This window comes from Solanum stenotomum, chromosome 8, assembly GCF_019186545.1.
Source record: "Solanum stenotomum isolate F172 chromosome 8, ASM1918654v1, whole genome shotgun sequence".
Classification (NCBI taxonomy): Eukaryota; Viridiplantae; Streptophyta; class Magnoliopsida; order Solanales; family Solanaceae; genus Solanum; species Solanum stenotomum.
Window position 1 is genome coordinate 49,340,789 of NC_064289.1, and position 72,089 is coordinate 49,412,877.

At 37.5% G+C, this 72,089-nt stretch overlaps 1 protein-coding gene across 1 annotated transcript; it reads left to right on the forward strand.

The window, feature by feature from the left end:
* Positions 1-32,717: 32,717 nt before the first annotated feature.
* LOC125875122 (uncharacterized) lies at positions 32,718-42,877 on the forward strand. The gene is made up of 10 exons (XM_049556207.1): positions 32,718-32,819; positions 33,578-33,667; positions 36,494-36,580; positions 39,673-39,762; positions 40,733-40,837; positions 41,174-41,278; positions 41,975-42,088; positions 42,213-42,335; positions 42,416-42,566; positions 42,702-42,877. Exons 1-10 carry the CDS (start codon positions 32,718-32,720, stop codon positions 42,875-42,877), a joined length of 1,143 nt encoding a protein of 380 aa, XP_049412164.1.
* Positions 42,878-72,089: the final 29,212 nt, after the last annotated feature.

A 72,089-nucleotide genomic window follows, 5' to 3' on the forward strand; every position in this document is an offset into this window, starting at 1 on the left:
TTCTCACATCTGTATAAGACTTCTGGCGACTCTGAGCAGTCTTAAGTCTCTCTCTAATGAGTTACACTTTTTCCATAGCATTAAGGACCGAATCTGGCCCTATCAAGGCTGCTTCACCTACTTCAAACCAACCAAAAGGAGATCTACATCTACGCTCAAACAATGCTTCATAAGAGGCCATCTGAATGCTGGAATGGTTGCTATTATTGTAGGCGAACTCTATAAAAGGAAGGTGATCAACCCAACAACCCTTGAAGTCGATCACACAAACTCTCAACATTTCCTCTAAAGTCTGAATGGTACGCTTTGCCTGACCATTTGTCTGCGGATGAAATGCTGTGCTAAGATTAACCTGAGTACCAAGACCTTTTTGAAATGACTTCCAGAAATGAGAGGTAAACTGAGGACCTCTATCTGAGATGATATACAAAGGAACGCCATGCAACCTCATAATATCATTAATGTAAAGCTTGGCGTAATCCTCCACCGAATCTGTAGTCCTGACCGCCAAAAAGCGATAAGACTTAGTAACCCTATCAACAATCACCCAAATGGAGTCATGTTGTCTGCGAGTACGAGGTAAACCTGTGATGAAGTCCATGTTGATCACTTCCCACTTCCAAGTAGGAATGTCAATCTCTTGAGTCATACCTCCTGGTTTCTGATGTTCTACCCTGACTTGCTGGCAATTGGGGCACTTAGCCACAAAATCTGCTATATCTCTTTTCATACCATTCCACCAATAGACTTCCCGCAGATCGCGGTACATCTTAGTGGCACCTGGATGAACAGAATAGCTGGAGTTATGGGCCTCTGTAAGAATATGTTGTCTCAACTCACCCACATTAGGAACACATAATCGACCTTGATAGCGAAGCACACCATCTCCCCTTTGGGAGAATACCTCCACTGTCTGCTTCTGGACTGCACCCTTAAGCTCTAGCAATATTGGATCACTGTCATGCTTTTCCTTAACTTCTACTACTAAAGAAGATTCTGCTCCATTCTGAACCGTTACACCACCATCTAATATGCTCATAAGACAAACTCCTAGGCGAGCAAGTCTGTGAACACCCTTTGCTAGCTCTTTTCTTTCTTCCTCAACATGTGCTACACTACCCATGGATAATCTGCTAAGAGCATCTGCTACTACATTCGCCTTACTCGGATGGTAATGCACACTCAAATCATAATCTTTGAGGAACTCAAGCCATCTTCTCTGGCGAAGATTCAACTCTTTTTGGGTGAACACATCTACGTGAGCACCATACAAGTAGTGTCTCCAAATCTTGAGTGCAAACACCACTGCTGCAAGCTCGAGGTCATAAGTTGGATAATTCTTCTCATGTACCTTAAGTTGTCTGGAAGCATAAGCTATAACCTTACCTCATTGCATCAACACACAACCTAGGCCGACCCTGGATGCATCACAACAGTTCACATAACCATCTGAACCTTCTGGTAGAGTCAAGACAGGAGCTGTAGTCAACCTAGTTTTCAGTTCTGCAAAGCTTTTTTCACAATCATCTGACCATTGGAACTTAACCTTTTTCTGAGTTAACTTAGTCAATGGAGAGGCTATGGATGAAAATCCTTCCACAAACCGTCTGTAATAGCCTGCTAGACCCAAGAAACTTCTGATATCTGTAGCAGAGGTAGGTCTGGGCCATTGTTTCACTCCTTCTATCTTCTGGGAATCTACTCGAATTCCTTCACTAGACATAATATGCCCAAGGAAGGCAACTGATTGTAACCAAAATTCGCACTTGTTAAATTTTGCAAATAACTGGCGATCTTTGAGAGTTTGCAGAACAACTCTCAAATGACTTGCATATTCTTCCTTATTCCTAGAATAAATGAGGATGTCATCAATAAAGACGATAACAAACAAGTCCAAGTACTGCTTGAACACTCTGTTCATCAAATCCATGAAAGCTGCAGGAGCATTGGTTAGTCCAAATGACATGACTACAAATTCATAATGACCATACCAAGTTCTGAAGGCTGTCTTCGGAATGTCACTATCTTTGACTCTAAGCCGATGATAACCTGATCTGAGGTCTATCTTTGAGAAATGACTAGCACCCTGAAGTTGGTCGAACAAGTCATCAATCCTGGGGATATGATACTTATTCTTGATTGTGACTTTGTTCAACTGCCTATAGCCAAACACATTCTGAGAGAACCATCATTCTTCTTCACGAACAACACTGGAGCACCCCATGGCAAAATACTGGGTCTGATGAAGCTCTTATCTAGAAGGTCTTTCAATTGCTCTTTCAATTCCTTAAGCTCAGCTGGAGCCATTATGTAAGGAGGGATAGAGATAGGCTGGGTATCTGGAAGGAGATCTATTCCAAAGTTGATTTCCTTACGGGAGGAACTCCGAGAAGATCTTCTTGGAACACTTCTGAAAACTCACTGACTACAGGAACTGACTCAAGAGTTGGGGATTCGGTACTAGAATCCTTAACCTGAGCTAGATGACAGAGATAACCCTTAGAGATCATCTTTCTGGCCTTAAGGTAAGAAATGAATCGACCCATAGGCGCTAGGCTACTACCCTTCCATTCTAAGATTGGTTCGTCTGGAAACTGGAAACGAACAATCCTAGTTCTACAATCAACTGAGGCATAACATGAATGTAACCAATCCATGGCTAGAATGATATCGAAGTCTACCATTTCTAACTCTACAAGATCTGCTGAGGTGACTTTCTGAGAGACTATGACAGGGCAATTTCTGTATACCCATCTTGCTATAACTGGGTCACCGACTGGAGTAGAGACTGAGAAGGGTTCTGAAAGAGTTTCTAGGCTAACACTGAATTGGACTGCTATGTAAGGAGTTGCAAAAAACAAAGTAGCCCCTGGATCTAACAATGCATAAACATCAAGATCAAAGACTCGTAACATACCAGTGACTACATCAGGAGAATCTTCCTGATCTTGACGAGCCTGAAGAGCATAGAGCCTGTTTTGGCGCTGTCCGCCACCAGTACCAGAAGAGTTACCCTGTTGAGTCGGGCGACCTGCTGGTGCTGCTGAAGTTGTAGACTGAGCTCTACCATTATTTCCTCCTTGACCCTGTCTAGAAGGACAGTCCTTCAATCTATGACCAGACTGACCACACCCAAAGCATCCTTCCTTACCTGCAAGGCACTCGCCCGGATGGTTCTTACTACATTTTGGGCAAGTTGGGTAGATTTTGGTGCCTGAAACACTACCTTGAGACTTAGAGCCTAACGCCTTACCTTTTTGATAATTACGAAACTTGGGGGATGGAACACTAGCTGATGAAGGGGCTGGAGGCGAAGACATCTGCTGAAAATGCGAGCGATTTCCACCACCCGATTTCTGGTGGGAATACTCGTAGTTACCTGTTCTTGCTTTCTTAGTCTCCTTAACCTGTTCCCTAAGCTTATCACCCTCAACCTGCTGAGCATAAGTCATGAGCCTAGAGATGTTCATGTCTCCCAACAGCATAGCATTCATGCACTCTGTTTTCACTAAGTCTGACACTCCATAGAGAAACTTATTCTTCTGAGCCCTGGAATCAACAGCCATGTGAGGAGCATACCTGGAGAGTTGGTTAAACTTGAGCCCATACTCTTGGACAATCATGTTACCCTGCCTCAAGTTCATAAATTCCTGGGCTCTTGCTTCTCTCAACTCTATGGGGAAAAATTTGTCCAGAAAGGTTTCGCTGAAACAATCCCAAGTAATAGGAGCGGCATCTGTACCACTGTTCTCCTTCCACTGAGTATACCAGATATGAGCCATATCCTTAAGTTGGTAAGATGCTAATTCAACCCGATCATTCCCAGTGACCTGCATTACCTCAAAGATCTTCTTGATCTCATCCAAGAAATTCTGCGGATCTTCACCAGTCTGTGATCCTAAGAACTCAGGCGGATTCATCCTAACAAAGTCACAGACCATTCACTACAAGAAAAACTGCCTATAAGGAAGGGAAATCTCGTCCCTAAATGTCCATATATGGTCGCAGATGGCCAATCACGACGACAAAATGTTGGTCGCCACCCGTCCTAATAGGCTTCTTCGCTAAAGGTTAATTGCGACGGGTTGCCATAGCTGGTCGCTAAATGTTATTAGAGACGACATTTTATACGGTCCTTAATGTACTTCTAGAGACCGTGAATCTCGTCCCAATTAGGCAATTTTCATATTCTGAAAGTAGCTATCTGCGACCATTATATCTTTTTGCGTTGAGTAACTATCTGGTCCTAAAAAACTCTAACTCAAAAACTGAAAACCTCGTCCTAGAGTAATCTTTAGAGACTAGAAATTTCCTTGTCCTAGATTAACCTTTAGAAATGAGCAACTATCTCTTCCTAGATTTAACCTTTAGAGACAAGCAACTAGTTCGTCCTCTAATTTACCACCAACTATACAAACTCTTTTCATCACTAAATATAATATTTCTACAGATAAAAAATTCTATACAAAAGGATTATAGATATAATTCGAATATTTGCTCAAAAAAACTTTATCAATTAACATCCCAAGCTAGAGTGTGTTATCATGTTTTACACGTCGCCACTAGCAAAATAATAGTGAACTTGTGCATCTTCTAAACTTTAATCTTGACTTGTAACTTCAATCTTCGAAAATCTGTAAGAACAAAATTTTGCAAAGATGATAAATATGCATTGGTATATAATAATATATATGAATTTACACTAGAATTAGTTAAAGTGCTCACCACAAAAGTAGTGTAAAATTTATCAATTCGATAGAAACATCAACAAGCTGCACTAACAAGAGAAAATTAGTAAAAAAGCTTTCAGATGCAATAACCACGCCATGGATTTTTCATATTGAACTACAAGAAGCACTTGATTGAAACCGCAATTACAACTAACCAAAAATGCACTTGAAACTACAAATTTCCGTTTTCCAAAAACATGTCTACAATGGTCACAGAGATTTGTTTTGCTCATGGATTTTTCTTCTTCTGCAAAGGTGAGATCAGGTCTGTGCAATTGCTATTTTAATCTTTCAGGGAGTTTTCACAAGCTTCTGGATTCATTTCTAACTTGACCAAAAGCTCAACATATTTTTGTGGGGTCAATGATGGTATTAAGATTACCTCAAAATAGAGGTGTTACAAGTGTGAAATTGAATTTAGCTATCTCTGTAGCATTAAAACAAGCTGCTGGCAAATTGACAGTTGTTAAAGAAGCATTGATAGTTGATCGGGGCTGAAGTTATTTGCTAAAGATGATGGTTAAGCTGCTGATAATTTTTGAGTAGCCAATATTGGATGGGGCAATGATGGTAAAGTTGGTAGGAAGACATCAAAGAACATACTATCAATATGAACTAACTTTAGGAAGTGAGGAAAATCTAAATTTTGAAGAGTTGAATTATTGTTTTGTGAGTCGTCTAGTAACTTCAGCAGGAGGTGATGATTGCCAGGTAATTCAAAAATAAATCGAGAAGAGCGAGGTAACAACTAGACAGTAGCCTATGATGTTCTAAAGATGAATAAAGATTGACATCAGTTCTGATGGTATTTATATGCTTTACTACTTAAGTTGTACCAAAACTTACAGAATCGTCGATAAATAAGCTCCATGTGTGACATACATTCTATGTTCAGATAGTTTGAAGTAGATGTAGTTGTTATCGTGTACTATATTCGGAATGTGCTATTATAGGCAGTGTGATATTGAATTTAACTCCGTAGTATGAAGTTCTGTCATGGTAAAGGTATTCTAAGCATACTAATAATAAACATTTTGCTTGGCTATGTGCCATGACTACTAGGATTTGATGAGTGATGGAGGATATGGGACATCACACAACTCTTTGGTTAAGAACCACCAATTCTCATCACCATAAACGGTGGAAAAATATCCTGCAGCCCTAAGACTTCAGCGACAGTGCTACACAAACAAGATGGCGGAAGAATTAATTTTTATCAGCTTTTGGGGTCACAAATGACTGGAGATAACTTCTTGAGGATAATTTTCTACAACATATAAAAAATATCGAGGGAGGGAAATGGTTATAGAGAGTAGATATTTAGGAGATATTATAGATGGGTACATTGGGATCTGATGATTAGAAGAACCTACAAGGTTGAGATGCATACAAGTTCCAACTAAAATGATCTACAAGAAGAAGAAAACATGCTAGCTAGCACTCATAAAGTTGGGATTGTATTCATTTACTTATCAATTATTTCAAACCAAGAAGATAATGAACAGAGGAAGTCTAGTGTCACGTAGCTGTGCAGAAAAGTGTGAAAATAAATAAAGAAGAAGATGTCCAACATTGACAAAAGTCTAGTTAACTTATGGTTCCTCTATTAAGAAATTGGTGTTTGTTAAATTGCAAGTACAAGAAACAATAACAAAATATCTGATAGTTAACTAATTGTTTCTCCGTTAAGCAAAAACAAAATGTGCAGCAGTGGAAAGAAGTATTGTTAAATAATTGTTCCTCTATTAAGCAACTGATTCTTGTAAAATTACAAGTGCAAGAAACAACAACAACAACATGCTTAGCAGCTATGCAATGAAGTGTATTTAAAGTAGAGCAAGAAGAGTATGTGAAGCAGTGACTATACATGGTTGAAGTTGAGCAACTTCTAAAATGATTATACACAAATCAATAAAATAAATTAAAAATTGCAGTATAATATTACTTACTTGGTCAGTAAAACAAAACAATGGTTCTTCAGTTTAAACAAACAATGTCATATGCGAGATATGTTATTTTTGAGCAGTGAAGAATTCTTGCATTTGTCTTTTTTTTCTATCTCGTTCCTATGATAGACAAGCGATCATTCATAAATTTATTTTCCTCTCATGTTGAACGTAGAGTGGATAATAATTCAGCCTTTGAATGTAGAGCGGATAGTTTTTTAGACTTGGATGGCAGTTAAGAACCACGACAAAAGGGCCAAGTGCCCACACTACATTTGTTACCTCAACAACTACCCACATGTGATCCAGTTTTTGTTGCTTAATATCACTCCACGATTATACTTCCAATGAACTCATATTACAATCACAAATTGAGTTATCTCTCTCGTTTGGCTTAATTAGATAACAAATCTCTAGTTGATTTATATACCTTCTATCTTATTCTCAATATTGCAATAAAATCTAAGTGTGATCTCAGTCTTTAGAAATTGGTGTCACTTTCAGGGAACAACAGAGTACATGTATTTTTCATTCTTTACATTAGCTCACATATTTGATCAAATAATTGTGACTTATTGCATATACAGGGTATTTATTAAATAGTATTTTGGCAAGACGTAAGATGCATATCTTCTTTCTACAGTATGCTACTTATAATAGTTTTCTTAAAATATTAAACTGTTATGCCTTCTATGACAATTGATTCAACTAGATGTTTGCATCTGAATAGATGACATTCGTTACTTTATTGAGGATAATTTGGTATTAAAGCCAATATATTCTATAGAATTCCAATTGTTTATGAACAGATATCAACATGTTTCTAATCTACAATTCAATGAACAATATTTGGGCTACAAACTAGCATATACTTAAAAAAAAGTTTATTAACTCAGAATCCCAACTTAGTAATCTTTGGCTAATTATATATATACAGAAAACAATCACATAGTGAAGAAGAATATAAAGAGAAACTTGAACAAAACAAATACAAAAGGGAATCAAGAAAAGAACAAAATTCAATGTTGTTGAGGAGGCATACCTAAGAACTGATTAGATATATATCAACTCGCTGAAGAGGGTCGAATTTGATGACCTACAATCTGTGCTTTCTCTATTTTGAGAATGTGCAGATGAAAATTGAAAGTATTGAACAAGAAAGGTTTTGACTCAGTTTTCCTCATTCATGACATCCACACCAGAATCGCCTGCATAATGGTATGTCAACAGGAAAAATGCACTTTGATTCTTCTGCAGGAATCTGGATGGAAGGAAGATAAGTTAGATTATTGTGAATTGCGATTTGAAGAGCAGCTACATCGATATGTGATGAAGTCAATTTAGGGCTTCAGTGTATTGAAATATATGAAGCGACTTAATTAAGTGTTTTCTATTGCCAAAATAGAGGGTTTTTTTTTTTTTAAACAAAGTTCTAAATATTTGGGTAAATTTTTTGCGCCTGATGAGTTTCTATGAAAATTAAAAATACACTTTTTCCCGCTTCTCACCAAATTTTGATTTTGGGACCAGTTAGAACTTTCTTTAGGGACTAGATTTTGTACCTTCACAATAACATATAGAATTAGGGACGAGAATATAATCTCGTCCTAATACATGTACTTTTTGAGACGAGATTATTAACTCGTCCACAAATGTTGGTCTTAAATAACAGTTTTTCTTGTAGTGATTGCTGCTGCTGATCCTCCATTTGCATTCACATGAGCTTGAACCCGCTGATTGTTCTGGTTAGCGACACTCTGAGCCAACATCTGAATGGCATTCCTGAATTCAGCATTTGAGACTTCCTGATCCGGAACTAGAGGAGCTGAGTTTGCATTCCTGGCATTTGCATTCTTGGCATAAGCTCTACGAGGAGGCATGATCACTGAAACGTAGAACGTCGAGTTAGAATGGAATTAGATCATACGTTACGCACGATAAGAGTAACAAGAAAGTGAAGTTTTTCTAAAATCACTTTGTAGCCTCCCTCTCATTAAATGTGGTGCACTTCACACCCATGAAAAAACTCTACTTAGTGCGGCTTTTTAGACATCCTAGGACACTTAAACCTAATGCTCTGATACCAAATTTGTCACGCCCTGAGCTACCCCCGAGACGCGGACACGGGACCTAGGATCAGAAGTGATCCCAAGCTAACCCTGCTGGCATGATCATGAGCATACTAAAGATAATAAACTGATGCGGAAGTTAATTCATAAATAAATCTGAAAAGATGGGGAATACCCATATACTATAACTAAATATATCAAATCTGAGAGTTTAATACAAAAGAGATATCAAACTCAAAATACTAAGCTGAATCTAACTATGTCTGAAATAAGCCTCTAAACTGACTAGAAATGTTGGGACATGCCCCAACTAGGTCTAGCAAAAAATGAAACTAAAGACTAAAAGTGATAAAGATAAACATGTCACTAGTCCTCGAAGAATGAGGACTCACCACTGATGCTACTAAACTGGAGATTGGGAATCGATCTAAGCGTGATCTGGATGCTCAGAACTTGAACCTACATCACGATAAAATGTAGCGCACGTATGCGTCAGTACTTGAGAGGTACTGAGCATGCAAGATAGAGTAAAACTGAAATAACATATAACTGAACAAAGCAATAAAGCAATGAAATCATCTGAACATGATACAGATACCGAAATACTGAATACTGAGCTAACTGATGCAATGACCAAATTTATAACATGCTGAGACTGAATACTGACTGTACTGAAATATGGTCAATGCAAAAGAGTCTGACTGAACTGTGGGAGCTACTAATAACCGACATAAAACCACATGAGCTAAATGTGGAATCCGATGTATACGCCCCATCGAGAGGACCCAATATACCCTGCCAGAGGTATAGAGGCATGCTGGTGTGATCACTAAACTGATGTTGCCCACCGAGGGGATTACACCTATGTGGCTCGTAGTTCTTGGACTATATGGGTACGCTGAACCCTAGTGCAACTCGGTATTATGCTACTCCCAATGAATTAAGTAGTTAACTGGTTATGACTGAATTTTTGTAAATACTGGATAGCTCGAACTGAACATGCAAACTGAGGATGCAACAATTAATCTGATAACGATGCATTCATAAACTGAGGTATGTATAATATTGAAATATCTGACCTAGCATGTGTAATTCAAGAACTAAAGAAATACATAGCTAGGGTTCTGAAGTTCATGCGATAAACTGAGCAATAACATGTTAATCTGATTTGGAACATTTAAATAATTAATTCATGATGATTTGTTCAAATTCTAGAAACCCTAGGTCTGTTCATAATCACGAAATCAAGAATCTGACTGAATTTTAGGAACCCAATTGGGCGAAAGGAACCCACTAGTGAAATCCCATATACCTAGTGACGAATTCCACAGAGAAATCTTTCGATTTTGGGGCTGGAACTGAAGGAACCTTGTAGCGTTCTTGAACTAGGGTTCTTGACGTTTTTCTCCTCTCTTGATTCTAATTTTCTATGTTTTGATTAATGATTTTGACTAAGGTAAGTTCTAGTTATGTTTCTAGGCTTAAACTGATTAAAACCTCATGATTTAGGGTTTAAACGATGTATCTAAGGGGTTAAATAAAATAGGAAAAGACCAAAAGACCCCTGAATTAACTGTTGTCGGAGTAACTGACGGAGTGGACTGACGGGCCGTCATTCAATTGACGGTCCGTCTATTGGATCCGTACGTCGAGTCTGCCCGATAGGGCTTCACTAAAACAAGCATAACTTTTTACTCGGAGGTTGGAATTTAGCAAACTCAGTGGCGTTGGAAAGATAATTCAATTATATATCTAACCATAGGTCATGGGACACATAATTCATTTTCTGCTAAGAGTTTTGAGCATCTGAAGTTGACCCATCAACAATTTTCAGCTAACTGGCTGCTAATCCTCATCTACGGTTAGACCTACGGACCGTGGATCGATTGACGGTCCGTGCTGGTCAACCATAGTTTGTGTCAGAGGCTGGGTAAGGGAAGACTCGATCCACGGACACAAACCACGGACCGTGAGTCGGGATTTAGCCAAATTTTTTGACTGAGTTCTGGGGAAGTTTTCTGTCACGAACCACGGACCTGCAGGACGGACCGTGAGTCCATCTACGGTCCGTGGATGGTGTTCGTGAGTCCCACCTGTAACACCAGAAATCTGAAATCTCTATTTTTGGATACGGGGTGTTATAATAAAGGTCAATTATGTACTGTGGGAATGGATTAGGATATGAATTAAGGTCACAAGAACCCCTAGCACAAAGTTCAGTTCAAAGCTTCCTTACCGATTAGGTTTTGACATAATATTGTATCTAGGTCAACTTCAAATGATTATATATCTCCACATATAATTAATTAGGTAGCAGATGAACTATAAAATTGAAGGTCTTTGAGACCTCTTTCTAATGCTACCAACTTCTCCTCATTTAGAGTTCAGAGTAAATAGTTATGACTATTTTACCAAAGACTACCATATTAAATATTCCTCATACGAATTGCTTTAGTGGACCGTGAAAATTTCGACAACCCAAACTGTTTGTAATACCTTGAACTTTGGTCAATTTTTAAGTTATGGATCAACTTCAACGACCATAACTTTCGGCACACGATGAATTAGGTGACCCATGAGGTATCAATTCGAAGGTCTCTGTGTCCTGTTTCCAACACCGCTGAGTTTGCTAAATTCCGAGTTCGGCTGAAGGAGTTATGCACGTTTGAGTGCAACCTCTCTAGTTAAGGCATTTTCATCCATTTTAAGAAGGGGTATTTTGGTCTTTTCCTTACCCCCACTAGCCTAGCACATTTTTTAAAAAATTTTCTTCTCCCAAATAGGGGTCTAAACTAATTGAGATCAGTTCTCATTCATTCCAAAAGTTCGTAGGGTTTTTAGTAAGAAGTTCAACATAAGAAAAGAAAAAAAGGATTCAAGCATTCTTCAAGAACATGAAAATTTCGCCAAGAACTTGGTTTTTTCGAGGTATGTAACCTCTCATAGTGCTGAATTATTCACCCTTACGCTAATCATGTATTTTTATTCATAATTCTTCCTTGAGGTTGATTGATTTGAAGTTTTTGAAAAATTCTTGAGGTGAGGGTCTTGCGAATGAGTGCTGTTATTGATGGATTAAAGTGAGTTTTCGATTAATTTGTTGGGTTTATGAATCCAAAACAGTATGGGAGGAAATCATTTGATTCTAGATGAGTTAGGTCTTGAATTTAGCAAAAACAATTCGTCAAAGTTCTGGGTTTGGGGTGGGCAATGCCACCCCCAAGGCGCCAAGAGGGCTGGCGCCCTGCGCCTGCAGTGTGCCGAACTAACCCCGAGTACTTGGAGGTCTAGTGCGTTGCGCTGATTTTTGATTAACGCTATCAAAGATACTTCATCCAATACTATGCATCTTCGATTGTTCAATAGTAATATAACCCAACTAAGTGAGTTGGGGTCGAGTCCCAAGGGAGTGGTTCGTATTCAAGAATCAATAGAAAAATATAAATATGTTCAAGTCAATCATAGCTAAAATATTTACGAAGAAAAACATAATTCAAGTTTGGGGTGACACAAGTGTCAAATATCAAAGAGTGGTTTTGTTTTCAATTATCAACTAAAACAGCAAATAACACAAAAATACGAATATGGTGACGGGATTCTTAGGATGTGATAGGATTATGAGCCAAGGTAAACAATTGGGTAATTGCAATTAATAGTAAACAATTGCGAATCAGTGAATAAGCTAGACTTTAGTGGGGATAAACTTTTTCTCGAACAATTTACCCCGAATTAAATTGGTTTCTCTCGAAGATCAAATTGGAAATATTCAAATCTTCAAAGCTAAGGAAAATGTCCCCAAAAATTTACTTCTAAGCTCTAGGCTTGAAAACTGAATAATAACACCGATCAAAACTGAATTCTTCTTTTAAACTAAGAATTTAAACAAGTATTTATAGTTGTCAAAAAGTTGTGGTGCGAAGGCCCAGTTGGTGTAGTTAGTCGGGATCGCCGATCCAATCGGCGATCCGCCCTTTGGTCATTTTCATTGTCGTTTTTCTTTTGCTTTCAGCATCTTCAAGTTCTATATCTTTGGGCGATGAAGCACTGCTTCACGGAACCGTTCAGCTACTCGCTAACTGCTCCTTTCTATTACCGACTTGATTTTCTCCTTCAGGGCTTGACACATTGGAACATTAGGCGAAGCCAAGGTCCTTTGGCGATTCGCCCAATGGTTTAGGATATCCTCATGCCTTTTTTTCTTCGTTCTTTCAGCTTCCTTGTTCCTTTTTTTTATTAGTGTCCATGCTTTGTTCCTCCATCCAAATACCTGAAATTTGAGGATTTACATCAGTTATTGGTACAAAATATGCATTTGAGGACACTAAATCTATTAAAATGAAGCCCTAAATGAGTCCAAATCGTGGATTCATCAACACCCTCAACTTAAACTTTTGCTTGTCCTCAAGTAAAACTCAAGTTCAACAGTTCAAAAAGGATGTCTCAAACAGTGCTACACAAGATTCAATCATGAATGCACACAAAAAGACTCAAATTACTCATACAAGGGTCTACTGTGCACTCAAAGACTCAAGTTGTGACTCACCAGTATAAAAGAATCTCAAGCTCACAATACTTGCTTCAAATGCAAGTTCAAGCTCAACAAAGGTACTCAAATGCCCTCACACAAAGAACGATTCCATATTCACACACAATGGTTCAACAATTTAAAGTTCTGAAATCAAATGCAACTCTCACACTCACAATGATGAACACAATGCATGATTTCACCCATAGGTTTGCCCATATTTTCCAATCAACACTTGCTTCAACTCACTCAAGATCAAAAAGGTCTTTTCAAGGCTTGTAATGGGGCTGAGTGCAAGTGTATGATCATTTAGGTTCAATGGCTATAGTCCTCATGAAATGTGGTGTGAACAACATTTCCTTTGCTTTTATTCATCATTTTTAATTGTTCTCACAAGTCATCCAATTATTCACTTTCCATGGATTGTTGGGAACCCCATTTCTTTTTGCATTTTCCCACTTTATTCCACAACTTTTTCTCTTTCATTTCTTTTTCATTCCTTTCTTCTTATTCTTTTTTTTTTGTATGGAGGGTTCCATTTTTCTCAAAACATGGGCACAACGGACTTCTTTGCATTTTCTTGATTCACCTTTTCTTTTTACCAAACCCCCCAACTTAGGCTTTTGGCCAAAGTTGGCTATTCAAACAGACCACAAATCATGAGGATTATGGGTAATGGATCAAGAAAGGTTATGGTTTCATCAAGTTTCTTCCAAGAAAAGGTCAAGGCTCAAAGGGTGTTAAAAAGAGGTTCACAGACTCACAAGGTAGGCCATAAAAAGAGGTATAATGTCAAATTGTTTCACACTTTTTAAATTTGCCTAAGATCATCTCAAGTGTTCACATCAGTTAGTCAACTGGACCAACGGGGCAAATTCTAGGTGTCATCACACAGAGTTCACGGTAAGCTCATCACACAAGGCATTGACACCAAAGTCAAACAAGACTCCACACTTTCGCTAGTGTGCAATGTTCCTCACAAGAGACTCAATTCGATACTTTTCTAGTCACAACGAGATGCAAAGTGTTCACATATTGACTATGTAACTACATTTGGCCTCATCGTAGCCACGCATTCATTTTTGTTCGACTATAAACACTATTCAAGTCATCGATATAGATCAAAACCGATATTCAAATTTGCAAAAGAACAGCCACATTTAATCACAAAGAAGAGGTGGCAAATTTTTCGGAAGGGTAAAAATCATTTACAATTAAAAACAAGGAGCCACAAGCTCAACCATCCACAAAAGCAGTGTAAAAATATAATTATGGCTCAAAACCCCAAATATATAAAGAAAACATCAATATTCACAAAAAGTCACACAAAAGGTGGGTCTCACCCTACCACAAATAAAGCCATTTGTCATCAAATGCAAACAAAACAAATTATCCACAAGTCAAAAAAAAAAGAAAGACAAAGAGGGAGGTAAAAAGAGGATCCTATCTAAACAGTCGCTCCATCTGTCTGGGCATCACTGCCCAGTTCATCAATTTGGACTTGGGCATCAGTGCCCTGAGTCACCTTAGAAGGAAAAGTAGTTGCACTAGGAGCAACCAATAGAGTATCTGCTAAGGAAGCCTGCACAACAACATCAACCATAGCCTCTTCAGTCTCAGTTAGGCCCTCATATGAAGCTTCCTAAGCCACCTCAAGCAACTCCTCATTAGTCTCTGCCTCAAATTCGGGATCAGCTGTCTGCTCAACTCTAACCTCATCTCCGGTGGTAGCCAGAGTCATATCTGGCTCATATGGGGTATCCACCGTCTCGAAGATCATTGACATGTCGGTGGACTTTAGCTGATCCACATCACTCCGTAACACAGCTATAGTGGCCTTTGAGGATGTCACCTCCTCGGTGGCCCCTTGGATACGCTCGCACACCTATATCCTTGCCACAAGGGCATCAATGGCAGCACTCAATGGTGTCACAACATCAGCCAGGGCATTCTGAAACATGCCCAAAATGGAGGCCTCGAGTTTGGAAGCCCGACGATCAGCAGAATGGGCAAGCTGCCCCATCCTGAGTAGTGAAGCCTGAGTGATCGGAGTCCAGGAGACGGCAACAACAACAGGTCTAGGAGGCAGTGCAGCAGCAGAAGAACCTAGAGTGTTAGAAGGAGTAGTAGTAGAGGTACCTTAAGGCCCAGGGGCTGGAGTAGGCAAAGATGCCTCTGCAGGTGGTGTGTCTACAACTGGGGAATAGTCCACCGGTGGTGCCTTCTTTAATTCTGCCTGATCCTTTAAGTATTCAGCCTCGATCCTCCAGATATCAGTCGAGGATGTGGGAATCACTTCCACATCCTTCTTTGTATCTCTAGGAACTCGAGCCCATCTGCATAGCTCGGTGATCAGCACCGGAAAGGGGAGGAAAGTCTGGGGTTGTTTGGCGCTCATGTCCATTTCCTGCACAACGATCATACCCATATTTATTCGCTCCCGTGCACTGATCGAGCCAAGACAAGATTGCTTAGAGTGGTGAAGGATGGACTCATTCTGGGATGGCATCACAATACTGCTAATAAACCCAAACCAGTACATCGCAGCTATATGTAGATCTCTCTTTACTATCGGGACCCCTGCCTCTAACCACCTTGGAGTGCCATCATAGATAAGAGGAGCCAGCCAATTTTTTATTCCCTTAAATGAATTAGTTTTAATCTTGTACTGGTGAGGGTCTGCAGTGTTGTTCGTGCACTCCAAGACCACATTTATAGTAGTGCTGTCACACAACACTTTCTTACCCCGGACTACCACATAGTCGATTGGTTTGAATGCAGCTGTTTTCTTATTTCTTTGTGGAATCATGGCACTGTATGCACTGTAGAATTCCCTAACCCAGCTTGGAATATACGAGCCACATGGCTTTGTGAAGATCTGGAACTTATGAGACTTCAAACATCTCATTATCTCGGGGTACCTATCAATCACCTTATCTGTGGACATACGCTTTTCCTCAATGATTGTCCTCAGCCCCTCAGTGTTTAATCTGTTCATCGACTTAAGATGAGGATCCTACACAGGAGGAGCTAGGACTACAACCTGCTCTGGATTTGGAGGAGGAAGAGTAGTAGGTTGAGGATTTCTGATCCTAGATGGATCATTCATCCTTTTGGAGCGCAATTCTGCCCTTTGTGATGCTATTTGCTCATCATCATTATAGGCTACAGACTGGTGCTCCTGGTGCTCACTCTCAATTTCAGAAGTAGTGAGGTGGGTGGCAAAGATGCCATCACTATCGGAACTAACCTCCGGTGACGCAGGTGCCTTCTCTTTGCCTTTGCCTTTCCCACCAGTTGTGGGAACTTTTGTGGCCTTTCCCTTAGATGCACCGGCATCCTCATTGTGTGCAATCGCCTTTACTTTCTTTCGGGGTGGCATGCTTCTTCCTGCAACTTTAGGTCTGGCCATGTCTGAAAAACATCGGGAAAAAGTTAGAAATAATTCAATCAAATTCATAGAGAAACAATTGCAGACAGACTCGCCGATCCAGTCGGCGAGTCACCGAATCACTTTGGCGAGCCAGATCGGGCTCGCCGAAAGGATTGGCTCTAAATTTAGCAAGTCGGCAATGGGAAGGGCCTTTTGGCGAATCGCCGGTAGCTTTTTGCGAGCAAGGGTTAGCCTGTCAAAAGTTACAATGGAAAAACACTATAGGGGTGCAGACAAAAGCCGATCAAGAAGTCTTTTGGCGAGTTGCCGAGTGCCTTTGGCGACCTCAGGCTTCTCGCCAAAAGTTGCAGAGCCCAACAACACATTAAGCATGAAATTAAAGGCGAGATGGAGAACTTCAACAAACCACCGACTGGTTCGGCGAGCTCGACCTAGCTCGCCAAACGACCCAACGTGCCTACTTTCAACTGAACTTCTGGAAATCAACCCCGCAACCCCCGAGAACAAAATCAAAGCATGCATAACTCAAATTAAAACTAGACCCATAACACCCATTACCCTGGGATACTCAGACTTCTCCCAGTTTTGCCAAATTTGGCCGATTTTTCGAGTTTTGCCCTTAAGAGTGACGTCACCCGATCTATCATTGGGTGCATTACGTCTTTCGGCACAAATACGGGCTACTTAGACTTTACCCAACTAACTTAAACCACATTCAAGCACAACCCCGCAAAATTTGATTTTTTTTAAAGCACAAAATTATGGGATTTCAACAATATACACATTACGGGCAAGATATTCAAATTAAAACAAGCATTCAAGCATCCTAACACTATCAGAGAGGCCCATCACACATCAACAAGATAAAATTATTTGCATAAGAGTTTAAATTCTCAAAAATAAATGACGGGTGAGTAAAACTGACCTTAGATGCTGAATAATAAAGACATAAATGCTAGGCGGTAATGTAATCCACTCCGAACACACGATCAACGACTCAAATACAGTAAAAATGCAAGAAATATAGAAGATACTAAGAGGGTGTGAGTTTGGGAAGTTCTAAAGTAAGGGAAAGTGAAAGAGTTTAAAAGTTGAAACCTTTGACCTTTTAAAAACCATCCAGTTTTCGCCCAATTAGCAACGTTAGTCATGCTCGCTGCACCACTTGGTGACACGCTGAGTGGTCACTTACCTCGCCGAGTTTTACAGGACCTCCAGTCAACCAGGGGTCCAAATAACGATCTAGGTCGCGATTGCCGACCTAGTTGGCTATCGTCAATAATTTCCTAGGCTCGCCAAGTTTTACAGACTCCAATTTGAAATTGTCTTGAGTCCAACGGCAGTCTAGGTCGGGCTCATCGACCTTTTCGGCGATGCGCCAACTGGACCTTTAGCTCGCCAACCTGCACTTTTCAAACACTTTCCACACTTCGACCTGCACAATCAACACACCATTATTTCAAACTTAAAAAGAAAAGAAATAAAAACTTGGGTTGCCTCCCAAGTAGCACCTTAGTTAACGTCATGGCACAACACAAGTCCACCTTCAAACCTCATTTTTGGGGTTGGCCATAGAGTCACTAGGTAATGCCCCTTGCTGTGCCGGGTTAAGATGAGACAAGATATGACCAATTTGGGTCTCCAACTGCTTGATCAATACCAAATGGGAGGTGACTTTTGGCTAAGGATAGACACATCTTCTTTTATTTCTTTCAAAATCTTGTCTGACCCTTCAACTTTGTTGAGGATACGAGAAAACATATCCTCTGCCCGACCACTTTTCAAATCTTTTGGCTTTTGGCACTCGTGGGGAGGCACATACCTATCCTTCTCCCCATTTTTCCAATTTGGATTACGGTCCCTCCATTCACGATCTCGATCTTTCCAACCTTCATCCCTATTCCAACCTAGGTTACCACCCTGTCTTGGGTAGTTTGAACGATAACCACCGCCTTGGTTGGCTAGGAATTCACCTCTTCATTATACAAAGCCTCAAACTTGGACTTATCGGGATTAGCACACCCGACACCCACTGCATTAATACTTCGAGCACCAGCTCCCATGAATTTTTTAGACAAAATGTCAAGTTGTGTCATGATCTTGGCCATGTTCTGGTCCCTCTCTTGGTCTTTCTCCATCTGCTCTTTGGTTAGTTTAAAAGTAAGAGGGGAGACCTGGTCTTCATGGGTATACCACGCCCTGTTTATGGTAGTCATGCCATCCAAGAGCTGAGCCGCTATCGCATAAGGTTGCTGGATCAGACCTTCCAAAGAAAGTTGGTCAGCAACACCCTTATTTACCGATTCAAGACTCCGGTAAAAACATTGCAGTAACACGTTATCAGGTAAGCCATGGGTTGGGCATTGAAACACCAACTTCTTGAATCGCAGCCAAGTTTCATGAATAGGCTCGCCTTCTAGATGCTTGAAGCTCTGAATGCTGTCCCGAAGAGTCATCATCTTTGAGGGAGGGAAAAATCGCACTTGAAATGCGGTAACCAACTCCTCCCACGAAGTGATTGATTCACGTGGCAATTTAGCCAGCCACTTGCATGCCTCTCCCATCTAAGAGAATGGGAACAACATCAACCGGACTGAATCTTGGGAGATGTTCTTGAAGGAGAGCGATCCGCATACATCCATGAAATTTCTAATATGCTCATGGGGATCCTCATGAGCCAAAACACTGAAAAACCCCTTTAGTTGCAAGAGTTACATAATAGTACTCGTAATGTGAACACGCATTCCCTTCGGCTGGAGGCAAGTGAATGGAACCAATACCTCCCATGAGATGGGGGTCAATAGCATGAGGCTCGTTGACATCGTTGAGGTTTTCGATGCCATCTTGATGGCCTACTTGGCTGCCATTGCTGTCGTTCACACTCATACTTCTTGTTTCAACACACAAACACACAAAACAAAACTAAAATTAAGTAAGTATTACTATAACTAACAAGAACAAAATTCAACTTAACAAAAAATTATCAAGTAACACCACTCCCCGGCAGTGGCGCCATTTTGATTTTTGATTAACACTATCAAATATACTTCATCCAATACTAAGCATCATCGATCGTTCAGTAGTAATATAACCCAGCTAAGTGAGTTGGGGTCGAGTCCCAAGGGAGTGGTTCGTACTGAAGAATCAATAAAAAAGCATAAATATGTTCAAGTCAATCATAGCAAAAAACATTTACGAAGAAAAACATAATTCAAGTTTAGGGTAACACAAGTGTCAAATATCAAAGTGAGGTTTTGTATTCAATTATCAACTAAAACAATAAATAACACGAAAATACGAATATGGAGATGAGATTCTTGGGATGTGAAAGGATTATGGGCCAAGGTAAACAACCGGGTAATTGAAATTAATAGTAAACAACTGCATATCAGTGAATAAGCTAGTAGGGATAAACTTTCTCTCAAACAATTTACCCCAAATCAAATTGGTTTCTCTCGAACACCAATAATTAACAATTAAGCACAACTTTCGCTTTAGTCCTCTCAAGCTGAATGTGTGGAAAAGGGTTTAGGATTCTCTCTCTTGAGCTGAACACGTGACAACCCAATACCCACAGACCATCGATTCAGTAATTTTGGTTTTAAAACCTCTCTCGAGCAAGCTAAAAACATGAAGTTAAGATTGTATTTGCAACTACAACCCCATTAAGTTCAACCACAATTACTGAACGAAATCACCTTTAAACAACAAATAAACTATCAATTATCAATTCCCAACAGTTAAATTAACCCATAATCACATAATCATACCCCAAAAATTGGGGTTTTAGCTAGACATAACAAAAAGGTAAAATTTGTTACCAAGTTATGTTTCCATCAACTGGGTAGGATTGATATAGTCTTTACAAAGGTCTAAGATGAAGAATCCTCAACACCCACTTCCAATTTCATAGAAATGGAAATCTTCAAAGCTATGGAAAATGTCTCCAAAAACTCACTTCTAAGCTTTAGGCTTGAAAACTGAATAATAACACTGATAAAAACTTAATTCTTCTTTTAAACTAAGAATTTAAACAAGTATTTATAGTTGTCAAAAAGTTGTGCTGTGAAGGTCCAGTCGGTGCAGTTAGTCGGGATCGCCGATCCAATCGGCGATCCGCTCTTTGGTCATTTTCATCGCCATTTTTCTTTCACCTTCAACATCTTCAAGTTCTGTATCTTTGGGCGATGAAGAGCTGCTTCGCAAAAGCGTTCGGCGACTCACCGACTGCTCATTTTTATCGCCGACTTGATTTTCTCCTTCAGGGCTTGGCACACTGGAACATTAGGCGAGGCCAAGGTCATTCGGCGACTCGCCCAATGGTTTAGGTGATGCTCAAGCCTTCTTTTCTACGTTCTTTCAGTTGCCTTGTTCCCTTTTTCTTATTAGTGTCCATGCTTTGTTCCGCAATCCAAATACCTGAAATTCAAGGATTTACATCAGTTATTGGTACAAAATATGCATTTGAGGACACTAAATCTATTAAGACGAATCCTAAATGAGTCATCATGCGCCACCAAGGCGCATGAGCGTTAGACCATTTTCTTCTTCGTTCTTGCTCCGTACTTGTTCCTTTGAGTCGAGTTTTCATTCTCTTCTTAATACCAACTATCTAAGCCTTCATTAATAATTGAGAGATAATATATATATATATCCTAATAGTGATTCTTAAATCTTCATTTCAAATTAAAGTAAAGAGTAAGAGTAAAGTTCGAGAAATATTTTTGAGTCATTTTGAGAAGTCTTTTACAATCTTTGAAAACTTGTTTAAAGACTTGAGTGGATGAGTAAGAGAATGAGGAGAGTTAAGTTTCATGTTTCAAAATGAGTATAAGGGAACTAAGTATTCAAAGTATAAACACTTTTACATTTAAAATAAGTGGAATCCTTGATTTCTAAATGAGTTCATGAGGAGTTTTTGAGCATTATCTCTTTTAAGAGAATCTTTTTAGTAATTATCTCAAATTGAGGAAGAGTTATGTTTTTAAATATATGAGCATGAGTTATACATATTATTGGGAGTAGTAATGAGCACCAATATGGGGATGAGTTCAGACAACTCATCAAAATCCTCATAAACCATGTTTGCCAATATGGGTAAAGGATTATACTTTTTAGATGAGTCCTTATTGATTTTATCCATAACTTAGTGGATCCACTTAGTTAAGGATGTTCTATACTCCGACAAGGTATAGGATAGTTCTAGTTGCGTGGGTGAGACAATGTATCTCACCTAGCTCATAGTAATGGTTGTCGATTAGAGAATCTCTCAAATTAGAGTAAATAGTTTATTATTGTATTTATATATATATATTTGAGTTATTATCTACTGTTTTAAAAGCTTTATACATCTTAAACCATTTATTATTGCTTTCATGTTGAGTTGCGTTAAGTTGAGTTAGTTGAGGTGAGTATGTTTTCCCTTTCTATCAGATCAACTATGTATCCCTATGTTCAGTTTTCCCCTTACATGATCGTACATTCAATGTACTGACGCCATGTGGCCTGTATCATTTCATGATGCAGATACATATATTCAGGATCATCAACCGATGATTTATTGATCCCGTCGCATTCTAGCTAGCTTTGGTGAGCCTCTTTGCTTTCCGAAGGGATTCACATGATGGTTCTATTTGTTTAAAATGTCGTGGGTCTTGTCTCAATATTTATCATAGTTATTAGAGGCTTCATAGTCAATAGTAGTATGAGGAGTCTTTCACTGTCTTGTTGATATTTTAAAGACTTTGAGTTGAACAATTATGTTTATTGAGTATTTCAGACTATATTGAGTTAAGCTATCATAGTAATAAGATCTTATGAGTTAATCGTTGCATTTGAGTTTCCATAGTTGTTAAGTATGTCTTTCGCTGAGTATTGAGCTAGGCCAAGGGTCACTTAGGGACCAGGGATGGTTCTCAAGTGACAGTTACGCCCAGGGTGTAGGATCGGGTGTGACAATTTTGGTATCAAAGCACAAATTTGAAGAGTCCTAGGGTGTCTATGAAGTCGTGTATGTAGAGTTCTAGTTATCGGTGTGAAGCGTGCCACATCTATAATTAGGAGCCTACAACATTTAGGAAACATTTCCCTTCCTTTTTACTCTCTTTAGTGCGATAGAGTTCAACTCTATAAAAGTTTCTTTCTAATTCGTGCTTGGGCGTATCTTTTGAGATCACACCTCCACGAAGAGATTTATGAGGTCGTCCTACAGGAGGAATGTTGACCGTCAGGATCAAGAGGTACCCAATGAACTAGAAGTGCAACCCCTTAAGGAGAGGTCACTAATGTTGAGTTCCGGGATGCCATCCGGATGTTGAGTCACGTTGTGGCCAACTATGCTAGTCAACCAAGAGGGGTTAGTCCGGATGTGGCTGATATATCTAGTATCTGTTATTTCTTGAGAATGAATACTTCTGAATTCACAGGACCAAAATTTCACTGAGGATTCAGAGAACTCAAGGGTGTTGCTAGGATCTGGTACGACCAATGGAAAAAGAGCAGGGCTGAAGGGGCACCAATTGTGAGCTGGAATGTGTTTGAAAGTGCCTTCATAGGGCGTTTCTTTCCTTGTGAGCTAAGGGAAGAAAAGGCGAGGGAATTTCTCAACTTGAAATGGGAAACCATGAGTGTGCATGAGTACAACTTCAAGTTCACTCAACTGTCCCTTTATGCTCTGGAGGTGGTTGCTGATGTGAGGAGCAAGATGAGTCTTTTTGTGTCTAGAATGACCCGCTTGTCAAGAAAAGAGGGTAAGACTGCTATTTTGATAGAGGGAATGGTCATAGCAAGGCTTATGATCCATGTGTAGCAGGTTGAGGAAGACAAGTTGAAAGATAGAGAAGAGTTCCTCAATAAGAGGGCCAAGACAACAGGTAATGAGTCCGGTTAGCAAAAGGCCAAAAATGTGAATCGGTCATCTTTTTAGCAAAGGCCAACTAGTTCTTTCTCCATCATCGGTTAATGCACTCACCAAAGCATAGAGGTGACTTCAGAAATTAGAATTTGTAGAACTTCATAGCTCAACCTACTCAGTCTCAGGGTAGTGTGGCACAAGGGGGTAATTGGACTCCTACATGTGCTAAGTGTGGTAGAAACCAACCACGAGCGTGTCGCGATGGCTCCAATGGTTGCTTCAAGTGTTGGTAGACCAGTCACTTCATGAAAGAGTGCCCTGGGTAGGGATGAAGGGGCACCAATTGTGAGCTGGACTGTGTTTGAAAGTTCCTTCATGAGGCGTTTCTTTCCTCGCGATCTAAGGGAAGCAAAGACGAGAGAATTTCTAAACTTGAAATAGGAAACCATGAGTGTGCATGAGTACAACCTCAAGTTCACTCAACTATCCATCTAGCTCCGGAGATGGTTGTTGATGTGAGGAGCAGGATGAGTCTATTTGTGGCTGGAATATACCTCTTGTCAAGCAAAGAGGGTAAGACTGCTATGTTGATAGGGGAAATGGACATAGCAAGGCTTATGATCCATGTGCACTAGGTTGAGGAAGACAAGTTGAAAGATAGAGAAAAGTTCCGCAATAAGAGGGCCAAGACAACAGGTAATGAGTTCGGTCAGGAAAAGGCTAGAAATTTGATCTGGTCATCTTTTCAGCAAAGGCCAAGTAGGCCCGCTCCATCATCAGCTAGTGCACCTGCACCAAAGCATAGATGTGACTTCAGGAATTAGAATATGCAGAACTTCAAAGCTCGACCTACTCAGTCTTAGGGTAGTGTGGCACAAGGGGCTAACTGGACTCCTACATGTGCTCAGTATGGTAGAAACCACCCAAGAACGTGTCGTGATGGCTCCAACGCTTTCTTCAAGTGTGGACAAACTGGTCACTTCATGAGAGAGTGCCCTAAGAACATGAAGGGAAATGGTAATAGGGGAAATAGAGCCCAATCGTCTTCAGCAACTCCAGTAGATAAAGTTTCTCTAAGAGAAGCTACTTCAGGGACAGACGGAGGAGCAAAACATTTGTATGCTAGCACTAGTCGCCAAGAGCAGGAGAATTCACCATATGTTGTTACAGGTATGATCAATGTAACACCTCAGAAATCAGACTTGTACTTTCACTAGAAAAATAGCAGAAAAAGGTGAACCACGAAGGGGTTCACGGGCCGTGATCAGGATCACGGTCCGTCACCCTCATCATGGTTCACACACACCCAGAAGTGGTGGACCACGGAACCCTTCATGGACCGTGGACCACCACACGAGCCGTGGGAAGGCTTGTGGAGGCAAGGCAAAGCAAGCAGGGCTCAGGCATAAGACCACAGAGCCCACCACGGGTCATGGAAGGGTCCGTTGTCCTGAGCCGGCAGACCCCAGCCCAAGTGAAGAACCATAGTGGTCTTCACGGTCCGTGGTCCTTCACACATGCCATGGTAGGGTTCGTGGATGGACCCCTCAAAACCAGTGGACCATGGTCAATAACCACGACCCCCTTAACGGGCTGTGGTACCAACGACGGACCGTCAGTAGCTCTAGCTAAAGCCTAATAATCTAGTCAAAACCCATCAAAAACATTTATTCCCAAAAATCATCAAAACTTATATCAAAAAGAGAAGAAAGAGTCGACCAGCACCTCAAGAACACACATCAAGTTCTCTTCAGTTCCAACCCCAAAATCAAAGGATTTCTCCATAGATTTCATCACCAGGTATTTGGGATTTAACTAATGGGTTCCTTTCATCAACTAGGTCCCTAGAATTCAGCCAGTTCCTTGATTCTCTATATCTTGCTTAGACTTACGGTTTCTAAAACCTTGAATATTTACTATGATTTAACTGTTGTAGTATCCTAAATCGAAATAGCATATTTCTTGGAAGGTTTGTTCAGTTCCTTGTATGAAACTCAGAACCTAGTTGTGTATATTCTCTTAGTTCAGAAATTACACTTGCTAGGTCAGATAAACAGATAATCATGTTGCAGTTAATTAATATTACATTATTAGTATATAAATGTTGGATTTTTAGTTAGCATGTCAATATTTTGGGCTACTCAGTATTTCAGTTACATTCCTATCATATTCATATTCAGTTGGGAGTAGACTTAACACCGAGTTGGACTAGGGTTCAGCGTACCCTTATAGTCCAGAACTATGTGCCCCAGTAAGAGTATAAGTCCTCTCTATTGGGCATCAAATTTAGTGATCATGCCAGTCATGCCTTTATACCCCTGACAAGGTATATTGGGCCCTTTCGATGGGTCGTATACATCAAAATCCATGTTTAGCTCACATGGTTTTATGTCGGTAAATAGTAGCTCTCGCAGTCAGACCCTTAGTGCATTTGACCAGGTTTTCAGTATGTACTTCAGTATTCAGTTTAGCATGTTATGTTCATGATTAGCACTTGGTCATTGCATTCAATTTAGCCTTTAAGTTTTATTTTTCAGTATTTACATTCTTGCTCAGTTTACATTATTGCTCAATTATGCCTTGTATGAGCTTATATATCTTTGTTCAACTTAGTATCTACATCCTGCATGCTCAGTAAATTCAAAGTACTAATGCATACTATGCACTACATCCTTTAATGATGTAGGTTTAGGTACTCAACATCTAGATCACACTTAGATCGACTCTCGATCCGTACTCAGCATCTTCAGTGGCGAGTCCTTATATTCCGAGGACAATAGACATGCTTTTATTTAGCCTTTACTTTCAGTTTTCAGCTTTGTTAGAGTTAGCTGGGGAGTCTGTCCTAGCAACTCAACTCAGTTAAAGGCTTTTTAGACATAGTAGTAGTATTATCTTGACTTATTGAGTTTGATCTTTCAGTTGTTATTAAACTCTTAATATGGTTTATACATTCAGACTAGTTGGGTATTTCCCATTTTTATAAATAACCACTCTTTTAGCTTCCGCATAGTTCTTTTTTATTTAGTTATCTTTCAGTATGCTTATGATATGTCAGACACAAGGTTAGCTTGTAGTCACTCATGATCCTAGGTCTTGTGTTACGTCAATGGGGTGGCCTCGGGGCGTGAAAAACTTGGTATCAGAGCATTAGGTTTAAGAGTCCTAGGATGTCTGAAAGTCGCACTAAGTAGAGTTTGTTTCATGGGTGAAAAGTGCACCACATCTATGAGAGGGAGGCTGCGAAATGTTTTAAGAAAAACTTCATTTTCATTGCTATTCTTATCGTGTGTGGGTATGATCCAAATTCTCCTTTCTAATTCGTCGTTATGCTTTTCAGATCATGCCTCCTCATAGAGCTAATGGACACAATGCTAATGCAGTTCCTCTAGTCCCAAACCATGACGTTACGAATGCAGAATTTCAGAATGCTATCCGTCTCTTGGCTTTGAGTGTAGCCAATCAGAACAATCAACAGGTCCCAGTTCCTGCTAACATAAATGGTGGATCAACTGTAGCTAGGGTTCGAGACTTTGTTCGGGTGAATCTGGCTGAGTTTATCGAGTCGGAGGTTTGTGAGGACCCACAAAACTTCATTGATGAGCTTAAGAAAATCCTTGGTGTAATGCGAGTAACTGGATCTGAGAGTGTTGAGTTAGCATCCTACCAACTTAAGGATGTGGCTCATACTTAGTTCACTTAGTGGAAAGATAACAGGGGAGCAGATGTAGCTCTTCTGACTTGGGATTATTTTATTGGAGATTTCCTAGACATGTTCTTCCCAAGAGAGTTGAGAGAAGCTAAGGCGCAAGAGTTTATGAACTTGAGGCAGGGTTCTCTGCCAGTCTAAGAGTATGGGTTGAAGTTCACTCAGCTCTCTAGGTATGCTCCACATATGGTTGCCGATTCAAGGGCACAAATGAGTAAGGACAACAAAAAGGCAAGAACAATAAATTATGAGTACTCACAGCAAAAGTCAGACACTGGAAATCGATCGCAATTTCACTAGAGGTCTATAACCCCATCACCTTCATCAACTAGTGCTCCACCCCCATGTTTCGACGGTATCATAAAGGTAGGGCATCAAGCTTTAAGTCTCAGGGGAGTGCTTGTCGAAAGTGTGGTAAGAACCATCCGGGCAAGTGTCTTGTTGGCAAGGAAGGGAGCTTTGGGTGTGGTCAGTCTGGCCATAGGTTGAAGGATTGCCCTTCTGCCAGAAGGGTCAATGAGGTAACAACAATAGGGCTCAGTCTATGTCACGACCCATGGGTACCCCCTAGACGTAACAAGGCGTATAAGACCCGGAGAGGCCTCATACAAGCCATTTAGAATATCATAACATAAAGTAAAAGAAATAAGTGGAAATTTAAAACATTTAAATACAATCGAAGTCTTTATAAAACGAAGCGGAAGTCTAAACAATTGTCTTAAACCATCTGAACATCATGAGTAAAGTCTTGGGACACAACCCATACAATAGTCCAAGACATAAAAGAGAGTGGTGATCACATCCTTGAATCCAATGAGGACTCACCAAATCTTCACTTCCTTGAGTTATTATGATCCTAGCCACGAGAATGAGTGTCGACGTCGCCGGACCCTACATTTGATAAGAATGTAGGCAAAAGTATGCGTTAATACAATCAAGTACTAAATATGATGGCTAGCATAAACAACATAAACATAATAGTTTGTCAATACAAACCATAAGCATATTAAATGCACATAAATAATCATCATAATAAGAAAGAAATACTTCTCAAGTAACCTTACTCATCCTTAATCAAGACTTGGGTCATCCACCTCTAGTCAACTTACCTCATGGAAGGCATATCAAGAAACAATCCAAGCTATTCATTCTTCACAACATTATCTACATCATTCACACTTACTTTTAAAGACATGGGGATTCACCTCTTTGCCTAACTTACAAAGGCTAATGGGTATTCTCTTCTTACCTTAATTACTTTTAGATCTCGGGTACTCGCCTTCACAATCTCATCATATGATGTGGGTACTCGCCTCCACACCATTTATCATATAATGCGAGTACTCACCTCCACATTATTTCATAAGGATTATGGGTACTCGCCTCCATGTCCATTCATCATAGTAAGAACGTGGGGACTCACCTCTTGTTCAATTCTAAGGAGTATGGGAATCACCTCATATCCTTTCATATAGAGATCAAGGGTAATCGCCTCTAGCCTCATCAATTACATCAACTTTTAGTATTGATTCATTTTAGGTGAGCAATCCTTTCAACCTAGAATCATTCATGTGAGAATGCCTTTCACATTCATACATTCATACTTAGTCGATTCATGGGGAAGTATCCGTTCCTCTATAATAACATCAATTACCAACATCCTAAGCTTTACTCTCAAAGCCCTAGATTTCATTATCATTAATTAAGCTTTATTCTCAAGCTATTCTAATCATAATTCATCAATACTATAAGGATACATTTAAACCCACAAAGTTCCCTTTCATGGCATCAACCCAACTATATCAATTCTAGGTTAGAATCATGAAATAGGAATGGGTACATCTTCTCGTGATGAAGGTTGGCGACTTTTCATCTAACTTTCTTTCCCTTCTTTCTTTGCAACATGGATGTGACTTTTGACTTTTTTTTTACTCCTATTTTTCACTTTCTTCTTTTTCTTTTATTTCTTTCAACACTTTTCTTTTGCTTCTTTTGTGCAAAGCCAATCCTCTTTCATACTTTTTCTCTTTTCAACACTAAACTCTTTTCATACCCTTTTTTTTCATTTGGTTTCCTTTATCATAGCCACCCTCAACTTATGCATTTTGCATTAGTTGAGGTGCACAATGTCCGATGTCGGACCAGGGCCAAGATCAAGGTAACTTTTGGGCTTAGCCATCCTCAACTTAGGATTTTGGCCTAAGTCAAGGTGCACATGTCCAAGGAGGGACTGGGGCCAAGACAATGTTTTTAAGGAAAGGTGAGTTAGGTGAATCAAAAGAATTGGTCAATTTTAGGCTCAAATTTTTGGATCAAAAGGGAATAATGCTATCATTTGGTTAGATCATTTTAGGTTTAAGTGGACTAATTTGAACAATAGCCTATGATCACTTCCTAACTTCTAGCCTAGATTATCTTAGCAGGACCAACGGGGCAAGTTCTAGATTGGTATAAAACTGTCTGAACAATCAACCATTCTCACACACTCTTGGCACATAGTTTTATTATCAAATTATTAGAGTACCCAGTTCAAGTCTTTAGCTTAAGTTATGAGATCAAGGTTGTTCTTTATTATGTCATACTCAGAGCCAACAAATTCAACTCATTCTAGCCTACAGAGTTTAGCACATGTCACATATTTTGGACGGGTATCATTTTTCTTTCTTAATTATGCTAGCATGCTTCATTATTTCTCATTCTTCTACACATACAATCCTAAAACATGCCGGTTCAGCAGAAATTAAACAGTCTCTTGGGAAAAAAGAACACAGGCAAGAAAACCCCAAGAGAGGATTATGAGTTGGGTTACTCAGACTTCACCCTATCACTCACAATCCATTTATCCCACCCCCAACAAAATAGAGTGCAATTGTCCCCAATGCACAAAATTAACCAATAAAGAGTAGGGTGAAGGTGAAGCAAACTTGTGGCGCAAATGCGCCGAAAACCTCAACAAGCGGGTGGGTTCGGTTTCCCGGAGCCCTCTAAGACAATACTTGGATCACCCTCAGTAGTGCCCACATCATCTATCATAACACCATTGGTAGTGCTATTAGTCACTCTAACTGCACCATCAGTGGTGCTAACATCATCTCCCATGGCAATCATGGTCTCAGTGGTGGGCCTAGAACTTGATGCTCCAATAATACTCTCACGAGCCCTCTGTTGGCGCAACTCCTCATCTATAATGGAGGCTCTCCTAGCCTGCTCATTCTGCTGGCATTCCCACTTCCTAGCTCATGCATCCTCAGTGGTGTCAGAAATGTGACCAGAGCGGTGCTTCTTCCCTCGAGCACGGGTGGGCTCGGGCTGTGCTATGTCATCGCTAAATAAAACATCAAGCGCTGTGTCATTAGCCAATGTAGTAGGTGCATACTATGGCTTATTTGTGCGAGGGGTTATGATGGCATCAAGGTTGGCCTGAAGGCTGTCCAACTTGGTCCGGATAGAGGAGAGATCTGTGACGGGGCCTAAATGCTTAATCAAGCTCTGGACCTCTGAAACTTCAATCAAGACCTCATTTAGGCCTAAAATCATCCTTCGAATCCAACATAACTCTCTGAATTCTTATTCGAGCATCTGAACCCTGAATGTTGACCAAAATCAACCCAAAACCTAAAATTTCACAAAGTTCCAGCGTAAAACCTCAAATCCTAAAAAAAGACTCTAAATTTGAATGTGACAACACTCTTCGACCAATCTCCACATTCTAGAACTGATGAAATTGATAAAAAATTTATTCTGACACTCAAAACTTCAATAACTACATTTTAACTACTTTAGCCGTTTAAAATAAAAAACTTTGAAAATTCACAACTTTGTACTCAAAGCTCAAAATCAATTTTAAAATTCATTCAAAAATAACTCAGGGTCACTATAGAAAAGGATAAAATGCTACTTTTATAAAAATTTCCAAAAATTACCTTTCTAGTTTTTACAAAACATATTTATTAATAACTCCATCAGATATCATCCTCGTTAGGAGATAATATTTAATTTCAAAATAATTAAGGACTTAAATTGACGTATATGTAAAATTAAATTGTTAAATTTAATATTTTTGTATTCAAATTTAACTTATGTTGTATCGTACATGATATGAGGATAAGAAATTGATAAGACATGGTATATCAACTAAGAAACCTATTGAGAGAAATAATTTTTTTATTTTAGGACATAAAGTTATAGTTGAATTACTTTATAGGAAAAAAAATTTAAAATAATTTTAGTGAAATCTTTTCAATATTTGAATGACTTTTAAGGAAATTATATCAAACACACACCAAAACTATTCAAAAGAAAGATTACACGAATTTGCCTTCAATTCTACCTCCCAAAACAGCATTTAAAAGAAACAAAGTTAATTTTCTTATCAACTCTGAAATAGACTAGTATATATCTCAACAATTTCTTTTTACTCTCACTTTGTCTTCTCCGCCTGCTGAGTTCATTCTATCAGAAGAAGATTCTTAATCCAGCTCAGCTGCTACAAATAAGTTTGAGGTTTAGACTTATGCCTTCTTAATTTCATTGATCTATCTATATATCTTCTATTATTAAATTATCTAGGTTCTTGATTCTTTTTTTCTATTATTATTATTATTATTTTCTTAATATTTTATGGATGAAAGTTCTAGTACATCTAGAAGGAAAGAGAGCAGATCGATCACTTTGGGTTTGACCAAATTAAAAAAAATAAAAATTATTGACATGGTGAAAATAAATTTAACTTGTGATAGATCTAAAGGTAGCAACCACTTTAACAATTTCCTTGTACAAAGAAGTCTTTAAAGTTGATTTTTCTCAAAATTCATAATTTTTTTTGAAATAAATTTAAATATAAGAAATTATTTTTTTTTATCACTAATCCAATGAATCTTGAGAGATGCATGCTCGCAATAGATCGAAATTTATAATTTTTCTTATGACGGATCTAAGTCCCCCTTCTCTATTTATCTAATCATTTATTTTTATTTCAAGGATGCAAGTTCTAATAAAGTAGATAGATCATCTTAGGTTTGACCATTAAAAGATAAATAATTGTTGCTTTGAGTGGAGATTAATTTAATTTGTGATAGATCTAGAGGTTGTGGGCGCCTTTAATTTTTTTTTTTAAAGAGAAATTTTAAAATTGATATTTTCCAAATTTTAAAACTTTTTTAGAAAGAAGTTTTGATAAAGAATGATTTGTTTTTATCATACATCCAATATATTTAGTAAATCATTTGAGATGTATGACCAGAACAATAATTGATCTTGATCTTGTTACAGTATGTATACATTGATGGACAAGCATCTTTTACTTTGACTCTTTTTTTTGTGGGTGATCTAGCATTTTGATTAAGTTCTTAAGATGTTATTTGACACGTATATATAAATTACTAGCAAGCTAGCAATTTTCATCATTTTTTGAAATTTTTTTCTATTACTTCACAAAATATTTTTGTCTTACAAAAGATCTAACTAAGCTTTCTTGTTTTTTTACTAGAATATGGATAACCAAAGCAAAATTCATGGTGATGAAGACGCAATGTTAATGGATGTTCCCATATCTGTTATCACACCTCAAAAATCAAAAGTTGATGATTTAGAGGTAAGCCTTAAAAAGTTCCTCTAATTATAAGGTGCTTATTTTTTTCCTTATAAGCCATGTACACTATTTTTTTGATGGGTACTTGAACAACTTTTTGATGTTAATTGTGTTATGAAAGAAAAGAATACAATTGAATCGTATCATAACAATAACATCTAAATAGTTCTATAAATAAAAATAAATTAAATGTTTGACATCACCTTGCTACAAAATCAAGTAATGAGAAAATCTCAACCTTCTACCCTTGTTTAAACACATAATAGATGAAAGTGTTTTGATCCATTTATACCCACATGAACATTGAAATAACATTGAATTAACGTTGAGAATCTGACTTAAATCGTTACTACTCTTATTTTTTTTCAATAAATACATATATTAAAAAGATAAATTAATTTGTATTACCGTTGAAACTACTGTTTCTTTTAACAAGAATAGAAAGTAAAACTTTCTTATAATGTGAAGATGCTTGAAAAATGATAAATAAATTTGAACTTCCCAAGGAAATCATTGTTTCTATTGTTGAAAACCTAAGACCAATGGAAAATCACTTTTTTTTTATTTCGTTGGGGGTATTCCGAAACTCTTATTAAGGTTTTAAAATGTTATAACACACATATAAATTACAATCAAGTTAGCAATTTTGATCTTTATTTTATTTAAAGGAAAACTTTTTGATAGTCTCCTCCAATATAATTAGTTCACACAATTTTTGATTTTACGAAATAAATAACAAATTATTTTATATTTTCTACTAGAATATGGATACGCTCTTCAAAGTAGATGTTGAAGATGCAATAGTGGCGATTTCCATATCATCTGTCGCACCTCAAGATGATGTTTTAGAGGTAAGCTTTTGAAAAGTTTCTTCATTGTTTAGCTTACATATTTTAAGGTGCTTAGTTCTGTTCCTTTTAATACATGTAAAAATAATATTTTGATGCATTTGGGAATAAGTTTTTTAATATTAGTTGTCTTAAAGAATAAAGATAAACATTTTTCTTTCTAGAGCCAAAGCATCTGAGGCACATAAAACCAACAACATTTAACTATAGTATTAGAAGTTCTCTAACAAGTCTAAGGCTTCATTTGTCATTTTAAGAGTATAAGGCGTCTAAATATGGATGCATATGTAAATGATAAGACATGTATTAAGAATATCTGAATTGACATCTCAATGTTAAGATGATGTATTAAGATCTGAAATATAAATAATACGTTTGTTATTGAACTCGTTAACATCCTCAGACTCAAAAACATAAAACCATCGAGGATTCATCTTAGTGACTCTCCAAAATAGATCATGCTAATCTCTTGTCATCACCGGTCCAGTCATTGTTCATGAAAATAGCCCTATCTCATAAACCTTGTTCATCCATGAAGCTATATCAACAACATACTGGACCCATAAATAATGCCCTGTCAAAATTTCGGGTGCCACTCCAGTCCCTACCAAACCCCTCAACAAAGTCAATACTTGAATGACTACATTTGATGAAGTCAGAGCAAGCGCAACAATCTCCTAAACTAGTGCCATTGCTTTCTCTTCTACCATATTAAAGATTATTTAGAAGTGTGGGGACTTGGACTTGTCTCTAACCTGGTCAACAGCTTGGGCGTTAGCCTTGGCTGGTGTTGTTGCCCTGATTATCTCCACTATCACGCATCACAATAGTAACTGCCGGCTCAAGTGCCTCAACTATAGCTTCTCCTGAACGTATTCACATCATTTGTGAGGGAAAAAGTGAATGTTATATACCAATTTGGATCACCATGGATAAAGTAATAACACGATCAAAGAACCTAAAGATTTGATCCTAATTTTGTCACAATCTAAGACACACACTAACTCCACAGTGGGCAAACCATATTTTACCAACTAAGCAATACTATAACCGACTCATTTAAAAATATTAAGACAAGACATAAAGTCTCAAGTATAATAGATTAAGAAATGTGAATGTATAAATTATTATAACTTCAGAATCCAAAAGTCATCATATAGATTAAACAAGAGATATAAGTTTTTATACCCTCCTTATCTTTGAGGTCTTATTAGATAATTCACTATGGTGACTCCAACTAAATATTTTAAAACATTATATGCTAGTTTATGGTTGTGATGACTAGCGGTGGTAATAGTGAATGTCAATTGATGATGGTGTGCTAACTAATATTGGCGTTATGGATAGTACTTATTGGTAATGATGGTTGCAGCAGTTTATGGTAGTATTACCAGGGTGGTTAATAGTTAATGATAGTGATGAATGATGACGATGGTTGGAAATATATATAGTTGTGAGTGATTACTTATGATGGTGATTGTCGATAATGCTCGATGATTTTATTATAATGATGATTGATGAAACTAATAATTGTAAATAGTAGTTAGTGGTGTTGTAGTTGATTTAGGGATGATAGTGGTGGTCGTTGATGATGGCAGTTGTGGGCGGTTGATGGTAGTAGTTGATAATGATGGATAATTATGATGATGATTGATAATGATGGAGTATGGAGCTAGCAATGAATGGATAGAATTAGTGAACTGTAATGTATTTAGAAACCTTTAATAGACATATCAATGATATTAGACTTTGTTATAGATCTAATCATTTATACCTATCCAAACCCAACAAATGGCCGCATCATAACAAAATGTACTTGATGATTGAGATTCAAACCTAAAAAACATACATATTTAATGGATGAGATTTGAATGATTAAAATTAAATCTTAATTAATGCAAACAAAAGAGACCAAAATTCTAATATTTACAAGTAGATATCACCCTTACACATTTTTTTCTCCGTTGTGCGATATTCTTAGTTAAGTATGCATTATGTCAAAAACTAATAACTCTTTAGAGAAAACCTTCTTTCATATGATATTTAATACTTCTACTTACCATATTTTCACACGAATAGATCGATTCATCTATAGAACAACCTATGATATGACCAAACCATCTCAAATGATCTTTTCATATTTTAACATTTCTGAAAAAATGTATACAATTTTTTTGAATAGAGAGGATAATTATATGAATAATAACTAGGTAGATTCATTTCACAGATCATGATAATGGATAATATAGTAGTTTTTCAATTTGGAAATTTATCATAACCACTAGTCAGATGGATCTAAGCTTTTCATGATTTTTCCTCTTTATCTAGCCATTTCTTTCCATTTTTCCATTTTAAGGATTCAAGTTTTAGTAAATCTAGGTCAGAATAGAGGAGATCAATCCTCTTAGATTTGGCCAAATTAAGGATTAATTTAGTATGTGATAGATGTTGTGACAACTTTTAACAATTTCATTATAAAAAGAAGCTTTTAAAATTGATTTTACCCAAAAATATAACTTTCTTAGAAAAAGATTTGGATTTAGGATGATTTTTTTTTTGTAACACATTCAATGAATTTAGTGAAATTTAAAAGATGCAAGATCACAAACATCAATGATCTTGTTATAGAATGTATAATATCGATGGACAAATATTTTTTATTTGGGTATTGTAGAACCTTGATTAAATTCTTAAAATATTACTTGAAATATAGTAAGTGAGCTATTTACATCTTTTTTGAAAGCCTTCTTCATCACTTCATACAAGTTTTTATTTTACAAAAGATCTAACTATTTTTTTCATATTTTTCACTTGAATATGAATAAGCAGAACAAAGTTGGTGATGAAGATGCAACATTAAGGGAAGTTCCCATATCTTTTTTCGCACCTCAAGAATCAAAAGATGATGTTGTTGAGGTAAGCTTTTTAAAAGTTTCTTCAATTATAAGGTGTTAGTTTTTTTCCTTTTGAGATGTGTACAAAAATCGTTTGATGGATTCTTGAACAACTTGTTAATGTTAATTGTGTTATGAAAGAAAGAAAAACATTCTTCTCTAGAACTAAGACATAGGGATTACATTACAACATCAATATTTGAATATTTCATATAGATAAATAGTCTAAATTCTATTTTCTAATTTTGCTGATTTTAGTTACGTCCTACATTCATGCCAAAAAATGATCGGTCTTTCAAGACAACTTTCGTCCATACGGTATTATTCACTATTATAAAATTAATGGCTATAATGCATGAAGAGAGTTTTTATTTTTAGAGAGATATTTTTAAGCATAAACATATGTAAATATTTTTTATTCATTTGGAAACAACTTTCTTAATGTTAGTCGTCTAATGGAAGAAAGAGAAGGATTTTCTTGCTAAAGCTAAAACATTTGAATCGCATAACAACAACAACATTTAACTATTTATCAATCCCAAACAAGTTAAAATTGATTATATGAATCCTCATTTCTCCATTTGAGCTAAATTAACCACGCCATAGTCATACAAATAAAAGTAGAAGTAAAAAATATGTTAAATGCATATAAGTAATAGTAATAATGATAATAGTAGTTTGAGAATTTCTCTAGCAAGGCTAAGTCCTCATATTTGTTTTAAGAGTATATAGAAGATGTCTAAATCTGAATGTATATTTGACTGATAAGATGTGCATTAGCAATCTCTTTATAGACTATTCAATATTAAGACGATGTATTAAAATATGAATACTAAATAATAAGGTTACTCATTATTAACATAAAATATGTAAACTGGTTATTTATTTAAAGTTTAATAAGCACAAAGTTTAGGGAAAATGAAAAAAATGATACAATCTATGACCAAATTGGTAGTAATGTACTCATACTTTATGGAGGACATAGTATCCACTTGAATATTTTTTAAGCATCCGTTTGACATTTATCAATTGTGACACAAGATAAAACTTAATTATGGAAGAATATAATGATTCATGAGATTAAATTTTAAAATATTCATTTGATTGCTTCGAGAAAATATTGCAGTGTGAATATAAGGAAGGATCTCCATTTTTACTTTGTTCTAAGAGTGTAAGTAAGTGAAAATGATCAAACCCCTTTGTTTGTACCTTTTGATCAACAAGTGTGTACAAACAAAATAACAAAACTTTTATTTTTTTATCTATCCCACCCGATAATGCCAAATAAGTGCTTTAAAAAATATTCGGGGGGAGGGGGGGTAGGGTCATAGGACTGCCATAAAAGATGAGTGTGTTATAAAAAAATCATTCATAGTAAATGTGTCTTTTCAGCCATTTAATCTAAAATTTAAGAAACTAAAATTAATTTAAAACTACAAAAATATTTTTTAAAAAAATTATATGATGGTTGATGGTTGTGATGACTAGCTACATTGGTGGTGGATGTCAATTGAGGATGGTGTATTGACTAATGATGGTGTTGTTGATAGAAGCTATTGATAGTGATGGTGGTAGTAGTTGAATGCAGTAGTTTGGTGGTGGTTGATAGTTGGACAATAGTGATAACTAATGATTGTGGTGATAGATGATGGTGACAAACAATATAATTGTGACTTATCATAGTGATTGCCGATAAAGTTCGATGATTTTTATCCCAATTATGATTGGTGCCAATAATAATTGTAAATAATAGATGATGGTGGCTATGATGCATGAAGAACATTTTTATTTTTAGTGAGTGATTTTTTTTCAAGTATTAAAAACATATAAATATATTTTTTTCAAATCGAAATCATACATGACTTAGAAAATTACTATTGTATCACCTCAGTATAAAAGTATAAAATATATGAGATAATGAAAAAAAATCAAACATCTACCCGTGATTAAACTCACCATGTACAAAAGTCTTTTGAGCCATTTATACCCATATAAAAAAGTTAGATTAATAAACATCCATGTGAGATGAAATCGTGATATAAAATTAAGTTAAGTTTTATGTGGACATGTAATTTAAATTTTTAAGTTGTATTTTTGGCTCATAAAAATAAAATCTCCATAAGTTATTAAAACTATCAAAATACCCCAAATTATTTTTTACAATCTTACCAAATAAGAAGAAGTTCATAAACAAAAGTACAATACACTATCAAAAAGTTTTTCTAAAAAAAAATACAACATTTATTGATTGAACTTTAATTTAGTTCAATAAAATGGTAACATTAAACATGAGTTGTAGTGTGGTACTCTTTAATATAATTGAACATGGTCAATATCTTTAGTAATTATATCATCATGTTCATATTTCGTAAATATTTCTTTACTCCTTTGGTATTCTCGTACAATATTATGTAGATGTATGATTTTTTTTATATAAAATATAAACTTGTGTGTCAATTTTTCTAGTTGAAAATGTGACATCATGATATAAAATTTCCAAATCAAATAATTTTTGGAGAATTTGGGATTTCATCTCATAATTTGAAATCATGAGATGAAATCGCTTGTCCAAATACTGATTTTCATCTCATGATTTCAAATCACAAGATGAAATTGCATGTCCAAACGCCTACAAATTAAGCATCATAATTTTGATGAAAATTGAACAAACATTAAATTAACATAGAGCACTTGACTTACTATCATTACTCCTCTTAAACTATGCTACAAATAAATATATTAAAATACAAATTAGTTTGTGTAATTAACTATTGAAACTATAATTTCTTTTAACAAGAATAGAAAGTGACCTTTTTTATGTGAAGATGCTAGAAGAGTTACAAAGAAACTTGAGCTTTTTCAAGAATATCATTACATTTGTTATTGAAAGCATAAGATTTACGAAAAAACATCTATTTCTTTCTATTTTGTGATATTCTAGAACTGTATTAAGTATTAAAATATTAATTAATGTGTATATATATAAATTACTAACATACTAGCAATTTCATCATTATTTCGTTAGATGATATCTTTTTTGTTGTTTCCCCCAATATTACTTCACACAATTTTTAATTTTACATAATATATAACTAAGTATTTATTTTTTACTAGAAAATGGATAAGCACCACAAAGTTGATCGTAGAGATGCAATAATGGCAATTCCGATATCTTCTATTGCACCACAAGTTGGTGTGTCATTGGTAAGCTTTAAAAAAATTCTTTATTGTTTAACATACTTATTATAAGGTATTTAGTTCTTCTTCTATTAAGACAGGTATACAAATCTTTTGTTCTATTCGATAAGAACTTTTCTAGTATTAGTAATCTTACGGAAGAAAGATAATTTTTTTCTAGAGCTAGCACATCTAAGTCACATAACAATAACATTTAACTATATCTTAATTCAAAAAAAATAAAATGAATTTGGCTATATGAATCCTCATTTCTCTATTTAAACTAAATTGATCATGCTATAGTGACATAAATAAAAAAAAGTAAAACAATAATTTGAATACATATAAATAATAGTAATAGTTGTAGTGTATTAGAAGTTTTCTAGCAAGTTTAAATCCTCATTTTTTTTTATGATTATATATTAGACGTCAAAATCTGAATGATAGAAGTGCATGAATCTTTGAATAGACATCTCAATTTCAAGAGAATGTATTAAGATCTGAATACTAAAAAATATGTCTGCTTATTACTGTACATCTTTTAGTTTAAGAATTTCCTTAGAAATAGAAGTTNCTTTGAATAGACATCTCAATTTTAAGAGAATGTATTAAGATCTAAATACTAAAAGATATGTCTGCTTATTACTGTACATCTTTTAGTTTAAGAATTTCCTTAGAAATAGAAGTTTTTAAAATTAATTTTCACCCAAAATATTAATTTGGTTAGAATGAAATTCTGATTTTGGATGGAACTTTTCATCTCACATTCAATTATTTAGTGAAACTTTAGAGATGCATTGCCACAATCATCATTGATGTTGTTACAAAATGCATAAGATTGATGAACAAGTATTTTTTTGGGCATTCTAGCACTTTGTGTGTGTGTATATATATCTTACTACCAAACAAGCGATTTTGGTGTTTTTTAAAAAACCTTCTCAATTACTTCACACATTTTTTCAGTTTATAAAATATCTAATTATTTTTTTCGTACTAGAATATGAATAAGCTGAATCGAATGGATGGTGATGAGGATGCAACATTAACAGAAGTTCCTATATCTTTTATTGCACTGGAAAAAGCAAAGGTTGATGTTTTGCAGGTACACTTTTGAAAAGTTCTTCTTTTTTTTGTTTTGAAAGGTTCTTCCAATTATAAGTTGATTGTTTTTTTCCTTTTATGACATGTACACAAATCTTTTGATGAATTCTTGAACAACTTTTTAATATTAATGGTTTTATGAAAACAAGAGAAATGGTCTTCTCTAAAGCTAAATGATATGAATTGTATTATAACAACAACATTTAAATAAGCTATATCAATAATAATAATAACAAAAAACAACAACAAATCAAGTGTAATCTCATGAAATGGGGTTCTCAATTACTTCACACAATTTTTCAGTTTATAAAATATATAATTATTTTTTTCATACTAGAATATGGATAAGCAGGACCGAAATGATGGTGATGAGGATGCAACATTAACAGAAGTTCCTATATCTTTTATTGCACTGGAAAAAGCAAATGTTGATGTTTTGCAGGTACACTTTTGAAATGTTCTTTTCTTTTAGTTTTGAAAGATTCTTCCAATTATAGGTTTGTTTTGTTCCTTTTAAAACATGTACAAAAATCTTTTGATGAATTTTTGAACAACTTTTTAATATTAATAATTTTATGAAAACAATAGAAATGTTCTTCTCTAAAGCTAAAAGATATGAATTGTATTACAACAACAACATTTAAATATGCCATATCGATAATAATAATAGAAAACAACAATAAATCCAGTGTAATCCGATGAAATGGGGTTTGCGAAGAATAAAGTTTACACATACCTTACCGTTACCTTGGAGGTAGAATAGTTGTTTTCGATAAACCCTTAGCTCAAAGAAAAAATAGTCCAAAGCAGTATATATATATATAATAGTAACAATAATAATACTTTTAAAGGTCATCTAACAAGCTAAGTCTAGAGTTTCATTCAAAATTAATCGTACAAATACGTCGGAAACAATTATAGGCCTGACCTAACCTTCTAGACAAAAATAGAAGAAACATACTTCATTGTATTGTGCTGTCCATGCCATGATCCTTTAGAATATAAAATGTGGATGCTTCAATATTTTGTGTTTTACTTGATGACAAAATGTTGATTCTCCCTACTTTGTCCAGATGATTACCTTTTGAGAATGGATATTTGATAAATTTGAATTCCATAACTAATGTTTTGATTGCAGAATGAAATGCTACCAAAAAATATGCATTACATGCATACACATACATTTGAACATAGAAGGAGAAATTGGATCATCAAGAATATTTCTCGCCCAGGTGGTTTAATAATTGATTATGTAAGTTTTCTTTTGATTAATATACATGTTTTCCTGCCAACAAAACCTGCCAACAAAAATCGATTATATTTTTTATTTGATGAAATTATGACAAAATAAATATTCTATAATTGTCGGCAAACAGGTCTACCATCATTTGGAGACAAACAAAAAGTTTCGATCTTTGATAGAGGTTTACAAATTTCTTGTATATGGGGAAGTTCCTGAAATATCGAAGAAATTAAGAGAAAATGAAGAACCATTGCAGGTTAGCTCAAAAATATTATATTAGAATTAATAGTGAGATCGACTCTTTATGCATGATCATTAAAATGATTTAATTTGCAGGTGACACCGAGACGTAAACCACATGTGCGCGGTAAAAAATTGATAAAAAAATATGTAGTTGGAACATGTATCGAATCTTGCAACGGGATTTACATTAAAAATCGGGGAGAAGCTAACTACTTATCCGAACGTGACATCCCTTCAAACATTGGTAAGCAAAGTTAAGAAAGTCACAATAAAACATATATTGTTCCTCTATATATTGTTTTTATTATTATTGTTTGTATTTTCACGTTCATTGTCCTTGCCCTAGTTAATTCTTATAATTTTTATTTTTTATGGCCAGAAAAAAAGAGAAAAAGAGAAAACGAAGATTTATATGGGCATCAACAGGTGAACTTGGGAGATGATGCAACACCTGTCAACTCAGGAGATGCTGCATTATGTACTCCCGTGCACTCTTTTCTTTACCTTTGGGATTTTGAGCTCATACCCGAGGCACACAATGAAAATCTTTCCTAGAAAATTTGTAATTGTATTATTTTTTCAACTGAATATTAAAGAAAGTTATTTGTCTTAGGTTATTTATGAAAAATATTGAATTATGACTTTGTATCGTAATGTGCATTATGCGTAAAGTTTTCGTTTTCCCATTTCTAAGACTAATAATTTTGTTTAGAAAAATTTATAGTACTATTTTTGTCCCAATATTATTGTTTATATTAATAATCGTAAATATAATAAAATTGTTTTACATGGTGATTGGACTTTTCCCCTTTATTGAAAGACAAAATTGTCATTTTGTTATAAATATAGTGAATGTCTATCTTTTAGAGAAAATTAGGAATCCTAACTTTTGGACCAAGTCAATTTTTTATTATAAATAAAAGGGGGATTTTATTCTTATTTTATAGTTTTACAATACATTATCAGCATGAGACTACCATCTAAATATTGAAGACTAAGATATGGATATTTCTCAAGAAAGTTATCCAATTATGAAGGCATTTGTTTGATTGATTCTGCAACAACACATATTATATTCAAAAACGAAAAGTATTTTTTTCATTTAAGTATGGGAAAGATAAATGTTACCATAATTTTTGGTAGTACTAATTTGATAGAGGGCTTCAGAAGAGTCATTATAATTTCGCCTAAGAGAGATAAACTCATCATAGATAATGCTATATTTTCTCCTATGTTTCGGAGAAACTTGTTGAGTTTAAGATATTTTTGAAAATTATTATCATATCAAGACAATGGATGAAATTAATCATGAATATCTTGGTATCACCAAGAATGTCTTTGGACAAACATGTGTTATATATAAGTTTCATGCTTTAACTTTTAGCTTGTGTTCTACAAAGATTAGTGCAATTGAGACACATTCTATAGTAAACCAGAAATTTACTAATCTCAATACTGTCATACGTTGACATGATTGTATGTGACATCCTGGATTTATAACGATAATATGAATTATAACAAGTTAATCAGACATTCATTAAAGAACTTGAAGATTCCTTTTAATTGTGAGTTTTCTTGTACAATTTGTTATCAAGACAAGTTAATTGTGAGAAATCACCAATAAAAATTGTGATAGAGTCCCCTACGTTCTTGGAACATATACATGAGGATATTTGTGGACCTATTCATCCACCTAGTGGGTCGTTTAAATTCTTTATGATCCTAATAGATGCTTCTTTGAGATGGTCTCATGTCTTAATATTGTCATCTCACAATTTGGACTTTGCAAAATTGTTTGGACTGTAATACCCCCAAAATTTCTAAGCTAAGGTCCTAACCATTCTTTATTTACAAGCAAGATTGTATCAAGTAATTTTTAAATTTCTCATCGGTATAAAGGTCAATTATGTACTGTGGGAATGGATTAGGCATGAATTAAGGTAACAAGAATCCCCTCGCACAAAGTTGAGTTCAAAACTTCCTTACCGATTAGGTTTTGACATAATATTGTATTTAGGTCAACTTCAAATGATCATATATCTCCACAAATAATTAATTAGGTAGCAGATGAACTATAAAATTGAAGGTCTTTGAGACCTCTTTCTAATGCTACCAACTTCTCCTCATTTAGAGTTCAGAGTAAATAGTTATGACTATTTTACCAAAGACTACCATATTAAATATTCCTCATACGAATTGCTTTAGTGGACCATGAAAATTTCGACCACCCAAACTGTTTGTAATACCTTGAACTTTGGTCAATTTTTAAATTATGGATCAACTTCAACAACCATAACTTTCGGCACACGATGAATTAGGTGACCCATGAGGTATCAATTCGAAGGTCTCTGTGTCCTCTTTCCAACGCCGTTGAGTTTGCTAAATTCCGAGTTCGGATGAAGGAGTTATTCACGTTTGAGTGCAGCCTCTCTCGTTAAGGCATTTTCATCCATTTTAAGGAGGGGTATTTTGGTCTTTTCCTTACCCCACTAGCCTAGCACATTTTTTTTAAAAAAATTCGTCTCCCTAATAGGAGTCTAAACTGATTGAGATCAGTTCTCATTCATTCCAAAAGTGTATAGGGTTTTTAGTGAGAAGTTCAACAGGAGAAAAGAAAAAGAGGATTCAAGCATTCTTTCAAGAACATGAAAATTTCGCCAAGAACTAGGTTTTTTCGAGGTATGTAACCTCTCATAGTGTTGAATTATTCACCCTCAGGCCAATCATGTATTTTTATTCATAATTCTTCCTTGAGGTTGGTTGATTTGAAATTTTTGAGAAATTCTTGAGGTTTTAGCTTCATTCTTTAAGAATGGAGTCTTGTTGAGTTCTTGAGGTGAGGGTCTTGCGAATGAGTGCTGTCATTGATGGATTAAAATGAGTTTTTGATTAATTTGTTGGGTTTAAGAATCCAAAATAGTATGGGAATAAATCATTCGATTCTAGATGAGTTAGGTCTTGAATTTAGCAAAAACAATTCGTCAAAGTTCTGGGTTTTGGGTGGGGAATGGCACCCCCAAGGCGCCAAGAGGGTTGGCGCCTTGCGCCTGCAGTGTGCCGAACTAACCCCGAGTACTTGGAGGTCTAGTGCGGCGCGCTGTTTTTTGATTAACGCTATCAAAGATACTTCATCCAATACTAAGCATCAACGATTGTTCAATAGTAATATAACCCAACTAAGTGAGTTGGGGTCGAGTCCCAAGGGAGTGGTTTGTACTCAAGAATCAATAGAAAAATATAAATATGTTCAAGTCAATCATATCTAAAATATTTACGAAGAAAAAGATAATTCAAGTTTGGGGTGACACAAGTGTCAAATATCAAAGGGGGGTTTTGTATTCAATTATCAACTAAAACAGCAAATAACACAAAAAATACGAATATGGAGATGGGATTCTTAGGATGTGATAGGATTATGGGCCAAGGCAAACAACCGGGTAATTGCAATTAATAGTAAACAATTGCAAATCAGTGAATAAGCTAGACTTTAGTTGGGATAAACTTTCTCTCGAACAATTTACCCCGAATCAAATTGGTTTCTCTCGAACACCAATAAGCAGTAATTAAGCACAACCTTTGCTTTAGTCCATTTTCTTTCTCGAGCTGAATGAGTGGAAAAAGGTTCAGGATTCACTCCCTCGAACTTAACCCATGACAATCCAATATCCACAAACCATCGGTTCAGAAATTTCTGTTTTAAAACCTCTCTCTCAAGAAAGCCAAAAACACGAAGTTAAAATTGTATTTGCAACTACAACCCCATTAAGTTCAACCACAATTACTAAATGAAATCACCTTTAAACAACAAATAAACTATCAATTAGCAATATCCAACAGTTAAATCAACCCATAATCACATCATCACACCCTAAGAATTGGGGTTTTAGCTAGACATAGTAAAAAGGTAAAAATCGTTACCAAGTTGTGTTTCCATCAACTCGGTAGGATTGATATAGTCTTTACAAAAGTCTAAGATGAAGAGTCTTTAACACCCACTTCCAATTTCTTAGAAATGGAAATCTTCAAATCTTCAAAGCTAAGGAAAATGTCTCCAAAAACTCACTTCTAAGCTCTAGGCTTGAAAACTGAATAATAACACTGATCAAAACTGAATTCTTCTTTTAAACTAAGAATTTAAACAAGTTTTTATAGTTGTCAAAAAGTTGTGATGCGAAGGTCCAGTTGGTGTAGTTAGTCGGGATCGCCGATCCAATCGGCGATCCGCCCTTTGGTCATTTTCATTGTCGTTTTGCTTTTGCTTTCAGCATTTTCAAGTTCTATATATTTGACGATGAAGCACTGCTTCGCGGAACCGTTCGACTACTCGCTGACTACTCATTTCTATTGCCGACTTGATTTTCTCGTTCAGGGCTTGGCACATTGGAACTTTAGGCGAGGCCAAGGTCCTTTGGCGATTCGCCTAATGGTTTAGGAAACCCTCTTGCCTTCTTTTCTTCGTTCTTTCAGCTTCCTTGTTCCTTTCTTATTATTAGTGTCCATGCTTTGTTCCTCAATCCAAATACCTGAAATTCAAAGATTTACATCAGATATTGGTACAAAATATGCATTTGAGGACACTAAATCTATTAAAATGAAGCCCTAAATGAGTCCAAATCGTGGATTCATCAACACCCTCAACTTAAACTTTTGCTTGTCTTCAAGTAAAACTCAAGTGCAGCAGTTCAAAAAGGATGTCTCAAACAGTGCTACACAAGATTCAATCATGAATGCACACAAAAAGACTCAAATTACTCATGCAAAGGTCTACTGTGCACTCAAAGACTCAAGTTGTGACTCTCCAGTATAAAAGAATCTCAAGCTCACAATACTTTCTTCAAATGCAAGTTCAAGCTCAACAAAGGTACTCAAATGCCCTCACACAAAGAATGATTCCATATTCACACACAATGGTTCAACAATTTAAAGTTTTGAAATCAAATGCAAAGCTCACACTCACAAAGATGAACACAATGCATGATTTCACTCATAGGTTTGCCCGTATATTCCAATCAACACTTGCTTCAGCTCACTCAAGATCAAAAAGGTCTTTTCAAGGCTTGTAACGGGGCTGAGTGCAAAGTTATGGTCATTTAGGTTCAATGGCTATAGTCCTCATGAAATGTGGTGTGAACAACACTTCCTTTCCTTTTCTTCATCATTTTTAATCGTTGTCACAAGTCATCCCATTATTCACTTTCCATGGATTGTTGGAAACCGCATTTCTTTTTGCATTTTCACACTTTATACCACAACTTTTTCTTTTTCATTCTTTTCTTCTTTTTCTCTTTTTTTTTGTATGGAGGGTTCCATTTTTCTCAAAACATGGGCACAACGAACTTCTTTGCATTTTCTTGATTCACCTTTTCTTTTTACCACACCCCCAACTTAGGCTTTTGGCCTAAGTTGGCTATTCAAACAGACCACAAATCATGAGGATTATGGGTAATGGGTCAAGAAAGGCTATGGTTTCATCAAGTTTCTTCCAAGAAAAGTTTAAGGCTCAAAGGGTGTTCAAAAGAGGTTCACACACTCACAAGGTAGGCCATAAAAAGAGGTATAATATCAAATTGTTTCACACAATTTAAATTTACCTAAGATCATTTCAAGAGTTCACATCATTTAGTCAACCGGACCAACGGGGCAAATTCTAGGTGTCATCACACATAGTTCACGGTAAGCTCATCACACAGGGCATTGACACCAAAGTCAAACAAGACTCCACACTTTCTCTAGTGTGCAATGTTCCTCACAAGAGACTCAATTCGATACTTGTCTAGTCACAACGAGATGCAAATAGTTCACATATTGACTATGCAGCTTCATTTGGCCTCATCGTAGCCACACATTCATTTTTGTTCGATTATGAGCACTATTCAAGTCATCGATATTGATCAAAACCGATACTCAAATTTACAAAAGAACAGCCACATTTAATCACAAAGAAGAGGTGGCAGATTTTTCGGAAGGGTAAAAAATCATTTACAATTAAAAACAAGGAGCCACAAGCTCAACCATCCACAAAAGCAGTGTAAAAATACAATTATGGCTCAAAAACCCTAATATATAAACAAAACATCAATATTCACAAAAAGTCACACAAACGGTTGGTCTCACCCTACNNAAACAAGACTCCACACTTTCTCTAGTGTGCAATGTTCCTCACAAGAGACTCAATTTGATACTTTTCTAGTCACAACGAGATGCAAAGAGTTCACATATTGACTATGCAGCTTCATTTGGCCTCATCGTAGCCACACATTCATTTTTGTTCGATTATGAGCACTATTCAAGTCATCGATATTGATCAAAACCAATACTCAAATTTACAAAAGAACAACCACATTTAATCACAAATAAGAGGTGGCAGATTTTTCGGAAGGGTAAAAAATCATTTACAATTAAAAACAAGGAGCCACAAGCTCAACCATCCACAAAAGCAGTGTAAAAATACAATTATGGCTCAAAAACCCTAATATATAAACAAAACATCAATATTCACAAAAAGTCACACAAACGGTTGGTCTCACCCTACCACAAATAAAGTCATTTGTTCTCAAATGCAAACAAAACAAATTATCCACAAGTCAAAAATAAAGAAAGACAAAGAGAGAGGTAAAAAGGGGATCTTATCTACACAGTCGCTCCATCGGTCTGGGCATCACTGCCCAGTTCCTCAATCTGGACTTGGTCATCAGTGCCCTGAGTCACCACAGAAGGAAAAGTAGTTGCACTAGGAGCAGCCAATAGAGTATCTGCTAAGGAAGCCTGCACAACAACATCTACCATAGCCTCTTCAGTCTCAGTTAGGCCCTCATATGAAGCTTTCTAAGCCACTTCAAGCAACTTCTCATTAGTCTTTGCCTCAAATTCGGGATCAACTGTCTGCTCAACTCTAACCTTATCTCCGGTGGTAGCCGGAGGCATATCTGGCTCATATGGGATATCCACTGTCTCAATGATCATTGACATGTCGGTGGACTTTAGCTAATCCACATCACTCCGTAACACAGCTATAGTGGCCTTTAAGGCTGTCACCTCCTCGGTGGCCCCTTCGCTACGCTCACACACCTATATCCTTGCCACAAGGGCATCAATGGCAGCACTCAATGGTGTCACAACATCAGCCAGGGCATTTTGAAATATGCCTGAATGGAGGCCTCGATTCTGGCATCCCGACAATCAGCAGAATGGGCAAGCTGCCCCATCCTGAGTAATGAAGCCTGAGTGATCAGAGTCCGAGAAACGGCAACAACAACAGGTCTAGGAGGCAGTGCAGCAGCAGAAGAACCTAGAGTGTCAGAAGGAGTAGTAGTAGAGGTACCTGAAGGCCCAGGGGCCAGAGTAGGCAAAGATGCCTCTGCAGGTGGTGTGTCCACAACTAGGGAATAGTCCACCGGTGGTGCCTTCTTCATTTCTACCTTATCCTTAAAGTATTCAGCCTCAATCCTCTAGATATCAGTCAAGGATATGGGAATCACTTCCACATCCTTCTTTGCGTCTCTACTATCTCGAGCCCATCTGCATAGCTCGGTGATCAGCACCGGAAAGGGGAGGGAGGTCTGGGGTTGTTTGGCGCTGATGTCCATCTCTTGCACAACGATCATACCTAAATTTATTCGTTCCTGTGCAACAATCGCGCCAAGACAAGATGGCTTAGAGTGGTGAACGATGGACTAATTCTGGGATGGCATCACAGTACTGCTAATAAAGCCAAACCAGTACCTCGTAGCTATATATAGATCTCTCTTTACTATCGGGACCCCTGCCTCTAACCACCTTGGAGTGCCATCACAAATAATAGGAGCCAGCCAACTTTTATTCCCTCAAATGACTTACTTTTAATCTTGTACTGGTGAGGGTTTGCAATGTTGTTCGTGCACTCCAAGACCACATTTATAGTAGTGTTGTCACACAACACTTTCTTATCTCGGACTACCACATATTCGACTGGTTTGAATGCAGTTATTTGCTTATTTATTTGTGGAATCATGGCACTGTATGCACTGTAGAATTCCCTAACCCAGCTTGGAATATACGGGCCACAGGGCTTTGTGAAGATCTGGAACTTATGAGACTTCAAACATCTCATTATCTCGGGGTACCTATCAATCACCTTATCTGTGGACATACGCTTTTCCTCAATGATTGTTCTCAGCCCCTCAGTCTTTAATCTGTTCATCGACTTAAGATGAGGATCCTACACAGGAAGAGCTAGGACTACAACCTGCTCTAGAGTTGGAGGAGAAGGAGTAGTAGGCTGAGGATTTCTGATCCTAGATGGATCGTTCATCATTTTGGAGCGCAACTCTGCCCTCTGTGATGCTATTTGCTCATCATCATCAGAGGCTACAGATTGGTGCTCACTCTCAATTTCAGAAGTAGTGAGGTGGGTGGCAAAGATGTCGTCACTATTGGAACTGACCTCCGGTGACGCAGGTGCCTTCTCTTTGCCTTTTCCTTTCCCACCAGTTGTGGGAAGTTTTGTGGCCTTTCCCTTGGATGCACCTGCATCCTCATTGAGTGCAATCCCCTTTACTTTCTTTCAGGGTGGCATGCTTCTTCCTGCAACTTTAGGTCTGGCCATGTCTGGAAAACATTGGGAAAAAGTTAGAAATAACTTAATCAAATTCATAGAGAAACAATTGCAGACAGACTCGCCGATCCAGTCAGCGAGTAGCCAAATCACTTTGGCGAGCCAGATCGGGCTCTTCGAAAGGATTGGCACTAAATTTTAGCAAGTCGGCAATGGGAAGGGACTTTTGGCGAATCCCCGATAGCTTTCGGCGAGCAAGGTCTAGCCTGTCAAAAGTTACAATGGAAAAAGGCTATAGGGGTGCAGAAAAAAGCCGATCAAGAAGTTTTTTGGCGAGTTGTCGAGTGCCTTCGGTGACCTCAGACTTCTTGCCAAAAGTTGCAGAGCCCAACAACACATTAAGCATGAAATTAAAGGTGAGATGGAGAACTTCAGCAAACCACCGAGTGGTTAGGCGAGCTCGACCTAGCTCGCCAAACGACCCAATGTGCCTACTTTCAACCCACTTCTCGAATTCAACCCCGCAACCCCCGAGAACAAAATCAAAGCATGCATAACTCAAATTAAAACTAGACCCATAACACCCATTACCCTGGGATACTCAGACTTCTCCCGATTTTGCCAAATTTAGCCGATTGACGAGTTTTGATCTTAAGAGTGACGTCACCCGCTCTATCATTGGGTGAATTACGTCTTTTGGCACAAATGGGGCTACTTAGACTTCACCCAACTAACTTAAACCACATGCAAGCATAACCCACAAAATTTGATTCGTTTTAAAGCACAAAATTACGGGATTTCAACAATATACACATTACGGGCAAGATATTCGAATTAAAACAAGCATTCAAGCATCCTAACACTATTAGAGAGGCCCATCACACATCAAAAAGATAAAATCATTTGCATAAGAGTTTAAATTCTCAAAAATAAATTAGGGGTGCGGAAAACCGACCTTAGATGCCGAATAATAAAGACTGAAATGCTAGGCGGTAATGTAATCCACTCCGAACACACGATCAATGACTCAAATATAGTAAAAATGCATGAAATATAGAAGATACTAAGAGGGTTTGAGTTTGGGAAGTTCTAAAGTGAGGGAAAGTGAAAGAGTTTGAAAGTTGAAACCTTTGACCTTTTAAAAATCATCCAGTTTTCGCCCAATTAGCGACTTTAGTCGTGCTCGCCGAACCACTTGGTGACACGCTGAGTAATCACTTACCTCGCAGAGTTTTACAGGACCTCCAGTCAACCTAGGGATCCAAACGACGGTCTAGGTCGCGATCGCCGACCTGGTTTTACAGACTCCAATTTGAAATTGTCTTGAATCCAACAACAGTCTAGGTCGGGCTCATCGACCTCTTCGGCGATGCGCCAACTGGACCTTTAGCTCGCCAACCTGCACTTTTCAAACACTTTCCACACTTCGACCTACATAATCAACACACCATTATTTCAAACTTAAAAAGAAAGGAAATAAAAACTTAGGTTGCCTCCAAGTAGTGCCTTAGTAAACGTCATGGCACAACACAAGTCCACCTTCAAACCTCATTTTTGGGGTTGGCCTTAGTGTCACTAGGCAACCCCCCTTGTTGAGGATACGAGAAAGCATATCCTCAGCCAGACCATTTTCTGAATCCTTTGGCTTTTTGGCACTCGTGGGGAGGCACATACCAATCCTTCTCCCCATCCTTCCAATTTAGATTACAGTCCCTCCATTCACGATCTCGATCTTTCCAACCTTCATCCCTATTCCAACCTAGGTTACCACCCTGTCTTGGGTAGTTTGAATGATAACCACCACCTTGGTTGGCTAGGAAATTCACCTCTTCATTATACAAGGCCTCAAACTTGGACTTATCCGGATTAGCACACTCGACACCCACTGCATTGACACTTCGAGCACCAGCTCCCATGACATTTTTAGACAAAATGTCAAGTTGTGTCATGATCTTGGCCATGTTCTGGTCCCTCCCTTGGTCTTTCTCCATCTGCTCTTTGGTTTGTTTAAAAGTGAGAGGGGAAACCTGGTCTTCACGGGTATACCACACCCTGCTTATGGTAGTCATGCCATCCAAGAGCTGAGCCGCTATTGCATAAGGTTGATGCATCAAACCTTCCGAAGAAAGTTGGTCAGCAACACCTTTATTTACCGAGTCAAGACTCTGGTAAAACCACTGCAGTAACACGTTATCAGGTAAGCCATGGTTTGGGCATTGAAACACCAACTTCTTGAATCGCAGCCAAGTTTCATGAATAGGCTCGCCTTCTAGATGCTTGAAGCTTTGAATGTTGTCCCGAAGAGTCATCATCTTTGATGGAGGGAAAAATCGCACTTTAAATGCGGTAACCAACTCCTCCCACGAAGTGATTGATTCACGTAGCAATTTAGCCAGCCACTTGCATGCCTCTCCCATCTAAGAGAATGGGAACAACCTCAACCGGACTGACTCTTGGGAGATGTTCTTGAAGGAGAGTGATCCGCATACATCCATAAAATTTCTAATATGCTCATTAGGATCCTCATGAGCCAAAACACTGAAAAGCCCCTTTAGTTGCAAGAGTTGCAACATAGTACTCGTGATATGGAACGCGCATTCCCTTCGGCCGGAGGCAAGTGAATGGCGCCAATACCTCCCATGAGATGGGGTCAATAGCATGAGGCTCGTTGACATCATTGAGGTTTCCGATGTCATTTTAATGGCCTACTTGGCTGCCATTGCTGCCGTTCACACTCATACTTCTTGTTTCAACACACAAACACGCAAAACAAAACTAAAATTAAGTAAGTATTACTATAACTAACAAGAACAAAATTCAACTTAGCTAAAAATTATCAAGTAACACGACTCCCCGGCAGCGACGCCATTTTGATTTTTGATTAACGCTATCAAAGATACTTCATCTAATACTAAGCATCAACGATCGTTCAATAGTAATATAACCCAACTAAGTGAGTTGGGGTCGAGTCCCAAGGGAGTGGTTCATACTCAAGAATCAATAGAAAAGCATAAATATGTTCAAGTCAATCATAGCTAAAAATATTTACGAAGAAAAACAAAATTCAAGTTTAGGGTAACACAAGTGTCAAATATCAAAGGGGGGTTTTGTATTCAATTATCAACTAAAACAATAAATAACACGAAAATACGAATATGGAGATGGGATTCTTGGGATGTGAAAGGATTATGGGCCAAGGTAAACAACCGGGTAATTGAAATTAATAGTAAACAACTGCAAATCAGTGAATACGCTAGACTTTAGTGGGGATAAACTTTCTCTCAAAACAATTTACCCTAAATCAAATTGGTTTCTCTCGAACACCAATAAACAATAATTAAGCACAACATTCGCTTTAGTCCATTCACTCTCTCAAGCTGAATGTGTGGAAAAGGGTTTAGGATTCACTCTCTCGAGCTGAACATGTGACAACCCAATACCCACAGACTATCGATTCAGTAATTTTGGTTTTAAAACCTTTCTCTCGAGCAAGCTAAAAACACGAAGTTAAGATTGTATTTGCAACTACAACCCCATTGAGTTCAACCACAATTACTGAACCAAATCACCTTTAAACAATAAATAAACTATCAATTAGTAATACCCAGCAGTTAAATCAACCTATAATCACATAATCACACCCCAAAAATTAGGGTTTTAGCTAGACATAACAAAAAGGTAAAATTTGTTACCAAGTTATGTTTCCATCAACTGGGTAGGATTGATATTGTCTTTACAAAGGTCTAAGATGAAGAATCCTCAACACCCACTTCCAAATTTTTAGAAATAGAAATCTTCAAAGCTATGGAAAATGTCTCCAAAATCTCACTTCTAAGCTCTAGGCTTGAAAACTGAATAATAACACTGATAAAAATTGAATTCGTCTTTTAAACTAAGAATTTAAACAAGTATTTATAGTTGTCAAAAAGTTGTGCTGTGAAGGTCCAGTCGGCGCAGTTAGTCGGGATCACCGATCTAATCAACGATCTGCCCTTTGGTCATTTTCATCGCCATTTTGCTTTCTCCTTCAACATATTCCAGTTTTGTATCTTTGGGCGATGAAGCACTACTTCGCGGAACCATTCGACGACTCACCGACTGCTCCTTTCTATCGTCGACTTGATTTTCTCCTTCAGGGCTTGGCACACTAGAACATTAGGCGAGGCCATGGTCATTCGGTGACTATGCTTTAGGCGATGAAAATGACCAAAGAGTAAAGAGAATCTCCCAAATTAGAGTAAAGAGTTTATTATTGTATTTATATATATATATATATATATATTTGAGTTATTATCTACTGTTTTAAAAGCTTTATACATCTTGAACCTTTTATTATTGCTTTGATGTTGAGTTGCGTTAAGTTGAGTGAGTTGAGGTGAGTGTTTTCCCTTTTTATCAATTCAACTATGTATCCCTATGTTCAGTTTTCCCTTTACATGCTCGTACATTTAATGTACTAACGCCATTTGGCCTGTACCGTTTCATGATGCAGATACCGGTATTCAAGATCATCAATCGATGATTCATTGATCCCATCGCATTCTAGCTAGCTTTGGTGAGCCTCCTTGCTTTTAGGAGGGATTCACATGATGGTTCTATTTGTTTAAGATGTCGTGGGTCTTGTCCCAATATTTATCATAGTTATTAGAGGCTTCATAGTCAATAGTAGTATGAGGAGTCTTTCATTGTCTTGTTGATATTTTAAAGAATTTGAGTTGAACAATTATGTTTATTGAGTATTTCAGACTATATTGAGTTAAACTATCATAGTAATGAGATCTTATGAGTTAATCGTTGCATTTGAGTTTCCATTGTTGTTGAGTATGTCTTCCGCTGAGTATTGAGCTAGGTCAAGGGTCACTTAAGGACTAGGGATGGTTCTCAAGTGACAGTTACGCCCAGAGTGTAGGATCGGGTGTGACAATTTTTGTATCAAAGCACAAATTTGAAGAGTCCTAGGGTGTCTAGGAAGTCATGTTTGTAGAGTCCTAGTTATCGGTGTGAAGCATGCTATATCTATAATTAGGAGCCTACAACATTTAGGAAACATTTCCCTTCCTTCTTACTCTCTTTAGTGCGATATAGTTCAACTCTATAAAAGGTTCTTTCTAATTCGCGCTTGGGCGTATCTTTTGAGATCACACCTCCACGAAGAGATTTATGAGGTCATCCTACAAGAAGAATGTTGACCGTCAAGATCAAGGGGTACCCTATGCACTAGAAGTGCAACCCCTTAAGGAGGGGTCACTAATGTTGAGTTCCGGGATGCCATCCGGATGTTGAGTCACGTTGTGGCCAACCATGCTGGTCAACAAAGAGGGGTTAGTCTGGATGTGGCTGATATATCTAGTATCTGTTATTTATTGAGAATGAATACTTCTGAATTCACAGGACCAAAATTTCACTGAGGATTCAGAGAACTCAAGGGTGTTGCTAGGATCTGGTACGGCCAATGGAAAAAGAGCAGGGCTGAAGGGGCACCAATTGTGAGCTGGAATGTGTTTGAAAGTGCCTTCACAGGGTGTTTCTTTCCTTGTGAGATAAGGGAAGAAAAGGCGAGGGAATTTCTCAACTCGAAATAGGAAACCATGAGTGTGCATGAGTACAACTTCAAGTTCACTCAACTGTCCCTCTATGCTCTGGAGGTGGTTGCTGATGTGAGGAGCAAGATGAGTCTTTTTGTGTCTAAAATGACCCGTTTGTCAAGCATAGATGGTAAGGCTGCTATATTGATAGAGGAAATGGTCATAGCAAGGCTTATGATCCATGTGCAGTAGGTTGAGGAAGACAAGTTGAAAGATAGAGAAGAGTTCTGCATAAGAGGGCCAACACAATAGGTAATGAGTCCGGTCAGCAAAAGGCCAAAAATGTGAATCGGTTATCTTTTTAGCAAAGGCCAACTAGTTCTTGCTCCATAATCGGTTAATGCACTGTACCAAATCATAGAGGTGACTTCAAAAATTAGAATTTGCAGAACTTCAGAGCTCAACCTACTCAGTCTCAGGGTAGTGTGGCACAAGGGGGTAAGTGGACTACTATATGTGCTAAGTGTGGTAGAAACCAACCAGGAGCGTGTCGTGATGGCTCCAATGGTTGCTTCAAGTGTTAGCAGACCGGTCACTTCATGAAAGAGTGCCCTGAGTAGGGATGAAGGGGCACCAATTGTGAGCTGGACTGTGTTTGAAAGTTCCTTCATGGGGCGTTTCTTTCCTCGCAATCTAAGGGAAGCAAATATGAGAGAATTTCTAAACTTGAAATAGGAAACCATGAGTGTGCATGAGTACAACCTCAAGTTCACTCAACTATCCTTCTATGCTCCGGAGATGGTTGCAGATGTGAGGAGTAGGATGAGTCTATTTGTGGCTGGAATATACCTCTTGTAAGCAAAGAGGGTAAGACTGCTATGTTGATAAGGGAAATGGACATAGCAAGGCTTATGATCCATGCGCACCAGGTTGACGAAGACAAGTTGAAAGATAGAGAAGAGTTCCGCAATAAGAGGGCCAAGACAACAGGTAATGAGTCTGGTCAGCAAAAAGCTAGAAATGCGATCTGGTCATCTTTTCAGCAAAGACCAAGTAGGCCTGCTCCATCATCAGCTAGTGCACCTGCACCAAAGCATAGATGTGACTTCAGGAATTAGAATTTGCAGAACTTCAAAGCTCGACCTACTCAGTCTCAGGGTAGTGTGGCACAAGGGGCTAACTAGACTCCTACGTGTGCTTAGTATGGTAGAAACCACCCAGGAGCGTGTCGTGATGGCTCAAATGCTTTCTTCAAGTGTGGACTGACTGGTCACTTCATGAGAGAGTGCCCTAAGAGCATGAAGGGAAATGGTAATAGGGGAAATAGAGCTCAATCGTCTTTAGCGGCTCCAGTAGATAAAGTTTCTCCAAGAGAAGCTACTTCAGGGACAGGCGGAGGAGCAAAACATTTGTATGCTAGCACTACTCGCCAAGAGCAGGAGAATTCACCAGATATTGTTACAGGTATGATCAATGTAACACCTCACAAATCAGACTTGTACTTTCACTAGAAAAATAGCAGAAAAAGGTGAACCACAGAGGGGTTCATGGTCCGTGATCAGGATCACGGTCCGTCACCCTCATCGTGGTTCACACACACCTAGAAGTGGTGGACCACGGAACCCTTCATGAACCGTGGACCACCAGACGAGCTGTGGGGAGACACGTTGAGGCAAGGCAGAGTAAGCAGGGATCAGGCATAAGACCATAGAGCCTACCACGGGTCGTGGAAGGGTCCGTCATCCTGAGTCGGCAGACCCCAGCCCAAGTGAAGAACCATAGTGGCCTTCACGGTCCGTGGTCTTCACACATGCCATGGTAGGGTTCGTGGATGGACCCCTCAGAACCAGTGGACCATGGTCAATAACCACGACCCACTTAACGGGCTGTGGTACCAACGACGGACCGTCAGTGGCTCTGTGGAAGGGCCTTGTCAACTTTTAAGTTAGGGTCATTTTGGTCTTTTTCCCAATGCATTGGGCATTTAAACTACGTCGTTTAATACCTAAACTACGTTAGTTTACTCAGTTAAAGCCTAATAATATAGTCAGAACCTATCAAAAATATTAATTCCCAAAAATCATCAAAACTTAAAGCAAAAAGAGAAGAAAGAGTCGACCCGCACCTCAAGAACACACATCAGGTTCTCTTAAGTTCTAACCCCAAATTCAAAGGATTTCTCCGTAGATTTCATCACCAGGTATTTGGGATTTAACTAGTGGGTTCCTTTCATCAACTAGGTCCCTAGAATTCAGCCAGTTCCTTGATTCTCTATATCTTGCTTAGACTTAGGGTTTCTAAAACCTTGAATATTTACTATGATTTAACTGTTGTACTATCCTAAATCGAAATAACATTTTCTTGAAAGGTTTGTTCAATTCCTTGTATGAAACTCAGAACCTAGTTGTGTAGATTCTCTTAGTTCAGATATTACACTTGCTACGTCAGGTAAACAGATAATCATGTTGCAGTTAATGAATATTACATTATCAATATATAGATGTTGGATTTTCAGTTAGCATGTCAGTATTTTAGGCTACTCAGTATTTCAGTTACATTCCAATCATATTCATATTCAGTTGGGAGTAGACTTAACACCGAGTTGGACTAGGGTTCAACGTATACTTATAGTCCAGAACTATGTGCCCCAGTAAGAGTATAAGTCCCCTCTGTTGGGCATCAGATTTAGTGATCATGCCAGTCATGCCTTTATATCCCTGACAAGGTATATTGGGTCCTCTCGATGAGGCGTATACATCAAATTCCATGTTTAGCTCACATGGTTTTATGTCGGTAAATAGTAGCTCTCGCAGTCAGACCCTTAATGCATTTGATCAGGTTTTCAGTGTGTATTTCAGTATTCAGTTTAGCATGTTATGTTCATGATTAGCACTTGGTCATTGCATTCAATTTAGCTTTTAAGTTTTATTTTTCAGTATTTACATTATTGCTCTATTATGTCTTGTATGAGCTTATATATGTTTGTTCAACTTAGTATCTACATCCTGCATGCTCAGTAAATTCAAAGTACTAACGCATACTCTGTGCTACATCCTTAAATGATGTAGGTTCAGGTACTCAACATCCAGATCGCGCTTAGATCGACTCTCGATCCGTACTCAGCATCTTCAGTGGCGAGTCCTTATATTCCGAGGACAATAGACATGTTTTTATTTAGCCTTTACTTTCAGATTTTAGCTTTGTTAGAATTAGCTGGGGAGTCTATCCTAGCAACTCAACTCAGTTAGAGGCATTTCAGACATAGTAGTAGTATCATCTTGACTTATTGAGTTTGATCTTTCAGTTGTTATTAAACTCTTAATATGGTTTACACATTCAGACTAGTTGGGTATTCCCCATTTTTTAGATAACCACTATTTTAGCTTCCACATAGTTCTTTTTTATCTAGTTATCTTTCAGTATGCTTATGATATGTCAGACACAAGGTTACCTTGCGGTCACTCATGATCCTAGGTCCTGTGTTACGTCAAGGGGGTGGCCTCGGGGTGTGAAGAACTTGATATCAGAGCATTAGGTTTAAGAGTCCTAGGATGTCTAAATTTCACACTAAGTAGAGTTTGTTTCATGGGTGAAAAGTGCACCACATCTATGAGAGGGAGGCTGCGAAGTGTTTTAAAAAAAACTTCATTTTCATTGCTGTTGTTATTATGTGTGGGTATGATCCAAACTCTCCTTTCTAATTCGTCGTTATGCATTTCAGATCATGCCTCCTCATAGAATTAATGGACACAATGCTAATGCAGTTCCTCTAGTCCCGAACCATGACATTACGAATGCAGAATTTCAGAATGTTATCCATCTCTTGGCTTTGAGTGTAGCCAATCAGAACAATCAACAGGTCTCAGTTCCTACTAATATAAATGGTGGATCAACTGCAGCTAGGGTTCGAGACTTTGTTCAGGTGAATCTGGCTGAGTTTCTAGGGTCGAAGGTTTGTGAGGACCCATAAAACTTCATTGATGAGCTTAAGAAAATCCTTGGGGTAATGCGAGTAACTGGATCTGAGAGTGTTGAGTTAGTATCCTACCAACTTAAGGATGTGGCTCATATCTGGTTCACTTAGTGGAAAGATAACAGGGGAGCAGATGCAGCTCCTGTGACTTGGGATTATTTTATTGGATATTTTCTAGACAGGTTCATCCCAAGAGAGTTGAGAGAAGCTAAGGCGCAAGAGTTTATGAACTTGAGGCAGGTTCTCTGTCAGTCCAGGAGTATGGGTTGAAGTTCACTCAACTTTCTAGGTATGCTCCACATATGGTTGCCGATCCAAGGGCACAAATGAGTAAGTTCTTGTTTGAGGTATCCGATCCGGTGAAGACTGAGTGCAAGAATATTATGCTACTAGGGGATGGCTAAGGACAACAAAAAGGCCAGAACATTAAATTATGAGTACTCATAGCAAAATTCGGACGCTGGAAATCGATCACAGTTTCACTAGAGGTCTACAACCCCATCAGCTAGTGCTCCACCCCTATGCTTCGACAATATCGTAAAGGTAGGGCATCAGGCTCTAAGTCTAAGGGGAGTGCTTGTCCAAAGTGTGGTAAGAACCATCCGGGCAAGTGTCTTGCTGGCAAGGAAGGGAGCTTTGGGTGTGGTCAGTCTGGCCATAGGTTGAAGGATTGCCCTTCGTCCAAGAGGAGCAAGAAGGTAACAACAATAGGGCTCAGTCTATGCCACGACCCAGGGGTACCCCCTAGACGTATCAAGGCATGTAAGACCCGGAGAGGCCTCATACAAGCTTTGACACCCAATTTTGACCCTTCCCAATATAAATTAATCATCGAGCTTCCTAAATTCTAAACGATTTGAAATAATTGGCTTTATAAAATTCAAAATAATTTTCAAGTCATTTTAAGTAGTTTTGTCATTTTTATAAATTTCAAAATAATAAATATGATATTTTATATAGTTATGTGTCTAATTAGTATATTTTATGAATGTTCGAAAATTGCCTCAAAACGATTTTATTTTTATTTAAATATTTGGCTATTTGGTTTAAATTAATTAATAACTTATATTTCGAGTTAACTAGTTTATAATTAAGTTAATTATTATATAATTATGTGTCTAATTAGTATATTTTATAAATATTTGAAAATCATATCAAAAGATTTTTTTATTTCTTTTTAGCTAAGTGTTTTACTAACTTAGTTTAATTTAAATCATAATTACGATTTTGAATTAATTAGTTCATGTTTAAATTAATTATATTATTATCAAGTTAATTATTTTATTTCATTAAGAATAAGAAGCTCATTAATTAATTAATATTAAATTCATCTTATTTATTTATTTATTTATATTTTTCGGCCACATTCTCCAAGTAAATCTGATTTGGTTAATTTCGTAATCCTAATCGATTATAATTGCAATCCTTTTGGCCAAATCCTCAATTCAAAACCTAGCCATTTTATTATAATTCTAACCCTTTTCCCACCTTGCATTCAATTCTTTTTAAAGACCAAAATTGGGCCATTTAATTCCAACCCAAATTATGCTCCAAATCAACCCAACCAATTAATTCCAACCCAACCCCATCATTTTCCAGCCCATTCCCAAACCCATTCCGCCCACAATACAATACACTATCAACACCATACAACAAATAAACCCAGCAATCAGCCCACCCCACTGACCCGACCCAACCCCTTTTCCCTTTAATTTCAATACATACAGTAGCGTACATATCCAAAAACAGAACCCCACCGCCCATACTTTTCTTCTTCCTCCAGACGTAACCCAGAAAAATCCAGCAAAATCCAAAAATCTTGTCCAACTGCTCTGCAAAACCCATACCCTACAGACCCCCCATCACCCTCACGTCCCTTTTCCCCTATTTTTAGGGATTTTTTCAAAGCTTACCATTGTCGGATTGAAAAGGGGCAGATATTGAATTCGAAAAAGAAAAATTCAAAATTTCACCCGATTTCCTCTGAATTTCCAGCTATGTATTACTCTATTTTGATCACTGTTTTGGAGGCAGAAGGAAGCACAATAATATCTTATTAGATATTCAAGAATAGGTTTATATTTTTTTTTCGTTTGCCCTAACTAGAATTTTTCCGAAACTCATAGGAGATTTATTTGTGGTGGTGTATAGCTTCACGGTCAAGCTCGTAGTCTCAGTTCGCTGCCCCGAATAAGGTAATGTTTTCTCCTTTACAATATTCTTCTCGCCTCTTTTCATGTTTCAAGAACAAAAAATATTTTCTGATGTCGGAAAAGTTTTAGTATGTGGTTGTTTGTTGTTAGTTATCGATGGTTTTGTTGATGTTGCAATGTGATATATTTGTTCTTATATAATTCCACTATTCGGTCGAGTCGAAGCTTGTAAGTTTGCATCTAGTGTTGAGGTTTCTCGGTTACTCTTTTGAGTTGTGTTCGTTTTTCCTCTTTTCGAAGCTACTGCTTGATGTCATTTGGATTTGGGTCTGTATCGTCTTGTTTATACGACGATATTTAAGCATTAGGTATGTTGCATTTGAGATTGTTACTGTTTAATGTTGTTATGCATATAGGCTTAAATATTTTTTTTTAATCAAGAACAACTGATATATTAATGCTGATATATATGGTGTAGTCAGAGGCCTGTTCTAATGGCTCAGTTTTATCTACTTCTTAAAAGCCTATGTGGTCTTTGTGATTCGTTTAAATTAAGTTTGTGTCTTCATGCTATTCAAATTTCAGTCGAAAATGGTTATAGTTTTAAGTTTGAGTCCATGAGAAATCTGAGTTTCTTGTTTTATTGATTTTCAAATCTTAGTTCTGTTGGAGTTTAGTCTTTAAGAGCATTCGAAATATAGCTTTTGTTTTCAAATCTCAATTCATGTTTAGTTGCTCTTTCCATTTATGCAAAGCCAAAATGTGATTTTATATCCAATTGTGTTGCCATTAATTTTACCTTTTCTTCTGCTAAGAATGAAATTCTCGTTTCGCGTTGCATATTGTCAACATACGGTCAACTATTTGATTAATAGTGATAACAAGTGGTTTGTCTTGTTCCAGTGATAACATGTCTTTCTTATGATATATTCATTGTTTATTACTTTGTAGGATTAATACTTATTAATTTTGGATGAATTCAAATATAGTAAGCTGTACAAAGTTGACATTGATAGCTTTCTCACTTATGTAAATATGTGTGTATGACTCCTTATTGTGATATACCTTGGCCTTTTTCTTTTTTTTTCCTTAATTAATGAAGTTAAAGTAATCTCCTATTATTTAAAGACAAGCCTTTAAGTTGAGTTTCTCGAATGTGTCTTGATTGTTTTAATATATAATTTGCTCGATATAAGTCTCTTTGGTATTAGTTTATGTATGAGTCTTCTTAGTCCAATTATATAAGTCTTTGATATGTACATTTATTCTCTAAGTCATTTGCTAGTATCCTGACTTAAAGTTAATCATGTATATATATATATATATATATATATATATATTATCTTTCATTTATTTATTTATTTATTTATTTATTTTGTTAAGTTACTAACTCTTACCTTTTTGCCTTGAACCCCCTTGTTGTCGAGTAAATCTATTGGACTTTGCTCTCTCCCTCTTTTGCATATCGATCGGGCCGTAAAGGCCCAAATCCACTTCCTCGCTTGAGCCACCCTCTATTCCGAGTTAAAGGCTGATGAATAGGTACTGGGAAAGCCGCAAGGCTGGAAATTGATTTCCTAGGTCCCAAAGGCCTCAAAAAGGGTTGTATACGAGATGTATACGTTATATATATTCAATATATTTCAATATACCGGTCAAAAAAATGAAAATACAGGGTTGAGACGAAATACAGGTGTTCGGAAGTGAGAAATACACGAAAAAAGCTGATATCTCATATACACTGATATACATGAGTTGTATACCAAAAATGGGTTTTGTTTAAACCCCAAAAAAGTAGCGAATTTGGCCCAAGAAAGGCCCAAATTCAATTTCTCCCTTACACTTTAATTATTAAATTGCGATTACCTATTATTTGTTGTTTAACTCTAACTTTGGAATTTTTAATTAACTTAGTTGAATTCCCCAAAAGACGAACTATTCATCTGAGTTGTTTTGTTTCTAACAAATCTCATTTTATCAACTCTTCCATTATCATTTATAATCTTTAGTCCAAACTCTTTTTTTTAGTTTAAAATAGTTTTTTTCATAAACCAAAAAAAATGACTCAAATAGAAATCAATTAATTTAGTTTTCGTTAAAATTCTAATTACTTGTCTCTAATTCAAATATTTCAATTAAGGTCCCATTTTCTTAAAAAATAAAATCGCTCTTTGTTTAACTACTTTCTCAAAGTTAATCTAATAGTGCAAATTATTATCATAACTACTTACTTAGTCATTTTCTCAAAAAAGGTTAGTCAATTAATTAAAAAATGATTTTTATGCCTTAATTTATTAAATTGGTTTAAATTATTATTTCAAAATGAATAAAATAAATTCTAATTAATCTTGCTTTATTAATATTCTAATCACTTGTATTTCGAGTCAATTGTTCCATTTTGAATCCTTTTCTCTAAAAAATCAAAATGTGTCACTTATTTAATTATTTTTTCAAAGTTAACTAAATATTGTAAATTATCATATTTTCTTTTATGTTAAACCATTTTCCTAAAAATAGTCAAAAAATAAATTTTAGTCAAGTCGCAGGTCAACCGCATGTTAGCGGACACTTCGAATGCTTAAACCCTTCTCGAAGTGTAAATTGAACCCCGAACCTTCTTTGGTATTTTCAAATGATTTTTTTTTCTGTTTAAATCTTTGAAAATTATAAGTTTTCTTGATTTCTTTAAAAAATTAAGTGGCGACTCTTTTCTAAGTATTTTTCTCAAATTGTTTTATACTTAGAACATTTCAAAAGTGATTTTTCTAAAGGTTAGGAAAATTACGACATAACAGAAATGGCGACTCTGTTGGGGATTCAATTAGGTTCTAACCATAATGGCTTGACTCTCTTTGACTATTTTCTAATATTTGTTGAACTGATTTACCTCATATGTGCCTTATTTGCTTAAATTGTGATATCAACTGTGCATATCATTTATTCCGTCAAATGACATTATTTTTCTTTATTTCACTTAAAGGACGATTATGTGGGCCGCAGTCGTTCGTTAACCAAATTGTTCTCGGGACACCCTGACGAATGTAGTTGGCTACTGGATAGTCAACGGTCGTTAACTGTCTCAGCCCAAGTAGTCCGCTTGGGTCACCAGTCCACTTCAAATAATTCCTACTCTTAGTCAAGACTAGTGTAGAGCCAAACCATATCCCAAATTTAGCACATTTGAACTAAGTTGACCCAACACCCAAGGCGTGTTTGGGCCCATTAGAAGTCCAACTTGTGTCTATTTGACCCATTGGTCAATAAAAGACAATCATGCTTATGTGTTTAAATTTGAAGGATGTATACGCCATTTAGCAAACCATTGTCTCTTGGGGTTGAGTTTTCATCGTTTGTTCAAGTCGAAGAAGGATCAAATTATCATAGCATCCAAGAGCGTGGACATTCGAAGATAACAAGAAATCAAGAACATATGATCTTTCCTTAGAAGCATAGAGTAGTATTGAACCCCTGTGCGGGACTGATATTCTGTATCTCATTTCCCCTATTATGTATCCCCATTTAGTTTATTCGTAAAACTTGTACAAATTTGGGTTTTGGGGCAATGGAATGTTTCAAATGACGTCATACATCCTTCAATTCGATAGGACCACCTTTGACATAAAAAGGTCACAAGTTTAGGGCGCGATATAAACTGTTTCTGTGTTGCTTGATATAATTGCTTTGTGTTGTGATGTGTCACTTTGTCTAAAACAGAATTAATCCACTCTTGTTTCTTAGAGCACTCTAAGCATATATTAAAATTCACAACAACAAAGTCCGTCCAAATTACTTCTGAATTGTTGTCCAAGTTTCTCATAAATATATAAACTGTCTACTCTAAAAATCTCCTAAGTTTTATTCGTCCATCACAGGAAGGTCGACTTGCTAGAATGTCTGGAAAAAATGTCAACGCACCAATCTCACCCATTGCTTTGGTTAGTGATAAAGAATCTGAAAAGTCAATGTTTAGAAAATTTGTCGAGACTAGAGAGAGGATAGCTACAGCCAAAAGGAGACTTGCAGTACTAGACCAAACTGAATGGATACTACGAGAGAGAATTATTGAGGTTGACATGGAAGCAACCTCGGTGAAAAGAAAGATTGCAAAAATTGATCAAGAGATAATTAATATCACTAAAGCGTCTGCAAGGGTCCCTGAAATTGAACAGGACATTAAGAAACTAAATTTTGGGAATGCTTCATCTGTGAGGGGAAATGGTAAAACAAAAGAGGTTTCAGATGACGAGAGCACCGGATCGTCACCCTACAGTTGAAGAAGGGGAAAAAAGCTTTTGGGTAGATTTAGGTTTATGTAACACTTTTCTTATGTTTGTCATGTTGTTTTTAAATTTTTATTGTAATCAAGAACTACGCGAGACTTGATCCCATAGGGGGTACGTAGGAAGCTCTCTTCGAGCCTAGTCTCTTTATCAATTTCGGGAAGGGTACGTTTAGGTTATCTCATGTAATTTGAACTACGTCGGGCCTGATTTCCTTGGTGGATACGTAGGCAGCCTACTTAAGGCTCGGTCCTTATCTTTTTTATTTTTATTCTCCCTTATTAGTGAATGATTTTGAAGACTTTCACCTACAAAAACATATGAGTGGGAGAAAATAGCAAAATTCTATGCAAGTCGACCTTTCCAATTCAATTACAAGAAAAATTTCTTTCCATTTGAGTCCTCTCGTTCACCCAAAATATTTTCGTGGATTAATCTGTTTGAAGCAAAATGACACTTGTGTGGTTATTATTATGTCATTTTATTTGCATATCTCGTTAAAAACAAAAACTAACACATATGTCTTTTGAATTGTTCTTCACTACAGGTAAAAACTGATCTGTGTTGAAATCAAACTGGCCGACTATCCCTACTTTACAAGATCAAAAGCAATCATACCATCCTTCCCTGATCATCTTTGGAGAAAGGCAAGAGCAAAATGACTGGTACTTCTGAAGAAATGGGAATAGTGGATGTGACCATCAGAAATGCTGAACTCGCTGATCAGAGTGAGTTGATCTCGCAGTTAATGCAACGAATTGCAGATATGCAGGAAGAGCTTCAACAGACCAAAGATCTGGCCAAACTGGCCATTGCATCGAATGAACCCCCTCTTGAAACTAGAAGACCTCCTCCTCCTTTTCCATCACTAAGTTCCCAATTACCCAACTATTTCCCTACCCATACCACAGGACCAATCACTTCCACCCCTAATCCTCATACCATCGACTTAACTGTATCCAACGCTCCTTACGCCAGCACTTCCTACCAAACACCACCACCATTACCAAATCAGAACCAAGCACCTAACACTAATCACTCCCAAAACTTCACACCAATACGCCAAATCCCACCCCAGTCCCCAATAATCCACGTGTTTTGCCTAGCCAACCTGTATACCCTTCCGTAACATTCCAAACTCCACCAGCCTATACAATCCCTGAACCATGTCCTAGCTTTCCCGTTCAACCGAAGCTGGATCACTATGAAGAAATGGAGAAGGAGTGGAGGTTGAGAGAAGAAAAGCATGAACAAGAGATGAATGTTATAAAGGATGCCATCTACGAGGCAGTAAAAAGTGTTCAATCTTCGAGGAAGATAACAGGACTTGAGTATGAGGACCTTTGCATTCACCCTGACTTGGAAATACCCGAAGGTTACAAAATTCCAAAATTTGAAACCTTCAATGGTATTGGCAATCCCATGGCTCACTTACGAGCTTACTGCGACAAACTCGTGGGTATCGGGAAAAAGAATGCATTAATTATGAGGTTGTTTAGTAGAAGCCTCAGTGGGGAGGCGTTAGAATGGTTCACGTCTCAAGAACTCCGTCAGTGGTCTACATGGGGGGCTCTGGCTAAGATTTTTCAGAAAGATTCCAGTTTAATGTCGAAGCTGTCCCTGACAGATATTATTTGAAAAAAATCAAGCAAAAGACCATGGAGGACTATCGTGAATATGCGTGCCGCTGGAGGAAAGAAGCTACAAAGGTACAACCTGTGATGACTGAAAGCGAAATAACCTCCGCCTTTATTCGAGCTCAGGAGCCCGAGTATTATGAAAGGATGTTGCCCATGATGGGATAAAAGTTTTCGGAGCTGATCATAATGGGAGAAGCCATAGAGGATGGCCTCAAGTCTGGAAAGGTTACAAGTCTCACTGCCTTGCAGGCCGCCAACAAATCCTCACCATCCATGGCCACAGGATTTGCTAGGAAAAAGAAAGAGGACGTGTCTGCTGTATCTTTTAGCCCGAGGTCAAGGCCACAAAGGTATTTTGGGTCTGGTTCTGCCATTGGAAACTCCCATCGATTCCCCACCTCAAATATTTACCCACCATCTCCACAAGCTCCAATCCCAATCTACTATGCACAACAGAACTACCAAGCACCACCGCTCATCTACCAAAATCAACTACTAACATACCTAAATACACTACCAAATCACCAAGCCAATGCACCAGTCTACCAAAATCCCGGACAAAACAACCCAAATGCCAACAACCTACCCCGTCCTAACCTCGAAAGAAAGCCTCCCATTGTTTTCACTCATTTGGCGGAAACACGTACCCAACTCTTTGAGCGTCTAAGAGCAGCAGGATTGATCTAACCAGTAGACGCAAGGGCAATTAATCCCACAACAAAGTTCTTCCGAGCAGATCAACGTTGTGCATACCATTCTGGAGGGGCAGGACATGATACAAAGGATGTATCAATCTGAAACATAAGATTCAAGACTTGATCTATAACAGGGTCATCACTCTCCAAGCCCCTACCCCCAATGTGAACCTTAACCCATTGCCGAATCATGGAGGAGCTACCATCAACATGATTGAAAGAGATGAAGATTGGCTTGCTAATGGGACTATTGGTAAAGCAGCTGTCAACTCACTTATACTAACAGTGGCCTCATTGACCATAAAGGCCCGTCCAGATTTTGTTGTAATAACTGCACCTCATCAAGCATTCGCTCTGACAAAGGAAATCAGCAATGACCAACCCAAAGAGTTTGTCGTGCAGGCGGCTACCGCACAAGGGATGACACGTTCTGGAAGATGCTACATTCCAGAAGAACTAACTCAGGAGACACAAAGAAAGGAGAACCAAAAAAGGCCGATCACAGAGGGTGAGGCTGAAGAGTTTTGGCGAAGAATGCAGCCTAAGGAGTATTCCATTGTCAAGCATTTGGAGAAGACTCCCGCTCAAATATCTGTTTGGGCTCTATTAATGAGTTCTGAGTACCATCGAAAAACATTGTTGAAGGTACTTGATGAAGCGTATTTACCGACGGGAACAAGTAGTGAGAATCTTGCCACTATGGTAAGTCATGTCATTGGGAGTCATCAAATCTCTTTTCGGGAAGAGGAGTTGCCGCCCGAAGGGGTGATGCACAATCGTGCCTTGTATATCACCGTCAAATGTAGGGATAAGTTTGTAGCTCGAGTATTGATTGATAATGGCTCAGGGCTCAATATCTGCCCATTATCAACCTTGACTCAACTAAATTATGATATAGAGAAAATCCATCAAAGCCGTATGAATGTAAGGGCGTTTGATGGTTCGCAAAGAAAGACCATGGGGAAATAGACCTGTGTATCCAAATGGGGCCTGCAGAATTTGTCACTGAATTCCAAGTGATGGGTATATCTACAAGTTACAACTTATTGCTAGGAAGACCATGGATCCATGCTGTTGGAGCAGTTCCATCCACATTGCATCAACTTTTGAAGTTTATCTGGGAGGACCATGAAATTGTCATCCATGGTGAAGGGAATAATCATAATTACCCTGGTTTCTCCATTCCAGTTATTGAAGAGTCTTCTCAGGCTACTGACTTTCACATGGTGGAGATAATGAATGTTGCTTTTGAAGACACGACACTGCAAGTACCAATGCCGCAAGTGTATAAAATGTTAGCTGCAACTATGCTGAGAAGTGGTTTTGAAGCTGGCGTGGGTTAGGCAAGAATTTGGATAACATATCTGAACCTCTTCCTATACCTCAAAATTTCCGATTCGGTATCGGTTATGCCCCAACAGAGGAAGAATTGTTTGAAGCAGAAACAAGGAAGAAACATGACTGTGATATACCGAAGCCTATTCCAATATTGTACCAATCATTTGTTGCTAAAGTTTTAGAGCCTGAGATTGATGGTCTAGTGGAAGGGATGGGAAGATTGTTTGATGAAGAAGATTGTGCTATGATCTCGGCAGAATGCACAACAACACCCATCATCCGAGATGCCGGACCTGGAGAGATGCTGCAGAATTGGATGGCCACTCCACTTATGATTCATCGAATGGCTTGGTAGACAAAGACAAGCTTTGAAGTTTTATTTTTGAAAATCGGTGTTGTTCGGACGAGGCCCGAAACCACCATTTATGTCACTTTATTTTTCATCGTAATGTTTAAAAAGGAAATAACTCATGACTCATGACCAAAGTTTGTACGCCTTTTTAAAATTCCAATGAAAGCCTCATTTATTTTAAATTGATTATCTTGTCATTGCGAATTATTCTGCAACAAATACATTTAAACTCTTTCTATCTAACATGGTTGATTTATTGTTCTTTTCAGTAAAAATGAATCTAAACCTACCAATGTCATGACATGTCACGAACACAGTGAACCAAGTAAGGTCGATGAAGATGAATGTGAAGAATATGATGAGGAAACTATGATGCCTGAACACTTTACCGAGGACTTGAGGCAACTTAAAGACGATAAAAAGCCCAACCTGGATGAAACAGAGACAGTAAACTTGGGAGATGACGAGTCGATCAGAGAAACCCGAGTTAGTGTTCATTTGGCAGCAACAGAAAGAGAAGAATTGGTCAAGCTGCTCAGAAAATACATCGATGTGTTTGCCTGGTCTTATGATGATATGCCAGGGTTAAGCACTGATATTGTTTCCTATAAACTACCTATCAATTCAGAGTACTGTCCAGTAAAGCAGAAAACCAGAAAGTTCAAGCCCGATCTGAGTTTAAGGATAAAAGAGGAGGTCATGAAGCAGATCGAATCAAAATTCGTTGAAGTGACCAAGTATCCCACTTGGTTGGCTAACATTGTTCCAGTGGCAAAGAAAGATGGAAAAATCAGGATATGCGTGGATTATCGGGATCTCAACAAAGCAAGTCCGAAAGATAATTTCCCTTTACCAAACATCCACATACTCATCGATAATTGTGCTAAGCATGAGTTGCAATCTTTTGTGGATTGCTTTGCGGGATACCACCAGATTCTAATGGATGAAGAAGATGCAGAAAAAACAGCATTCATCACACCTTGGGGAGTCTACCATTATCGAGTGATGCCGTTCGGCCTCAAGAATGCTGGAGCCACTAACATGAGAGCTATGACCACCATTTTCCATGATATGATCCACAAAGAAATTGAGGTGTATGTGGACGATGTCGTCATAAAATCCCGCGAGAGTTCGGATCACCTAACACACTTGGAAAAGTTCTTTAACAGGTTACGTAGGTATGATTTGAAGTTGAACCTAGCCAAATGTGCATTTGGAGTACCTGCAGGGAAGTTACTCGGATTCATAGTTAGTAGAAGAGGTATCGAGGTGGATCCT

Bases quoted from the DNA above. Each gene is read 5' to 3' on its own strand.
- LOC125875122 (XM_049556207.1), top strand. From the start codon at position 32,718: ATGGATAACCAAAGCAAAATTCATGGTGATGAAGACGCAATGTTAATG. The intron at 32,820-33,577 runs GTAAGCCTTAAA...ATTTTCTACTAG, and splicing joins CAAAAGTTGATGATTTAGAG to AATATGGATACGCTCTTCAA. The intron at 42,336-42,415 runs GTTAGCTCAAAA...TTTAATTTGCAG, and splicing joins AAAATGAAGAACCATTGCAG to GTGACACCGAGACGTAAACC.